This window comes from Papaver somniferum, unplaced genomic scaffold (genome assembly GCF_003573695.1).
Source record: "Papaver somniferum cultivar HN1 unplaced genomic scaffold, ASM357369v1 unplaced-scaffold_125, whole genome shotgun sequence".
NCBI lineage: Eukaryota > Viridiplantae > Streptophyta > Magnoliopsida > Ranunculales > Papaveraceae > Papaver > Papaver somniferum.
In genome coordinates this window covers 11,990,352-12,062,440 of record NW_020621603.1, presented here as the reverse complement: position 1 = coordinate 12,062,440, position 72,089 = coordinate 11,990,352, and the positions used below count along the sequence as shown (strand labels likewise).

General features: G+C 38.1%; 1 long non-coding RNA gene across 1 annotated transcript; it reads left to right on the top strand.

The window, feature by feature from the left end:
• The first annotated feature begins 31,604 nt into the window (after positions 1 to 31,604).
• LOC113331547 lies at positions 31,605 to 45,668 on the top strand. The gene is made up of 3 exons (XR_003351017.1): positions 31,605 to 31,646; positions 42,989 to 42,991; positions 45,614 to 45,668. It is a non-coding gene; the product is annotated as an uncharacterized LOC113331547 (long non-coding RNA).
• Positions 45,669 to 72,089: the final 26,421 nt, after the last annotated feature.

Below are 72,089 nucleotides of genomic sequence, written 5' to 3'. Positions count from 1 at the left end.
TGATCTCTTGAAAGTATATTGGAGTTAGTCCATACAGATTGCTAAGCGAAATATTGGGTGTCGTTGTTAGACCCCCGCTTTTTCATTTAATACGATAGAACAAGTAAGATCAAAACACGCAACTACAGAGAAAAGAGTTGGGTCTGGCTTCACGAATCCCAAATGAAGCCTTTAAGTCATTAAACTATAATGGTTTTGGAAAAACCTTGGTTAAAGGAGAATCGACTCTAGTCGCAACTAGGACACAAGAAAGTGTCGGGATTAGGTTTTGCAGTTGCTAGAGTTCTCCCTTATATAGTCTTTCAAATCAGGGTTTGCTTACAATCAAAGATAGGTTAGCAAAGTATTGAATATTCACCGTTAGATGAAAACCTGATTTAAGATTCAAGTTAAGTTTGCTTAAAACCAAAGAAATATCTGTCCGTCGTAATATGGTCTTAGCTTGTTACACACAAATGAAATATACCTTCATTTAAATATGGGTAACCGTACCTAAACGTGTATATTGAGTTGGCTCAATAATAGTTAAACGAAGTTAGATATATGAACACTTTTGTATTAACCACATTCATCTAACACTTCTAGATCAAATATGACGATCAATCAAACATGAAAGATAATCAAATGAATCTAATTGTGTTACTCGTAGAGTTATTCAATTGTATATATCTCATAGAAGTATACAAGACACAATTGAAACAAAATCGGATTTGATTCATGATTGTACAAAGTACTTATACAAGAATCAATTCATGAACATTAAGCCACGGTTTGCAAAGATTGCATTGCTTAATTTATAAATGTATTTGTTCATGAGTATAAAATTATACTTAACCGATTTAAGAACTTTAACCACTAAGTTTGCAAATGGGTACACAAACTTTAGTTCCGGACTTTGGTCTTGTCCAGCAGTTTGAAAACGGGTACGCATACTGCTGTCCCAGACCGTAAATCAGGTAGACCCGTTCACATACATGTATGCAAACTTGGTTCCCGGACTTTAACAGTTAAAACCGTTCGCATACTGGTATGCAAACTTGGTTTCCGGACCTGAATCATACCACAACAATTTTCATACTGGTATGCATACTGTGTTATATCCAGACAAAGGTTAATTGTTCTTAACTCCCATTTCAATCATTGAAACATCCTTAGAAGACGACAATAGTTGTCTCACACAAACTATTAGCTTATAAGTAATTTTCAAGTGATAAGTAAACATTCTGAGTCGACATCAAATGACTGTGTCACACAAATCATGTAAGATGTTTCAAGGAAATTTTCACATGATCATGTTTTGACTTATTATTTAGTTTCCAACAAATAAATTGTTTCTAACTAAACTCGTCAAGATGAACGTAGCTAAAGCAAAAAGCTTCCAACACATATTTCGAGAAATATATAAGCGAGTTAAACTCTGGTCGAAATATCAAATGTGTATAATGTAAAAGTCTATATAGCTATACGACTTAGTGTCAATAGGAGATAAAATATAATGGAATTTTGAGTGATAGATAAGTTTTAGTCGTTACGTACCTTTTATTTATGAAGTTCCTCCAAGATCTCCTCAGTAGATCTTCGTTTTTAATCGATGAATGGTGTGAAGTCTAAAGCTCAACTACACATTCTATCCTAATCCGAGACATAGCTATAAGTAAACTATAAATCAAGACTTATAGTTTTGATTACCTAAATTTGACAAACAAGCTTGAGATAGACACGCTTGCGAGTTCGACCGAGCAGTGCTCTAACACTCTCCCCCTTTGTCAATTTTAGTGACAAAACTATTAATACATATGAATTACAAAATAAATAAACTTTGTAGCATCTCATCCAACATGCTTGATTTCCTTGGTTCTTCAATATTCCTTGAATTCTTCATCACTTCAAGTACTGCAGCGATTCTGAACGTGTTTAACTCAACATCATTGTTGTTGAAGATCCATAGCCATAAAAATAAGAAAACAGTTGTTCTCAATCATTGTCATACAATGTCATAATATTATTACACAACATCAAAACTTTGACAATAATACTACGGTGATATGTATTACTCCCCCTTAGTCAATACTTCATCTCACAATGAAAATTATTAGAGCACTGCTCGATCGAACTTGCAAGCGTTGTTATCTCAAGCTTGTTTGTCAGGTTTAGTTGTCAAAACTATAAGTCTTGATTTCTAGTATACTTATAGCTATGTCTCGGATTAGGATAGAATGTGTAGTTGAGCTTTAGACTTCACGGTGTTCATCGATTGAAGACGATGAACTACTAAGGGGAGCTTGTGGAACTTCATCAACAAAAGGTATGTGGATACTTGAACTCATCTATCACTCAGAAGTATATTCTTTATTATCTCCTATTGAGACAAAGTCGTATAACTATATAGACTTTACCTTATGCACATTTGATATTTCGAGCTGAGTTTAACTCGCTTATATCTTTCTCGAAATATGAGTTGGAAAGTTTTTTTATTTAACTACGTTCATCATGATTCTTGACGAAAGTCAAAATATGATTATGTAAAATCACCTGGTAACATCTTACATGATTTGTGTGAGACAGTCATTTGACGTAGACTCGGAATTTTTCATATTGATCATTCGATCACTTGAAAATTGCTTATAAGCTAATAGTTTGTGTGATACATCTATTTTCGTCTTCGAAGAATGCTTCAATGATTTAAATGGGAGTTAAGATCTAAAACCCATGGCTGGGTACATTAAGGTCTGTGTACTTAGTGTATGAACTGTTTTGATGGAATTCAGGACCGGAAGTTTGAATACCCGTTCATAAGCTTATTCAACTGTTTAAGTCAGGGTACTTAAGTTTGCATACCCGTTTCGCAAACTGATTTAATTATTGAAGTCCGGGAACGAAGTTTGCGTACCCGTTCGCAAACGGTTTCAACTGAGTTCGGTCCGGAGCTAAAGTTTGTGTACCCGTTTGCAAACTGTCGGCTTGTGACCAATGTCCGGAACTTAAGTTCGCGTACTTGTTTGCAAATTTAAGTGGTTCAAGTTCTTAAATCGGTTAAGTATGATTTCATACTCATTAACAAATACATTTATAAATTAAGGAATGCAATCTTTGCAAACCATGGCTAAAATTTTCATGAACTGATTCCCTTGAATCAATCCGATTTTTGCATTGTGTCTTGGATACTTCTATGAGAATATAAACAATTGAACAACTCTATGAGTAACACAATTAGATTCATTTGATTATCAATTTATCTATAAGTGTTAAGATGAACATGGTTAAGAGAAAAGTGTTCATATGGCTAACTTCGGTTAACTTTTATTGAGTCAACTCAATATGCACGTTTAGGTACGGTTTCCCACATCTAAATGAAAGTATATTTCATTTGTGTGTAACAAGCTAAGATCATCCAACGGTGGAAAGATATTAGCTTGAATATTAAATCTAACGGTGAATATTGATTGCTTTGTTCCAAAGTTATCAAACCCTGATTGGAAGACTATATAAGGGAGAACTCTAGCAACTGGGAAACCTAATCCCACGCCTCCTGTGTGATACTAGTTGCAACCAGAGTCGATTCTCCTTTAACCTAGGGTTTCCCTAAAACCATTATAGGTTAACGACTTAAAGACTTCATTGGGATTCTGAAGCCAGACCCAACTATCTTCTCTATAGTTGTTACTTTATATTATCGTATTGAGTACTATCTTCTCTAAGATTTTCTAAAGATTTATCTCTAATAGGTAAGATATAAAGAGTAATCACAAAGATCTTCGTCCCATTCTTTATGATTCCGCAATAACTTGTTCTACTACCATATAGTTAAGTTATTGTGAGGTGATTAATATTTCTGGGCTGTTCTTCGGGAATATAAGACCGGTGTATCAATTGGTTCCTGTTCACCTTGATTTATCAAAAGACAAATCAAAACTTCGTAGGTATTTCTGTGGGAGACAGATTTATCTATTCAATAGACTTTTCTGTGTGAGACAGATTTGTTTATCAAGTTTTTGACTTTGGGTCATAGCAACTCTTAGTTGTGGGTGAGATCAGCTAAGGGAATCAAGTGCGTAGAGTCCAGCTGGGATTCAGAGGCGTAAGGAACGCGACTGTACCTTAATCAGTGTGAGATTGGTTAGGGCTCAACTACATTCCAGTCCGAAGTTAACTTGTAGTAGGCTAGAGTCTGTAGCGGCTTAATACAATGTGGTGTTCAAATCTGGACTAGGTCCCGGGGTTTTTCTGCATTTGCGGTTTCCTCATTAACAAAACTTCTGGTGTCTGTTTTATTTCTTTTCCGCATTATATTTGTTTATATAATTGAAATATCACAGGTTGTGCGTAGTTCAATCAATTTGTAAATCCAACCTTTGGTTGCTGATTGAAATTGATTGACACTTGAACATTAGTCTTTGGTACCGTGCAAGTTGTTTCTCATAATAATCAGGCTCGCGGATTTCTTTCTGGTTTATTTGCTGATTACATTGAGAAACAGAGATATAACTCTTGGATATATTTTCCTTGATTGAGTCTGACTGTCTAGTTGATTCTCTTGGAATTATATTGGAGTTAGTCCATACAGATTGCCTAACCGAAATATTCGGCGTGGTTATTAGACCCCCGCTTTTTCAATTGGTATCATAGCAGGAAAACACGTTTAAGACCTCATAAGTCCGTGTTTGTAACAATTTGACTCTATGGACAATAATGCTTTCTTAAACGCACCACCAGATCCAGGGGACTCGGAATTTTCTTCCATGACTGATTTGATCAAATCAGTAGAAGATATTCTCTCTCGACCTCATCTAGGTCTAAAATCCCTTGAAGCATTTTCTGGAATTGAAAAACAATTTGAAAGTTTATCTTTCGATGTTGAGTTTTATCTCCAGAAAGAACAAAACTCTCTTGATAAACATGATAAATAATCTTCATGTTGAGGTTGATATTGATCTACTTATTAGTGAGTGTAATACTCCTCTTTCATGTATTCCAGAAGACTGTGACAAACTGGATATAGTACAAGAAGAGTCTAAACCTCATCTATCAGTTAGTTTCATTTCAGAACATGACTCATTTCATCAGTAAAATCCTGATACACCTTCTCAAGATAATGGTATTGCCTTCTTTTGTGAAAAAATCAGGATGTTTCCTTTCATCAAAAGAGTTTCCCTATGCAATACTAAATATTTTCTGCTGAGACTGTTTTTTATAAGTTGTAAACCAAGAAATCGGGAACACAAATTCTCATGTGTTCTTTTAAAGTTCTTTGAAAACTTGTAAAAACTGACCTTTGGGTGTCTCTCTATACTGTAAGATGCAAGAGTAGTTGGAAAGAAACTCTTTCTTGGTATCATGTTGTGCAAAGTTGTTTTTTCTTTTGAGCTCACAAAGAATTGCTTATGAGAGATTTGTTGAGTTTTGCTCCAAATTTCTCATCCATGTTTTGTTTAATCAAAATATGATGTAGCATAAAACAAACGAGCCTTTGTCTGCGTACAGTTACTATGAACTCGGAACCATTACGTGTTTGAACCGCGTTTCAGAACGTGCTTAGCCGGTTCATATACCACCGTTTGACACATAAAAAGAGGAAGAATTCTCTTTGTTCGCTTCACCTATTCTTCTCTAAAGTTCGAGTATAAAAAAAGAAACCCAAGAGTTTGTAAACCTTCGATCACCATAACCTTGTAGATGGGGAAAAACGCTTTGCTGGTTTTTACGGAATTGAGGAGACGTCCGTGTGGAGACTCCTTGAACCGAGCAAAATATTGAACCTCACAAAAATGCACTGCAAGAAGGGAGTGCTTTAAGTTCGAGAGATCAATCTGTAGGACTCCGGCCTAAACCAAGAACGATGGTCGTTCCAGAGTCAATTCGGTCACAAGAGAGGATGGGTTGATCTGTAGGAGGGAAGCTGAGAAATGTGTGGGATCAATGGTGATATGAGATTGTAGGTGTGTTATTAATTCAGCGTAAGAACGCTCTGAATGATTGAATTTTGCTCAATTGAGAGTGATTGCTCAGACGATGAGTTCGTGTAGACGAAAGATTGTCCGTATGAACTTGCCGAGAAATTCCTTGTTTAGAAAAATTTTGAGTACTCGAATCTTGTCCTTTCAATCATGATTCGGAGTTCTTTTTATATTACTAAATTAAAAACACCATGATCCCATGAAGTGTGACAATTCCTGGAATCAGAGAGTGGGGAAGTGGGAAATCGTGTTAAAACCAGTTGCTCATCGTGCGGAGACTTGGTTAATATTCCACCCACTACTTTGATGACTCTTCCAACTGATTGCACAACTTGCTCACATTCTCGTCGTGGGTGAACACACGTGCCGTAGACCGCCAGACTAAAACCCTAGTTAATATCCCCTCATGTGACACGATTGATATCTCGTGATTGTGGAGTCAGTTGCTGACTTTATGGGACGATGAGTCCATGTATTGCTGAGTTGAACATGATTTGCAAATGTTCTGAAACTCATGAATTAATATGTCTGCTGAAACGAGGTATTATTATGTTGATTACCTAAGACGAGCAAACTGTGTTGCTGAATTGTTGAATATTTATAGTTGAACCAATATTCTTGAATCTGAGCAAATATCGCTGGTTCGAGCAAATATTGCTAATTCGAGCAAATATTGTCGGTTTGAGCGAATATTGCTCATTTGATGAATTGTTGGTAGCAGGACCAAATAAGATATTAATTTAAGATACTGATGGGTCGAGTATAATAAATAAAAATGTTGATCATGGAATCAACATAAAATTATCAGTTTTTTAATCTGCTCAGAATCATGTTTTTGCAGAGCCCTGAATTCAAAAACCCTAATTTTAATGAAATGATGATTTATTCAAAATCAACCGCGGAGTGAAGCAGGGACCGACTACATGGGATGATGACTCCACCATGTAACCAAAGTCTCTTGAGGACCAGTTGGTGAAAGAATGATTAAATGCTGGTTTAATCATTTATTAAAATAATGCCCGTGTGAGCGACAGATAATAAAACCTAGCCATGAAAAGATGAGGGACCGACCAAGAGGTCATGTGACCGGCTCTTGGTGGCCGTGGGACCAATTGATGGTCGTTTGAGCAAACCCCCAATTGTTTGGAAAAAGTTTGAACCTAATATGAGCAATTGATCAATTTAGGTTAAAATCATTAAAACGTGTGGGACCGGATGTTTGCAAGCCTTAGGTTCACCCTTGGTCGGTCAAGTGGATGTGCCCGTGTCACCATAGTGTCCGTGTCTCAGTCCTGAGAGTTTCAATATTTTTCGATTCGCGTTTGAGCAACATTTTGAGAAAATATGCAGAATCCAGGGTTTTGCTGAAACTAGGAAAAATACATAAGATGCTGAAAAATAATAAATAAAACAAGGAATTGCAAGGTGTGGGACCGGCCACGGCTAGGGCATGGCCGGCCGGCTGACAAGCACGGTCCCACACTTTCCCAGTTTTATGTAATTTTGCATATTTTCTCTGAATTGAGGGAAATCCCATGAAACCGGAGAGTTTTATGAAATTAGGGAACTTCCATGAGATGAGAGAAATAAAATAATAATAAAATAGGAAATGATGGAGTGTGGGACCTGCAGTGGCCAAGGCATGGCCGGCCGGCCAACGGGCACGATACCAGGGCGCTCTTCCCAATTTTATGTAATTTTCATGATTTTAGAGAATTTTCATAAAATCAGAGAGATTTGTTGAAACCAAGGTATTTTGTTGAAACCAGAGAGTTTTCATGGAATGAGGAAAACAAAACAAATAACAATAATAAAATAAGAGGCGTGTGGGACCGGCTAGGGCCCGGTCCCACGAGTTTTCTTAATTCTATAATATTTTTCATGGGTTTGGGGAAAATTCATGAAATCAGGGAATTTTCATGGTTTTAGGGAAAATTCATGAAATCAGGGAATTTTCATGGATTGAGAGAAATAATAAAATAATGGGGACGTGAGGTGTGGGAACGACCACGGCTAGGGCATGGCCGGCCGGCTGGTGCTCGGTCCCGTGACACCTTTCCCTAATTTTATTATTTTCTTGACATAAAGAAATATCATGAGATTAAAGAATTTCCTTGAATCGAAGGAGATTTGCTCGAACGAGAGAATTTTCATGAGATCAGGGAAAAATAATAAAATATAAAATTGGGCGTGGGACTGGTCACGGCATGACCGGCCGGATGGTGAGCCCAGTCCCTGGCGCCTTTGCTAATATACTTTTATTATTATTTTTCCTTTCTATTTTGCATAGGTTCATCGTTCATTCGTATTTTGAAATGCTCGTTTGCGCATTCAAATGCTGGTATGTGCATTATTGCTAAGTACACTTGCACCATTTTAGTCAGGGGTTATTCGATGCTCAGATGCCTGTTTCGTTGAATATTTATCACTAACCCGCGGAATTCTGCTGGGAAGAACCACGAATTGAAATGACGAAATATAACGAAGAATCGTAGAATATTGCTGGATATTCAGGCGATTAGAGATAATTAACTGATGGCTCTATACTAGCAGGGCTTCTTATCTAGGAGCATTAATTATCTGAGAGTTGAGGAATATGAACTTGCTGGAGTATCATATTTCTCCTATATAGTCAGGGAAAACCTGGTTGCATCCTTAAGACGTTGTCGCTCTATACTAGCAGGCATGCTGTCTAGGAGCCGTCCAATCTTTCGATTTTATATAGAAATAATTACTGAAATTGCTCAGTATTCATGAGATGTGCCATGGCCTCAGCTGGGAGACTACACATCTACAGATACTTTGAGAGACAGCCTTCTCAGTCAGATATTTTATGGCATGAGCTTTTACGCTTTGTTGAGAGACATGAGTCTCAATACTCATCCGATTGCCGGATCCGGAGTATGCATAATTATGGTTTTATGATTTTGCCCTTGTCGAAAATCCACCATCTACATTAAGTCCCTTGCTTACTGAGGAACAGTCATGTTCCTCAGTCAGCACTGAATGGTGATTTTCTTGTTAGAGACAAAATAAGTAATTGAACTTAGTCATAAGATAAGACGTCACCGGATTTCGACTGAATTAGCAAACCATGGTTTGAATGAAAACCCAGTGGCATAATAGAGCGTCACCCAACGAGCATAAATTGGTGTAGAACCGCTGATTTGATGGTGGAATCTTGGTCGATTTAGGATTCATGGGTCCGGTCTCAAGAAAAGAAATCCTTGTTTTAGGAATAGATGCTCCTTCGTTGGTTAGTTTAAGGAACAAACAAAATAGACCTGAGTCTAATGATATAAAATTTTGTCTATGAGCTTTCACGAAAACCGAAATTTTATTTTTTAAATATGTGAGAAATCACAAAGTGGGGTAAACCTCGTTTCAAAAGTGGATGCTCGTACGAGAGAATTTTTTTTTTTTTTTGAATAGACGTGTGTCTGTTAGTAATAAAATTTTGTTTATGAGCTTTCATGAAATTTTTTATCTTCGAGCTTTCAGAAATCTTTGAAAATATACTCTCGCTTCAAAGACAGATGCTCGTGCGAGGGAAAAAAATATATAAATATATTTTTCAAATTTACGTGAGTTTCACGTTAAATATTTATATATTTTGTAAAATCATGTTTTGATTTTGAACAACTGTTGAAAGTAGACAACTACACATGGTTAAATAATGTCTGTATGTGAGTCTTCACAATTGTAGAATGGACGTCTTCCCAATTTTTGAAAAACCAGTGGACGTTAAAATTCACGTGGGTTGTTCATGGTTTTATGAAAATAAAGTCATGATTTTGAATAATGAATCTTGCTCGTATTTGCAGGTTTGAAGGAACGAGCAAGTTTTTCCAAATTCCGACGTTATAATCACTACAGCTAGTGAAATTGTAAATAGGTAAGAGTTGGATTGTTACCATTTTGTTGCGTGTTTGTTATTGGTACATCCATGACTCCATGTCTTTCGCCTCAGATAGTGGTAACTTCTGATTACAACCACCCTTCTGGATCTTCCGGAGAACGCTCCAGAAATTTGAAGTCAAAGATGAAGACTTCTGCAGATGTTCATGGCGAGGTGAATCAACCTTTCAGAGACGCTGGAAAGCTGGTACTTTGTATGTCTCTCGATCATCTGGGAGTCGTCCCTTATAGTAGAAGCATCGCCGACTTCAGCAAATGAGACTATCGGCTGAAGATGAAGTCAGGATTTACGTTGATGGTGTAGATCCTGATTCAAATGTGGATGAACGATGAACTTCGTCATAATTCGTCATCAGAAAATTCAGAAGTCGGTCTTTCAGTAAAAACGTTGTAGAATCTTCGTCCAATATCGGATTTCCGCGGTCTACCCATGTTTTTTCATCATCAGAAGATTTCCAAGCTTTAGAAAAGAAGATTTTCTAGTTTTGAGCATTTTTATGGGCCGAAATAGGAGAAACCGTAAACTTCCAGGAGATTTCCAGAAACTTTTCAGCTGGCATGTAGTCCAACGTTTCGACCACATCTCTTTGCTCGTTCATCCAATTACTATGAATTTTGGATATGTTGTAGAGGACATCCATGCAAATAGAATTTTATATGATACATCCCTAGATTCTTCACCAATTTCTCCCAGCTCACCCCTTTGTGCAAGATAGTGTAAAATCGTTTCAGACGAGCTTGTTGTAAAACGCCCTTGTTGTGTCTTTAGACCATTCGCTCGTGTCTTGAACACTTGATAAAGGATTTTAATGCAATTTATTAATTTTAAATCTGAACCCCTTGATTGATACATGATCATGGTGCTTGCAGTGCCATCTTGTTTATGTCAGTCGTAGAAACATCACTTCTGAAACCCTGGTCACGAGACCCTAGCTGAGGTTGCTCTCGAGAGGGGATGATGTTATGACCATGGTTTCATGTCCCGTGGTAGCATTCATTTTATGATGAATGATTAACACATGAGAGTCTGGTGCCACGGGTCTTGAACTGTGAAACTGATCGTCATGATCAGTGGATCGTCAGTCCCCAGTATCTCGTCGAATCTCTCCTTTCCGTTTTCTCTTCTTCTGGCCAGACTTGGATAGAGGACCCATGTAGAAAAATTGATGTAAAGGCCTATGTGTTCGAAGTTGGAGGTCCCTTGATGAAGTACTTGGTGGAAAGACCTGGTGGACACCGATCGACTGTGAAAGTTATGAATCCCGTCTAAGAATTGTTTCTTGCATGTACGCTCTGGAAGTTGTAAGAACCTCATACAACGTCGGAATTCGACGCTTGACCCCAACTTTTGAATCTAAGAGGCTGAATTATCATATGAGAAAATAATCACTCAATTTGGAGTTGTAGAGGTCAGCCAACGAAGGATGCACATTTGTAATTTGTAATCCCGTACAAAATTTTCAGATTTCATAGACCTGACGGTAAAGACCATATCTTTCAGCTTGTATGTCCGATCGATGCGCCCTTTTGGTATGTTGTAGCAGAGACATGAACCAACATATTTTGTTGAGGAAGCATTGTCCCATTCCTCACCCATTGGTACGTTTTTGTAAACCCATGGCTTGAAGCATGTTGTATCTCATTTGTAGAGGTGATGAGAACATCTTGTAGAAGACTTTGGCTTGTGCCTGTCCGTCGTGCAAGCTTTGGGGAGACTTTGATGCTAACATGTTTTCATGTCCACACATCTTGATATGAGTCATTAGTGCTTGGAGAAGTATGATCCATCGAGTAACACTTCCAGACTTAGGTTGTAGAGAATGGACAGTTGATGGAGCTTTGACATGAGGATTTTTTCTTGAGACGTTGTTAATGCTGAGATCTTGATTGAATTTTCTCCAGACATTCTTGTTGATGCTGAGACCATGGACATAGTTCCTCCAAATATCCTTGTTGATGTCGATACCATGGTTGGAGTTGCTCCAGAGACCGAGAAGGCTAGAACCATGATTATCAACATAGTGTTGCTCCTCCATCCAGTGAGACGCGAAGTGGCTTTGTCGGGGAATTGATGTTATTGCGGAAAATAGCAGCAGCGTACTTTATTCAATAAGATCAAGTCCCCAGTGTGTTGAAGGAGTTTGTGCCAACGTTTCATCTGCTCCAGAAGTATTATCACGGGACAATGAAGACCTATCGATTGAACTTTGATCGTGTCGGTGTTGAATCAGTGTGTCACGTAGAGATATTGTGCTGAAGATAGAGGAGCTATTATCGAATGTGTACTCTTTGATTGGGAGTACATTTCGAAGGCTTCTGAAGAATGTAGCATTCAGAGATGAGAGGTTTTTGACTTTCAGTTGGCCTTGGAGAAGTAGGTGATTGACAACTATTGTAAGGATTTTCTTAGATGCTCGAGTGTTGAGGCTTCACACCCTTTAAGCGTCCAATGTCGTAGGTTTGATCGTCTCGGCCTCGAGTATCCTTTTTTGATTCAGCATTCCTTTTGTTGCGGTAGTGGGATTCAACACTTGTGCGGACATCAGAGCTTTTTGATTTTTTGGTACGCAAGGACACTTGTACAAGGTTATGGAGAAATGCCCAAATTGTTCATTTCCGTGCTTGAACACCATCTTAGTAATGTATATCTCAGTTAGATGCTCGATTCGGAGAAATGTCAGATTCAACCACTTGGTAAAATATTGCTGAAGTGAGATTACCCACTTATAGCGTCTTGCAATAGCAGAGATGCTAGCAGAATTGAGTCCCCATGCTAGAATAGAATGTGAGGAAATAAATGACATAGACATGGGAGGAATGAGACTTTCCTGAGTGCAGGACCTTTGGATGAATGTCTATGCATCTTTTGCAGGTTCTTGTTTCAACCTCGCAAAAGTTCGAAATTCCTCCAAGGGCTCTGATGATGGAACGTCCGCCAAATCTTCTGGATCAGAACTTTCTTCTTTCGAGAGATGTTTAACCAAAGGCGCTTTGTAAGTATCCATCTTTTCAGCGTGGATCCACGCTCGTCTGAAGGACATGTCATATCCTGGATTTTCCAGACTATGTGAAACTTGTCTTCTGTCTAGGTTGAACTTATGTTCACTTTGAAAGTGATGTAGCCATAAGTATTTCCGAGCGTTCCTTCAAAGTCTCTGATTGAGATGGGATCATGAGTAGCTCCTTGTCGAGTGATGCCTGTAGATCTGATGGTTTTCGGTGGAATGTTGTTGATGACGGTGCCATCATCGATCAACGTTCTTCCAAATTCGTTTCTTCTGAGATTGACCGTGGTAAGCAGTCCCCAGTCGTAATCTCTTGGTTTGTGGCTGAAGGCTCAATAAGTATTTCTGGAATGGACTTATGTAGATGGGGAAAAACGATTTGCTGGTTTTTAAGGAATTGAGGAGACGACCGTACGAAGGAGACTCCTCGAACCGAGCGAAATGTTAAACCTCACACACATGCACCGCTGCAAAAGGGGTGCTTTAGATTCGAGAGATCAATCTGTAGTACTCCGTCCTAAATCAAGACAATGACCGTTCCAGAGTAAATTCGGTCACAAGAGAGGAATGGTTGATCTGTAGGAGGGAAGCTGGAAAATGTGTGGAATCAATGGTAATCAAAGATGGTGGGTGTATGAATTCTGAATATGATAAGCTCTGAATGATTGAAATTGCTCAATTGAGAGTAGTTGCTCAATTGATGAGTTGATGATCTCGTGTTGTCGATGAGACGTGAGATTGATGATACTGTTGATGCTGATGATTCAATCATGATTCAGAGACTTATTTATATTGCTGGAATTTTAGACACCATGATCCCATGAAGTGTGACAGTTGATGGAATCAAGGAGTGGGGAAGTGGAGATCGTGTTTGAAACCAGTTGCTCAACGTGTGGAGACTTGGTCGATTTTCCACCCACTACCTCGTGAATTCCTTCAACTGATTGCACGACTTGCTCACATTTCATTGTGTTTGAACACACATGCCGTAGACCGCCAGACCAAAACCCTAAGTGATATCCCCCCAAGTGACACGATTGACGTCTCGTGGTTTGTTAGTCAATTGATGACTGCGTGGTTTGATGGGACGATGAGTCCATGTAGTTGCTGAATGTCGAACATGATGTTCTGAAACTCATGAATTGAACTTGTCATGTGATAGACGCATTTATGTGTCTAATATATCTTAATTGTATATATTGTTAGTGCTCGAATTTGTACTTATTTGGTTATTTTATTTATTTGTAGGTGTTTTTGGAAAAATAAGGCTTTGCGGCAAAATTGGCTAAAAATACGGCATTTGGACCTCCGTAGATAACATCCCGGAAGCGCCCCAGAAGTGTACTGGAAGCACCCCAGAAATACCCCGGAGGAACCCCGAAAAAGTGTTAAAAACATCCCTAAGAAAGCGATTTTAGCACCCGCGTTTTGGATAAGGGCCACCCCAGGGCACCTAAGTCATATGCTAAAGCCACCCCTACTCTGGATAGGGGCGCCCCCTTTCTTCTTCACATTTCAAACTTAGAATTTTGGGGAAAAAAATGAAGTTTCACTGGCAGATTTAGAGTTCGATTCTTTGGGAATTTTAGGGAGATTAAAACGCTGGAAACCATTGGGCTGGATTTCTCATGACTAAACAGGCCTAGTAAAATCTATTGGACGCAAACAATTGGGCTGGAATGCCGGAAAAATTGAATCGAAGTTCAACATGACACGTGCGCTGCTGATTGAGTTCAAAGATTTTGTGAGGAATTTCTGGGAGATTTTCACGCTAACTATACTTGCACTTGGTCTTCTTCAAGTCATTGGAGAGTTTTGTGGCAAGGGAATAGCTTAGTAGACGTGTAAAAAGAAGAAAGAGAGGAAATATACGTAACTTGTTGTGGAGAGAAAAGGGGAATTTTGGGGAAGATTTAGTGGACCTGTTTAAGTATATATAAATTGTTTCGAGTCATATAGGGGTTATCAAGAGTTTGGGGAAGGTTTGGGACGCAGAGGAGCGAAGAAGAAGGATTAACAACAATTCCCACTTGCTGCTGCTGCTGCCATTAGAGGACCTTGAAGAACACGAAGAACAGACTGCGCACAACAGTCTTATTTTCCGCAGCGTCAACAGCAGCAGCGGAGTGTCGTTACTTTACTGCAGTTCCCTGGTATCGTTTCTTTCTGGACGTATTTTGTGGGTCACAGAACCACTGTTTTATAACTTTTGACTCTTTTGATCACACTTTGATCTTTGAATTAATATTTTGAGTGTATGATTAATATGAATAGCTAAACCCCAATACTGGGATGTTGGAAGAAACCATTTTTTATGCATGAATAATTTTTATTTAATTCTTTTATGATTATTTGCACTGTTATGAATGAAATTATGATTTTTATTGATTATTTGTGATTTTGTATGATGATGTATGCTTAATCCATGATATTCTTGATGCATCATGCTTATGATTTACATATAATACTTTACAAAATCTATTTTTGGCAAAGTAAGAGTCGATATTTGTTATCAATATAAGCTTTAATTGTCTAGAATTAATAGTTGATTCACATGAGTATAAGAATTGGTGGAATCCTGAGTCCTAGTATCTCTTGATCCTGTGACAAATTTTGTATATATTTTTGTTTTAAAAATCTTTTCAAGTCCGAGCAACGAATCCTTATTTACCGCAATCGAAATACTACAACAAAATGGCGCCGCCGACGCGGACTTGTTTATAGATTTGTTTTTAGGTTTATTTATTTTTTTACTATTATTTGTTCCTTTTTACGTTTCTTTTTGTGTCTTTGATTTACAGGTTCGAAGTGGAATACTAAGGACTTGGGAACAAAAAGCTTAAAGCTTAAAGCTAAAAGCTAAAAGAGAAGAAAAAAAGACATAATGTTTTTTTTTAGGATTTAATTTTTATTATTATTATTATTTTGTATATAGATTTTATTTATTTTTTCTAGAATTTGTAAATAGGCTTTATTTTTAATAATTTTTGTAATTTTTGGACTTTTTATTTGGACTTTATTCTGGACTTTTGGACATTTTTTTATTTTTATTTTTTTTAACCCTACGGAAGGGTCTTATTATTAATAAAAAAAATATATTATTAAATTATGTGCAAAGAAGGACAGTGATTACAATATCACCTCGGCCCCTCGGGTTCGCACACGACATAGGAGTCGTGGCCCGAGTCGACGACAACGGTTCATCCCCCGTCTGGTACGGGAGGTAAGTCCAATCGAAACACTCGTGAATCCCCTGCAAGCGAGTTACTGTACTCCTTAAGGTGCTAATTGTTTGAGGACGAACCAGACTGTCTTTATTTTCCTAGTAAAGGGCAAGGCCTGGCCTAAACAAGATAAGGGTTCGGATTTCATCACCGTTCCCTTCTTGCCAATTTTAGGAAAACAAAACCTAACACGAACCCAAGCTTTAAAATCTGATTAGAAAGAGACCTATAAGGTATCGAGCTTGTTAGGAAACTTTTTCGAAGGATATTGGTTACCTTTTAAGCAATTTCAAAGTTCATGATGACTTCTGGGAGTTGAAACAAGCCGCCTTGTAAAGCCGGTGAGACCTTGGGTATCAAAGCTCCATTGAGCTTCCCTCGCCTCAGTTTCATCTCACATTAGCTCGGATTGATCTAGAGGGGTTTCTCAAACTGTAAAGAATTCCCCTTCGAGAGATAGAAGCTAGTCTAGAAACAATCTAAGGGATCCATCATGCTTTTTGTTTGCTAGATAAAATAGGCTTGTCGTGGTCGAGTCAGCCTTCTTTGTGCTTTTTTAGAATTCCATTGCAGTTAAAATGTCAAACTGGTATTATAATAGCCATCAGAATGAACATAATTATCCAACTGAACAATATGGACATTATAATGATCATAGTGTGAATAGTGGTTGGGAACGCCAACCTTTTGAAGGTTATGGGTCATACCATGGTGAGCCCAATTACTATCCACACGTGCATCAATCATACGAGCAAGAAGATTATAGTACTAGTTCTTCGTCTCTAGAGGATACAATCAAACTATTGAAAAGTAGTCCTTATTATGATCCTTCAGTTCCTATTCCTTCTCTAGAAGAGACTCTCAGGAATTTAGCTGAGTCATCACGTCAGTTAGCTGAATCGACGTATAAATTAGATGAGGTGAATAACGTAGTTATGGACGAAAGAACTGCAACAACAACTGAATCTGTAGAAGATATCCTCAATATATTAACTCAAAACTTAGATCCTACACTAAGGGAACTTTCTTTGGAAGAGACCCTTGAGAGGATAACTGAGTCGACACGTAGACTTGAGTTAGAGACGAACGAAAGTATTGCTCAAAATAACTTGAATTGCCAATATAGTGTATCCAATAATACCCTTGAGAATGAAGATAGTTTTTCACATAATCAAGATAACGAGGTTATAATTGGTAACACTACTTATTTAGATAAGGTTCAATCATCTTCGTACTATTATGATGATGAGGATAGTAGTGATGAAGAATCTGAAATATGTAGGCATAGTGATCAGGAATCTAGTAATCCAATTGAGCTTTATAGTGATTATATTATTTCTACTTCAAATCCAAATAATTTTTATTATTCACCTATTCAAGAGGACGAGGATTTAATTAGGAATACCACCGTTTTAGACGATGTAGTATTTCCTCTTGATTACGAAGCCGATAGTGGTTTAGAGGAACAGGTTTATTCCGAAAATGTTGTTTTAGAGTCTAGCGACTTAGAAACAATAGTATTAGATGAAGAAGATATACCCGTAGAGATGAGTAAAGATGCACTACCTGATAATAAATTAGAAGAATCAATTGACCATTTTCAAGAATCTGATGATCTAGAAATTAGGGAGATTATGACTAATCTATCTAGAGACACTGAAAACTCTAAGTTTGGGGGTAATTATCACCTTCCTAGTGCCTTACCTTTAACTCTCAGAAAGTTCCTTCACTTAGGACTTGATATCTCTGCCTCGACAATTTTACAAGATTACCTTCATACTCGTTTTCCCGAACCTAATGATGTCCAGGAAGAAGTTCAGTCGTTAGAAACCCATCCTCTGGTTGATGTGGTTTTCCCAGGCTATGATCCCCATATTGACTTTGTTTTCCCACCAAATAGTTTTCTTCCAACTGTGGGAACGTTTATATTCCAAATGTGTCGAATATTAAGTTGTGAGACTAAACCTAAATGCTTTAGGAAATTAGAATCGACACATTTGCTTAAGAATGACCACTACTCTCATTGTGGTCAATTACGTAAGTCAAATCTTATTGACTTAGAGGATCCTCAGTTATTTAGGTTATTATTTTGCGCTTCTAAGACCATATTTGAGTTTTTCCAGACTCTAGGACCTAATGATTCGGATCCCACCTACGAAGAAACGCAGCCAATGAAAATTTTCTATGTAGACCCTTTCATAGAACCTGAACCTGAACCACAATTAGATATAAATTTCTTAATCAGGAAACTAGGTAAGGGCATGCTATTCTTGTTCATTTTCTTGGTTTACTGTGATTTCCTTTGTTCAGCTCTATTTGGTTTTGAAGACCCACAGTTATTTCGGCTACTGTTATACGGTTCGAGTTGACTAATCCTTTCCAATGTCTGGCTGAGGACTTTAAACTTAGCACTTCTTGGGAGGTAACCCAATCTCATGCAATACGGTAATATCTTTACTTAACTCTTTTGCTTCAAATGGTAACAGTTTCTCCTTGTTCATGCTTTTAATTTTATCTTTAGAACATTGAGGACAATGTTAGATTTAAGTTTGGGGGTATGGGAGAAACTTTTTAGTTGTAGTATGAATAAATAAATTCCAGAACCTAGAAATTTATGCCTATTGAGGATTGCACTAACTAATCTAAGTGGATGGAAGCATTTTGGTTGTAGGAGTTGAGGAACCAATCTGATTAGATGAAAACATCTAAAGAGTCTATTCATAAAAGCACAGAGCTCAGTTGTTAGGAATAACATGATAGTTTCACCATATCTCGTTGAGTCCTTTTCACTTATTTTTTGATGTTGTTTTCTTTTTAAATATGTTTCTAAGTGATTTGGTGGGGCTCACGATTCAAGTTGTTACCAATGCTAGGGTGAATTAGAGTGATTGAGATACCATGAAAAAAAAATTTGAAAAAAAAAAGTTATAAAAAAAAAAAATTATAAAAAAAATAAAATAAATTGAGACCAAACCATTTGACCAAAAGGAATAAATTCAATAAAGTCGACCACTGGTACCCTTGTATATGCCAGTTGTGTTGACCTAGAGTTAGGTTATCGACCACTGGTACCCTTGTATATGCCAGTGTGTTGATATTAGTCAGACTAGTATCTCAATCCATTAGGATAGGTTCATTTTGGCGGAGGCCTTCAGACAGATATGGGAAACACCGTTCACTTAGTAAACATCAAAACCATCTATGTTTTTCTATATCCATCTTCTCGATCTATCCATGTGATTAGTTTTGACTCCGAATATTGATGTCCATAGTGCGACTATCTTAGTAGAGCTCTGTCACTTTATATGAATTTTAGTATGCTTGAGTGCAAACTCGTGTACAACAATTGGAATTTCGCATCAGGGTACTTCTTCCTGTAGTCAATAAGTATGCCAACCAAGGAGATTCTTTAGTGCCTTCCAAGGTTCTGCATAGATAGCTAAGGTCTGGAGTATAGGTTTTGTGGGTATATCTCTAGTAAGCCCTCCCGAGACTATAACTCGGTCACTAGGGACACCTAGGGGTTTAAAGGCTTGTTGCATATGCTAAATGCAATCGACGATGCCTGCGACAGTGAGTTAGGATTTTATTTTGTAGTTTTGATTTGCTCGGGACTAGCAAATAATAAGTTTGGGGGTATTTGATAGACGCATTTATGTGTCTAATATATCTTAATTGTATATATTGTTAGTGCTCGAATTTGTACTTATTTGGTTATTTTATTTATTTGTAGGTGTTTTTGGAAAAATAAGGCTTTGCTGCAAAATTGGCTAAAAATACGGCATTTGGACCTCCGTAGATAACATCCCGGAAGCGCCCCAGAAGTGTACCGGAAGCACCCCAGAAATACCCCGAAAGAACCCCGAAAAAGAGTTGAAAACATCCCTGAGAAAGCGATTTTAGCACCCGCGTTTTGAATAAGGGCCACCCCAGGGCACCCAAGTCAGATGCTAAAGGCACCCCTACTCTGGATAGGGGCGCCCCCTTTCTTCTTCACATTTCAAACTTAGAATTTTGGCGGGAAAAAATGAAGTTTCACTGGCAGATTTAGAGTTCGATTCTTTGGGAATTTTAGGGAGATTAAAACGCTGGAAACCATTGGGCTGGATTTCTCATGACTAAACAAGCCTAGTACAATCTATTGGACGCAAACAATTGGGCTGGAATGCCGGAAAGATTGAATCGAAGTTCAACAGGACACGTGCACTGCTGATTGAGTTCAAAGATTTTGTGAGGAATTTCTGTGAGATTTTCACGCTAACTATACTTGCAGTTGGTCTTCTTCAAGTCATTGGAGAGTTTTATGGCAAGGGAATAGCTTAGTAGAGGCGTAAAAAGAAGAAAGAGAGGAAATATACGTAACTTGCTGTGGAGAGAAAAGGAGAATCTTGGGGAAGATTTAGTGGACCTGTTTAAGTATATATAGATTGTTTCGAGTCATATAGGGGTTATCAAGAGTTTGGGGAAGGTTTGGGACGCAGAGGAGCGAAGAAGAAGGATTAACAGCAATTCCCACCTGCTTCTGCTGCTGCCATTAGAGGACTTTGAAGAACACGAAGAACAGACCGCGCACATCAGTCTTATTTTCCGCAGCGTCAACAGCAGCAGCGGAGTGTCGTTACTTTACTGCAGTTCCCTGGTATCGTTTCTTTCTGGACGTATTTTGTGGGTCACAGAACCACTGTTTTATAACTTTTGACTCTTTTGATCACACTTTGATCTTTGAATTAATATTTTGAGTGTATGATTAATATGAATAACTAAACCCCAATACTGGGATGATGGAAGAAACCATTCTTTATGCATGAGTAATTTTTATTTAATTCTTTTATGACTATTTGCACTATTATGAATGGAATTATGATTTTTATTGATTATTTGTGATTTTTTCTGATGATGTATGCTTAATCCATGAGATTCTTGATGCATCATGCTTATGATTTACATATAATACTTTACAAAATCTATTTTTGGCAAAGTAAGAGTCGATATTTGTTATCAATATAAGCTTTAATTGTCTAGAATTAATAGTTGATTCGCATGAGTATAAGAATTGGTGGAATCCTGAGTCCTAGTATCTCTTGATCCTGTGAAAAATTTTGTATATATATTTTTTTTTAAAATCTTTTAAGTCCGAGCAACGAATCCTTATTTACCGTAATCGAAATACTACAACATCATGAGACAGAGGCATAATTCTTACGATGAAGTGAGCAAGTATTGCTCATTCGACGGATCGTTGAATATTGATTGTTGAACCAATATTCCTTCGTTTGAGAAAATATTTATCATCTGAGCAAGTGTTTCTCATGTGATGAATTGTTGAATATTTGATCGTCTGAGCATGTGTTGCTCATCTGATGGATTATTGGCAGCGCACCAAAAATATTAATTAGAATAATGGTCGTTGAACCGAGCATAATTAATAAAATTAATGACCACGAGGCCGTCGTAAAATTATTAAGGTTGGAATCTGGAATGATGATCCTTGGATTCAGAAACCCTAATTTGATCAATTGATGATCAATTCATGGTTCGTCAGAAGTTTAACCATTTGACGAAGGAGGGAGCGACTATATGGGACCGTGGATCAACCATGTAGTGTCCATATGCTCACGTTAGAAAATACGAAGAACTCCTGAAGAGTTGACGATTTGTTGGTGGAAGAATGATTAAATGCTGGCTTAGTCATTTATTCAAAAATGCTCGTCTGAGCCTTAGGTGAGAAAACCTAATTAATTATGACGAGGCGAGGGACCGACCATGGAGTCATGAAACCGGACCTGGGTTGTCACGTGACCGCCTGACGATCACTTCATGAAAATCCAAAGTGTTTGGAAGAGTTTTGGACCTAATACGAGCAATTGTGCAAATTAGGTCAAAACTGTGAAAATTGATGGGACCGGCTTCCGTGAGCCAAAGATCCAACCTTGATCGGCCAAGATAGCGTGCTCTGGTCCCCAAGGCGTCTGATTAAGATTTTTGATGGGGTTGTAGTAAATAGGATTCGTTTCATACTTGTGAAGGAAATGAAATTTTTAGATTTAATAAAAAAATATATATATACCAAAAAATATTAACAATGGGCGAGAGGTATTGGGACTAAGGATTTGGCCGAATTTACTACACAGGGTTCATTCATATATTCTTTGACAATTTAAAACTCAATAAAATTAACATGGACTCTGATTTTGCCAAGATAGATTCTCAAAACATCGATTGTAAGTCCTAAGCATGATGTATCAAAACACCTAAGCTAAGCATACATCATCAAATTAAATAACAACCAATTAATTCAAATCATATTTCAATTTTAAATTAATGCAAAAGTCATAAGAAAGAATAAAATAAATTTCCCGTGTATGAAATTCACCCTCCTCCATCGTCCCAGTGTTGGGTTTAGCTCATCATGATAAAAACACGCTCAAAATATATATTTATTGCTCAAATGGTGTTTACAATGAAGATAAGAGAGAAAATGGTGTAAACAACTAATGTGCGACCCACAGGAAGCGTCACAAAAGAACGATAAAAGAGAAGTGCTATTGTCGCTGTGGTTCTAAGACCCACGCCCGTGAGTCTGTTTCACTGTTGATAAACGACTGTCCCTGCGAGTCTGTTCTTGGTGTTCTTCATCATCAGCAGGAGCAGAAACAAAGTTTCATCAACTCTTATCGGTCTCGTTCTAATCAGATTTTAAGCTTGGGTTTGCGTTAGGTTTCGTTTACCTAAGGCGGGCAAGAAGGGAACGGTGATGAAATCTGAACCCTTATCTTAAATGGCCAGTTCTTGCTCTTTACTAGGAAATTAAAGCATCCGGTTCAGTCCTCAACATATAATCACCTTAAGGCAGACAGTAAACCCGCTGACAGGAGATTCGCGGGTGTTTAGAAGTTTACCTCCCGTACCAGACGGGCGAAGAACCGCTGTAGTCGACTGGGTCCACTGACTCCGGTGTCAGTGTGCGAACCCGAGGGGCCGAGACGATATTGTAATCGTCGTCCTTCCCTGCAAACAGTTTATATTTAATTTTTTTGTATATAACCCTTCCGTAGGGTTTAAAATTAAAATAAATTGTCCAAAGTCCAGTCCAATGAAAAGAAATACAAAAAATAATAATAATAATTACAAAAAAACAAAATGGAAAGTCTCTTAAAAAAATAAAAAATAAATAATTCTCTCTTTTTTTTCTCTCTTTTTTCTTTATTTTTTTGCTTTGTCTTTTTTCCTTCTCTTTTAGCTTTAAGCTTTGATTCCAAGGTCTTTAGTATCCAACTTCAAACCTGTAATACAAAGACACAACCAAAGAGACGTAAAAAGAACAAATGGAATAATAAAAAATAATAAAAACCTAAAAATTCTACCTAAGCACAAATCCGCGTCGGCTGCGCCAAAATGATTAAGATTTTTGATGGGGTTGTAGTAAATAGGATTCGTTTCAGACTTGTGAAGGAAATGGAATTTCTAGATTTAATAAAAAAATATATATACCAAAAAATATTAACAATGGGCGAGAGGTACTGGGACTAAGGATTTGGCCGAATTCACTACACAGGGTTCATTCATATATTCTTTGACAATTTAAAACTCAATAAAATTAACATGGACTCTGATTTTGCCAAGATAGATTCTCAAAACATCGATTGTAAGTCCTAAGCATGATGTATCAAAACACCTAAGCTAAGCATACATCATCAAATTAAATAACAACCAATTAATTCAAATCATATTTCAATTTTAAATTAATGCAAAAGTCATAAGAAAGAATAAAATAAATTTACCCGTGTATGAAATTCACCCTCCTCCATCGTCCCAGTGTTTGGTTTAGCTCATCATGATAAAAACACGCTCAAAATATTTATTTATTGCTCAAATGGTGTTTACAATGAAGAGAAGTAGAGAAAATGGTGTAAACAGCTAATGTGCGACCCACAGGAAGCGTCACAAAAGAACGATAAAAGAGAAGTGATATTGTCGCTGTGGTTCTAAGACCCACACCTACGACCCACGCCCGTGAGTCTGTTTCACTGTTGATAAACGACTGTCCCCGTGAGTCTGTTCTTCGTGTTCTTGGTGTTCTTCATCATCAGCAGGAGCAGAAACAGAGTTTCATCAACTCTTGATTTCTCGCTCCTGAGCTCTCCTATCGACCCCAAACTCTCGACACCCCTTCTAGGACACCCAGGGAACCTATTTATACCCAACAGCGACAAGAAATCACGCTCATTAACTCTCCATGATCCTCCATTACTCGGTGTTAAAAGAAAATATTTTCCGAATATTTTCTTCCCTGAAATGATTCTCCACGCGTAAACAGCTTCTGATACTCCCTTATTTAGCTTCTACACGCATCTTCAATGACTAAGTGTCATCCAAACACGAGCAGCACACATCAAACTTGCTGAAAATCCGTGAATATCATTTTCAAACCCGTGTTGCCCTGATTTCTTCCACGTGATTATCCATCCAAATTCAGTCGAAACAATCACCCATACCAGCTCTATTATGATATATTACATCTTTCCACAAAGTTTCAGCGATTGAATCGCACAAAATCACGTCCAAATGCAATCGAGAAAATCTGCCAGTGAAGAGCAAATATTTTCCCGCCAAAATATTTTTTTGATTTTGTGAAGAAGGTCACCACTTATCCAGTGGTCGCCCCCTTATCCGTTGATGGAGTCCGAATAACATGTCCCTTGGGGGTGCCTTTAGTAATTTTTCTGGGGTGTTTACAACACTTTTTCTGGGTTCCTCCGGTGCATTTCTGGGGTGTTTTTAGTACTCTATCCTAGGGTGTAAAACACCACTTTTCGAGCCAATTTCGCCGCAAGAGCTTATTTTTCCAAATACATCTACAAAAATATAAAATAACACAATAAGTATTTAATTGAGTCTAACAATACAGAACATTGAGAACAAAATAGATACATAAATGCGTCTATCAAATACCCCCAAACTTATTATTTTCTAGTTCTCGAGCAAAATTTATTTTTGAAAAGTGACCGAGTTAATCTCGGGTGGGTTTATCAGAGGTGTACCCACAAAAAACCATTTACTCCAAAACCTAGCTATCTACGCAGAACCTTGGAAGGCACTAAAGAATCTCCTTGGTTGGAATACAAACATTGACTATAGGAGGAAGTACCCTGATGCGAAATTCCAAAATTCATATATAAGTGACAGAGCTCTACTCAGATAGTTTCACTATGGACATCATAACCGGAGTCAAAACTAATCACATAGATAGATAATGAGATGGATATAGAAAAAAATAGATGATTTTGATGTTTACTAGGTGAACGGTGTTTCCCATATCTGTCTGAAGGCCACTACTAGGATGAACCTATCCTAATGGACTGAGATACCGGTCTGACTAATATCAACACACTGGCATATACAAGGGAACCAGTGATTGACTACATAGAACAATTTTTTTTTTTGACTAACGGCATGAATAGATCTTTTGGATCCAAGCGCATGCTTCTTGTCAGCAGATTACATGATAGTTCCCACGGGTCCTGCATTCCACGCTTGCTTAGGCGACGGAGACATGGAGAACACACACATATTGCTATCCAAGTGTTAATGTTTATTCCGATTGGTCTAATTGGTATGGTCTTTTTTTTTTTTGGTATCTCAATCACTCTATTCCACCCTAGCAGTGGTAACAACTTGAATCGTGGGCCCCACCTACTCTCTTAGAGAAACATAGTTTAAAACACAAAACAAAATAAGAATAGAAGTGAAAAGGACTCAACGAGATATGGTGAAACTATCATGTTATTACTAACACCTGAGATCTGTGCTTTTATGAATAGACTCTTTCAATGTTTCCATCTAATCAGATTGGTTCCTCAACTCCTATAACTAAGATGTTCCCATCCACTTAGATTGGTTAGTGCCAACCTTAATAAGCATAAATTTCTAGGCTCTGGAGTTTATTTATTTATTCTGCAACTGAAAAGTTTCTCCCATACCCCCAAACTTAAATCTAACATTGTCCTCAATGTTCTAAAGATAAAATTAAAAGCATGAACAAGGAGAGAAATTGTTATTATTTGAAGCAAAAGAGTTAAGGAAAGATATTACCGTGTTGCATGAGATTGGATTACCTCCCAAGAAGCGCTAAGTTTAAAGTCTTCAGCCAGACATCAGAAGGAATTAGTCATCTCATAGAATCAAAAAGTAACAGTCGAAATAATTGTGGGTCTTCAAAACCAAAAAGAGCTGACCAAAGGAAACTACAATAACCCAAGAAAGTGAACAAGGATAGCATGCCCTTATCTAGTTTCCTGATTAAGATATTTATATCTAATTGTGGTTCAGGTTCAGGTTCTATGAAAGGGTCTAAATAAAATATTTTCATTGGTTGCGTTTCTTCATAGGTGGGATCCGAATCATTAGGTCCTAGAGTCTGGAAAAACTCAAATAAGAACTTAGAAGAACAAAACAATAACCTAAATAATTGAGGATCCTCTAAGTCAATCAGGTTTGACTTACATAACTGACCACAATGAGAGTAGTGGTCATTCTTAAGAAAATGTGTCGATTCTATCAACCTAAAGTACTTAGGCTTAGTCTCAGAACTTAATAAGTGACACATTTGAAATTTATACGTTCCCACAATTGGAAGCAAACTATTTGGTGGGAAAACAAATTCAATCTTGGTATTATTTCCTGGGCAAACCACATCAACCAGAGGATGGGTTTCTAATGACTGAACTTCTTCCTGGAAATCATTAGGTTCGGGAAAACGAGTATGAAGGTAATCTTGTAAAATGGTCGAGGCAGAGATATCAAGTCCAAAATGAGGGATCTTTATAAGAGCTAAAGGTATGGCACAAGGAGAATGATAATCACCCCAAAACTTGGATTTTTGGGTATCTCTAGATAGACTAGCTACAATTTTCTTAATTTCTAGATCATTGGAATCCTGAAAATATTCAATTGCTCCTTCGAGGTTATACTCAACCGACGCATCCTTACTCATATTTAATAGCTCTACGAGTTCATTTTCTTCGTCTAAGACTATTGTTTCTTAGTCTCTAGACTCTAAAACAACATTTTCGGAATAAACCCGTTCCTCTAAAGCATTATCGGCTTCGTAATCAAAAGGAAAAACTACATCGTCTAAAACGATGGTATCCCTAATAAAATCCTCGTCCTTTTGAATAGGTGAATAATCATAAAAATTATTTTTGTTTGAACTAGAATCATTATAAAGCTCAATTGGATTAATAGATTCCTGATCACTATGCCTACACATTTCAGAATCTTCATTACTACTATCCTCATCATAATAGTACGAAGATGATTGAACCTTATCTAAATAAGTAATGTCTTTTATTCTAACCTCGTCCTCTAAATTAGGAAAATATTCACCATTGATATCAAGGGTAGAATTAGAAACACTATTTTGGAAATTTAGATCATTTCGAGCAGCATTAGCTAACTGTGCATTTTCTGCCTCTAGACGTGCCTGAATTTCACTGAGCATAACACTTATACGTTCACTACTCTCGTTTATCATCTATGAATACCGTGTACACTCTTCTTTTAAACTATTCATTGCAACTAAACGTTTATACGTCCTTTTAATCCGGGTTGGGTCTCTTCTATAGAAGGAACATGTTCATAAATATCATAATCAGGACTAGTTTTTAAGTAATTTTCCAAAAACGCGTAACTAGTACTATAATGTTCCTGATTTTCTTGCTCGTAAGACCAATTCGCGTGTGGATAGTAATTGGGCTCACTATGGTATGAGCCATAACCTTGAAAAGGATGGCATTCCCAACCACTATTCCCAACATGGTCATAGAAAGGATGATGTCCATATTCAAATTCAGGTCGATAATCATTGTATTGGCTTCTATCATACCAGTTCGACATTCTTAATTGCAAGGGAATTCTACACAATCACAAACAAGGCTGACTCGACCAAATCAAACCTATAGAATCTAGCAAACAAAAAGCATGATGGCTCCACTTAGATTGTTTTCTAGACCAGCTTCTATTCCTTCGAAAAGGAATTCGTTACAATTTGAGCACACCCTTCTGGAATCAATCCGATCTAATGTAAGTTGAATCGAGGCGAGGGAAGCTCAGTGGAGCTTTGATACCCAAGGCCTCACCGCTATCACAAGGCGGCGCAGTCACGCATTCAACTTACAGAAACCATCAAGAACTTTGAAGTATGCTTAAAAGAGTAACCAATATTTTTCGAAAGATTTTCCTACCAAGCCCGTTACCTTATCGGTCTCGTTATAATCAGATTTTAAGCTTGGGTTTGCGTTAGGTTTCGTTTACCTAAGGCGGGCAAGAAGGGAACGGTGATGAAATCTGAACCCTTATCTTAAATGGCCAGTTCTTGCCCTTTACTAGGAAATTAAAGCAGCCGGTTCAGTCCTCAACATATAATCACCTTAAGGCAGACAGTAAACCCGCTGACAGGAGATTCGCGGGTGTTTAGAAGTTTACCTCCCGTACCAGACGGGCGAAGAACCGCTGTAGTCGACTGGGTCCACTGACTCCGGTGTCAGTGTGCGAACCCGAGGGGCCGAGACGATATTGTAATCGTCGTCCTTCCCTGCAAACAGTTTATATTTAATTTTTTTGTATATAACCCTTCCGTAGGGTTTAAAATTAAAATAAATTGTCCAAAGTCCAGTCCAATGAAAAGAAATACAAAAAATAATAATAATAATTACAAAAAAACAAAATGGAAAGTCTCTTAAAAAAAAAAATAATTCTCTCTTTTTTTTCTCTCTTTTTTCTTTATTTTTTTGCTTTGTCTTTTTTCCTTCTCTTTTAGCTTTAAGCTTTGATTCCAAGGTCTTTAGTATCCAACTTCAAACCTGTAATACAAAGACACAACCAAAGAGACGTAAAAAGAACAAATGGAATAATAAAAAATAATAAAAACCTAAAAATTCTACCTAAGCACAAATCCGCGTCGGCTGCGCCAAAATGATTAAGATTTTTGATGGGGTTGTAGTAAATAGGATTCGTTTCAGACTTGTGAAGGAAATGGAATTTCTAGATTTAATAAAAAAAATATATATACCAAAAAATATTAACAATGGGCGAGAGGTACTGGGACTAAGGATTTGGCCGAATTCACTACACAGGGTTCATTCATATATTCTTTGACAATTTAAAACTCAATAAAATTAACATGGACTCTGATTTTGCCAAGATAGATTCTCAAAACATCGATTGTAAGTCCTAAGCATGATGTATCAAAACACCTAAGCTAAGCATACATCATCAAATTAAATAACAACCAATTAATTCAAATCATATTTCAATTTTAAATTAATGCAAAAGTCATAAGAAAGAATAAAATAAATTTACCCGTGTATGAAATTCACCCTCCTCCATCGTCCCAGTGTTGGGTTTAGCTCATCATGATAAAAACACGCTCAAAATATATATTTATTGCTCAAATGGTGTTTACAATGAAGAGAAGAGAGAAAATGGTGTAAACAGCTAATGTGCGACCCACAGGAAGCGTCACAAAAGAACGATAAAAGAGAAGTGCTATTGTCGCTGTGGTTCTAAGACCCACGCCCGTGAGTCTGTTTCACTGTTGATAAACGACTGTCCCTGCGAGTCTGTTCTTGGTGTTCTTCATCATCAGCAGGAGCAGAAACAAAGTTTCATCAACTCTTGATTTCTCGCTCCTGAGCTCTCCTATCGACCCCAAACTCTCAACACCCCTTCTAGGACACCCAGGGAACCTATTTATACCCAACGGCGACAAGAAATCACGCTCATTAACTCTCCATGATCCTCCATTACTCGGTGTTAAAAGAAAATATTTTCCGAATATTTTCTTCCCTGAAATGATTCTCCACGCGTAAACAATTTCTGATACTCCCTTATTTAGCTTCTACACGCATCTTCAATGACTAAGTGTCATCCAAACACGAGCAGCACACATCAAACTTGCTGAAAATCCGTGAATATCATTTTCAAACCCGTGTTGCCCTGATTTCTTCCACGTGATTATCCAGCCAAATTCAGTCGAAACAATCACCCATACCAGCTCTGTTATGATATATTACATCTTTCCACAAAGTTTCAGCGATTGAATCGCACAAAATCACGTCCAAATGCAATCGAGAAAATCTGCCAGTGAAGAGCAAATATTTTCCCGCCAAAATATTTTTTTGATTTTGTGAAGAAGGTCACCTCTTATACAGTGGTCGCCCCCCTATCCGTTGCTGGAATTCGAATAACACATGTCTCTTGGGATGCCTTTAGTAATTTTTCTGGGATGTTTCCAACACTTTTTCTGGTTCCTCCTGAAGAAGAAATCTTCATGACCAGGAATGGGTAGATGAGAAACTTACAGTAGTTGTTCTAGTCGTGGAAAAAGCCAATCGAAGAAAAATGAGTTTTTCGCAGAAACCAAAAACTGTGGACTTATATAGAGATTGAATGTGTAAGTTGTACATATTAGGATACTGTATACAATACTTAATCAAGTACCCTGCCCCAGATAGTAGTATAAATTTTTCAATGAGACTTTACTTTGTTCAATTGGCATTAAATAATTAAATAATTCTAGTTTACATGGTTATTGATGTTGATCCTTCCAACTGAGAAGAAGTCAATTATATCAATCTGTAATAATCTGTCTTTGCAATACATGTACAAATATGATGAATGTTGACATGCTTTCTTATTTAAGTAATTCCACCAGCAAGTAAATTACTCAAACACTGCGCGTTTACGCGCTAAGACGATTTAAAGTACACAATTAAACTTACGACCCATCAAACTCATGCACACCTAACATATTTAGGATAATCACGTTATTAATTTATCAGTTGGCCCCATAGGGTCATAAGTATATTCTTCTAACAATCGAATCCCTATTCTTATTTTTCCTTGATGCCTTGTGGATGATGATAAGGACTAGTCCCACTTTATTACAAGGAAGAATAACTCCAGAAAAATCAAACATCATTTGTTTTCTAAAGTACAAATGATAAAGCATTGGCTTTATCTTCTTCTTGGTGGTATTATTACTAACAAAAGACAAACAAAATATTACGGAGACAGAAAGGATACACTCAAACAATAAACAGCCAACATGATCCTTAGAAAAATCAAAATCCATTTAAAATTAATAAAGGGTTTGTTGGGTTTAGGTCAAGGAATCGGGGAAGATTGTTAATCTGCCGTCTTTCTCACATAAAATCAAGAAACAGGTTGTCATGGTTTTTCGTTAATTCTTAAGCAAATCGAAGAACAAAGAACAATAATACAAAATTCCTCTTTATTAGTATGATTTAATTTAATGAAAGGATCATGAAATTATTAGTTAATAAACAAATACTAGTATTAACTTGTAAACTTGAAAAAGGTAAGGCCGAAATTTCTCAATGAGTTCCAAGAAATGAATGCAAAACTAAAAGGAAAACAAGGTAGGTTGATAGGTACCTGTACTGTGCTAGGTCCACTCAACAGATGAAGAAATTTCTTTGAATTCTTGTTTCAAATTGACTATTCTTTGAACGAAAACAAGACTTGTGAACACATAAATCACGAGGCCATCCAAGTGTTCACAAACAATATTCACACACGTCCTAATTCTAGAATCGTACATCGTATACGTAATGAGATGATTATATCGATTCATCGACTCAAAGCCTTCGGGCTTGTCATTGTCTAGTCGAATATTATCATAAATAATGCTCGTGCAAGGAAATAAATCATGAAACAAGTATAAATACAATGCATATGAAGTTTAACGCAGAATGTAAGATGCAGAAATGTAAATGAGACAGATTTACGAGGTTCGGCACTAAGGCCTACGTCCACGGGGTTTGGTGTTTCACTATGTACTGAATGGTTATAAAGATAGTCGAATGACTTTAGAATATACATGGGTCTGCGGAAGTAAATGGATTACTTACTTTTCCTATTTCTCTCTCCTATATTCTCCTCTAATTGCTTTCCAAAATCCCCCCCCTTCTCTCTTATTGGAGAGGGGTATTAGAGAACGTGGGTCCCATCTCTGAAGTGCCGTTGTAATCTTATGTTCTTGTGCTTTGTGCCTATTGCGCAGAGGTCTTCGGTATATGCCGCGACCTGAGCTTGAACACGAAGGGTTATCCTCGCTTCTTCCACGAGCTGATCGACACGTGTATATCTCTTTGGTATTTAATGCGGGCAGATGGATGTCTGCTCGTGTCAGACAAGTGTCTCTTCGTCTGGTCACATCTGTGTCAGCCAAACTTCCTCTCGGACGTTGATATGGGATCTTCCTCGGGATTGGGTGCGTTAATATCCAAGGGGTATTATCTGGTGCTCCTCTGTGCCATCATACCTCTGTGGTCCTCGGTCCCTGATCGTTAAATCTGTTGACCGATGGCATCTTCTGATGAAATGCCTGCTATCATGTTTCGATGTCTCTCTTCACATGCCTTCCACGTGTCTCTTTCCATACACGTGGAGGATGATGAGAAGTGTACATACAATTTGCCCATCTTCTTCTAACTTGGGAGTATTTCGCAATTCTGAAGAAGAATGGTAGTCCTACACGTTTCCCACTTTGCATTAACTTCTCCCGTAACTGCTCCTTGGTAAGAGGAGCAGTTATTGTCTTCTCTAGCTTAAATAGGAAAGAGAATGTGAAAAAAAACTTTTATCCTATTCTTGTCAGTGTTCATTCTCTTCTTGTTTTCTTGTTCTTGTTCGTTAGTCATTTACTATCACCGTCCTTGTGAGGAATATAGCATTCAATTTTCTGTTTCTTTCTTCTGCTTCTTCTGTTCTTGATTGTTGCTGCCCCTGCATCTGTCGATACCTCCGATCCTCCTTTCTTCTATTGCAGTTAGTGCTTGTCGTCCTCTTTTATACAGGTATGGGATTTTCTTATCGGTTGTTCACCATTGTTTTATCTGTATTTTTATTCGTTTGTCTCCTGCTGCTGTGTTCTTGGTTTTGTGACGAAGATCATATATGTCGAAGCATGTATGCTTGCCCCTGTTCTTTGTTTACAACGTCTGTGAGTCTTTGTATGAGTATCATCCCTGGATGGAGTATTTTTTAGTTTCTTAGGGTTTCTCATGTTTATCTGAATGAACCATCAATTATGAGTTTTTTGATCTTTAGTGATCTCCTCGTATTCTTCTTTAAACTGTTTTTGTGTTTCCTTGTAGATATGTCTGATCGTCCGCGAGCTCCTTACCAAACTCCGCCGTCTAGTCCACCAAGATCCCATCCGCGTAGAGATCCTGATCGATCTCCACTTGGGGAAGGTCTTCACAAGTCTTCGCTGTATGATCCTCGGGGTCATAGGGTTTCGTCTTCCTCCGGTGTGAAGATTATGCCTTCTAAAAAAGAGGATATGCCGAAGGGTCCCTCTGGGTCTAGGTATGCTGTTAACCGCGCCTTTTCTCGTCCTCGTGAAGATTCTAGGAGTACGCAGGCTCCTTCTCGTGATGACTCTAGGAGTACGCGGGCTCCTCCTCCTCGTAATGAAGTGGTGGATGCTCCTCCCCATCGTTCAATGGCTCCTCCTTCAGCGCCTCCGCATAAATCTCTGCCGCCTCCTCCCGCGGTTTCTTCCAAAGGGAAGTACTCCAAGGGTACCATATAGAGAGCTGATCCTTCTACAAATCTTCCTTCTAAAAGGAAAGCTTCGGAATCGGGTCCTACTTCTGATTCCGAAGACGAGGAAGAAACTGTCCCCGTGATCCGCAACATTTCAGTGGGTAAGAAGAAGGTCACTTTCAAGCATATTGATCTTGATATTTTCAAGGAAAAACATGAACTCCAAGCTTTTGAGGTTCGCTTCTATGCTCCTGACGATGATATCACCTACGAGCTCCTTGCTAATTATCAGTTTGACGAGTTTCATCTGTTGACTACGGTTGGAGCCTTCGATGCGGGTCTTATGTTTCCCTTATATAAGTCGGGTGACTCCTTTTATTATGACGTGTTGGCTAATCGCGAAGGCTCTTCTACGAACACTCATAATCATTCCGTATCACAACTATCTGGGAATTATCTTCGTTCACTGAAGGAATATTATCTGCGGAGCAAGGGAGAGACTATGATGACCTGCTATGTTCCAAATCCCGCTGAGAGGGAGTGGTACACTCCTCAGAACTTTAACAGTTCTTTTGGGGATTATGTCAACAGCAGAAACCGTAAGCCGTGGAGTGTTAGTCTTCGTAACATTGCTGATCCCTGTGGTGAAATTCGTCTCTTGAGTGAGGTGAGTGACGCCAAGCTGAAGTATGTTCCTGGTACTGAGGGATCTGCTAACCGGAAGCTCTTTCCTGCTCGTGAAAGGATTAAGTGTGACCATGATTATTAATGGCATGCTACTGTTATTGAGGTAGTTGGTCCTTGGGCTTACGGATGGATTCCGGGTCCACGTGGTTGGCGTCCTTCTGACAATAGCAAGCCTCGTGAAACTCCTCCTGCTTGTTATGGAGATTTCTGTCCTTGGCGTCCTAATTTCGCGGGCATGAACTTTCCTTATGCTCTGGATGTCGTTGATGGAGATGAGGAGGAGGGTTCTGGTGCTATCCATTCATCAAAGAGTGTTACTGCTACTGCCAAGGTATAGTTTCTTCTTGTATTCTCCATCTTTTTGCCCCTTTTTTCTTGCTTGAAATAATTTTCATTTTTGAAGTGAGGGAAAAAATGAGTCTTTGTGGGATGTGTACTGGTTTGTAGGTGTCGAAGAAGAAGAAACTTGGACCCAAGTAATCTTCTACTGTGGTTATCAGTGAGGTTGAGGGTAATGAGGAGGTTACGAGTCCCGTAAACCAAGGGTATGGTGAGGATGAAGAAATGTCCAACGGAGAATAGCGTACCAACACTTCTTACCCTGATGAATAAGGCGGTAATGAATAAGAGGTTGCCGTGGGTGGTGATGGTGAGGCTGAAGTTGCCGCGGGTGGTGATGGTGAGGCTGAAGTTGTCGCGGGTGGTGATGGTGAGGCTGAGGGTAATGTTACCGTCTGTGGTACTGGTGGGAGTGGATCTTCCCCTGCTAGTGATGACATTGTTGGTGTGGGTACTTTGCCCGTGATTTCCCCAGAATTCTCTTTCGGTAGGATATATTCCGCGGGGGAATCCTTCGATGTAACTGCTGCCATGGGTCTTGCCGAGGACTTCTCATTGCTTTCCTCACATGATGATTGGGATGTGCTTGGGGACCTTGGAAAAGAATGCACCACTGATCAGCAGGCTGAGAACGCAGGTGGTTGTGCTGAGGTTGGTAATGTGGAGGCTTGCGCGGGTGAGGAGATAACCGCCAAGGGGAAGTCTGCGGTTGAGTCTCCTTCCGAGGATTTTCCTTCCTCGCTAATGCCTGAGGGTGAAGATGCCATTTTGGATTGGCTAAGGAAGAAAAACCTGATGTTCGTCCCCAACCCTGCCCCCGTGGTCACTGGTGAGAAGAATTCCGACGCTTATACTCGTCGAATGATGCAACTGTCTTCTGAAGCCCGCGTTGCTGAGATGTGGGGGAAAGATCTTAGAGCTTCGGAAGCTAATTTAGTGGTTGATCCTCCCTCATCTGTTGCTGATATGATGGCCATAGCTGATGGGTACCAGTACGGTTATCCCCAGCAGCGTGTTTTAGAGGTAAATCATTGTACTCTTTTTATGATATCCGCGCATTGTGTTTTTCGTGATATCTGATTCCTTTGGTATAATAATGTTTGTTGATTGTGACGTAGATGATGAGGAGAGAACATTGTAACCATGTTCTATACCAGTTCTTTAAAGCAAAGTCTCTAAAGTTGGAGGCCAAGCTTCGTCATAGGGAAGAGGAGTTGTCTGCAGCTGAAGAGGAAATAAATGACCTAAGGGGCCGTCTGAAAGAAAAAGAACAGCTGGGAAATGCTGAGGAGAGTCTTCGTTCAGAGCTTGCTATAGTCCGCAATGATTTGGAGAAGACTCGTAGAAGTGTCTCGTCCTTCACAGGTTTGTATTTTACGGATTCTTTACTCCTTGTGATTCCCTATCTGTATTTTGGTGTTCTATCTGAGTCTCCCCACCCTATCTTCAGTGGGTGGAGTCCCCGAGTTGATATGGCTTCGGAAAGAAAGGGAACGACAGAAATCCCGTATTGCAGAGTTGGTGGGTAAGTTGAAGAGTGAAGCCGCAAAGTGGAATGCTCGTGCTGATGAGCACAACGCCTTAACAACTGAGTGGCGTGAAAATCGAACATTGATGGTTGATATGCAAAATAAGTACAATCATGACCGTTGTTTGTTTAATGGTACGCTGCTATGGACGCGTGACAATCTGCGTGATGCTCGAGAACATGCTTCAGACTTAGAGGCTAGAGTGCGCTTTTTAGAAGGAGAGTTACAACAGGCTCGTTATTTCTTAGGCCCTGGGGTTAGGGATAATATGTTGCGTCTTTACGAGGAAAGAGATAATGCTAGGGCCGAGGTTGGTGCACTTACTAAAGCCCTAGCAGCGTCTCGAGCGGATGTTGCTCGCCAAGTGGAGTCTGAAAGAGATCTTGAGATGAATGTGTATCGACTTCATAAAAGGATGGGGGAGGTGAATGATGAAGTCAACCATCTTCGTCACTTGGATTCGATGAAGCAGGTAGATTTAGACGCCAGTCAATTTGCTCTTACGAACCTTCAAATGGATTATGAGAAACTATCCACCGAATATGACTTTCTCGATGAGGCTCGGGACGCAGTTGTCAATGAGTATGAGGAGGCTTCGGCTAATGTCGAAGGTATAACCTCGTTCTATCGAGTGTGATTTTGTTATTTATTCGTTTTAACCCCTTGGTATTTTTTGTTTTCAGCACTCGAGGGACAACTTCACGCAGCAAATGATGAGCTTAAAAAGACTCAATCTGCCTTAGTGCAGCAGGAAGGACAAACCAATCATTTCAAAACGTTGGCCGCGTCTCGTGGGGAATCAGCGGAGATTGCCTCCAAAGAGACGGAACGCCTATCTATATTGCTGTCTCAAGCCCATCAGCGGACCGCTGTTATCACTAATAAGGCTCGATGTCAGTTGGTTGAAGAGACAAACAAAGTCCTGGATAAGATTGAACTTGGCCTTAAAGTCGAACATGGACTTGTCAAGAATTATCCGCGCCGTCCCCTCCCCGCACCTTTGCCTGGTTCTTCTGGGCCTTCTTCTGGTGGTAGCGTACCCTCGTCTCGCAGAGACAACCCCGCTGATGGAGCTGTGTCGTCCAAGTAGATTTCTTTTATTAGTCATAGGAAGTTGATCCTCGTTGATTATATAATTTCGGATCATTTTTTGATTTGTTTCCTGTTTTTCTTTATTTGCCGAGTCTTGTAATCAACTCTTTATGAAATGGATCATCCTTTTGGCGTACCTGTGTTGTCAATTCGTCTTTTTATTTTAAAGTACTGCGAAGTGTTAAACTAGAAATAACTGGTTTTGTAAAAAGTTGAGAGTGTTTGAGTGCGACACCGAAGGTAAATACCTTCGTGATCGTCTTGAGACCTGTCACCCCGCTGGCGAATCCTGGGCCAGAGGATTCCCGAACGGTGGGGGCCGAGGCAGAGTTCTAGGATATGGAATGCTTAATTGAAAATATTTACATGCACCCATTACGTCGACCCACTGCCTTAAAATTGGTTGGGTATCTCTTTCTGCCGGGTGCCTTCCCCCTGGTATTACACTCATAGACACTGATAGGGGATCCCTGAGAGATTGTAGATTAACTACTTTCCCCAATATTGTTAATAAATTTTGTTTACTTGAAGATTCCCAAAAAATCTTGTTTGATTGATAGGTTGAGGCCTGCTACTCCTCGTCCAGAGATAGAAACATGTAAAGCGGTTACACTGCCTTCTTCTTCTGGTATTCCCCACGCAGATGCAAAGCTGCGCTGCTCCTATGGGTAGTACGGTTTGAGCCATTTAGCATTCCAAGGGTGTTGAAGGACCTCGCCTTTCAGATTGCGAAGATAGTAGGAACCGTTTCCCGCAATGTCGTGTATTATAAAAGGTCCTCCCCACGTAGGTGCTAACTTTCCCCATTTCTTATGTTGTTGATACTGCGGGATTGTTCTTAGCACATACTACCCCTCTACAAAATTTCGAAGCTTTACCTTTTTGTTGTACTCCCTCGCTAGTCTCCGTTGATAATTTTCCATCTTCTGCAATGCTGCTTCCCTCCTTCCTTCCAGGTCGTCCAGTCTCTCTAACATCATGTCTGTTGTGAGGTTTTTCTCCCATGCTTCGGTCTTTGTGGTTGTCATGAGGATCTCTGTTGGGATGACTTCTTCATCTCCATAAGTGAGGAGAAACGGGGATTCCCCAGTGGAAGATCTTCGTGTTGTCATGTATGCCCATAATACATTGTGTAGTTGTTCACACCATCGCCCCTTGTGTTAGTCTAATTTCTTTTTGAGTATAAGGGTGAGGGTCTTGTTGGTAGCTTCCGCTTGTCCGTTGCTTTGAGGGTATATGGGGGTGGACTTGTTTTTCCTTATTTTGAAAGTGTCGAAAAGCATGTCTATGTTTTTCCCCTGTAATTGTTTACCATTATCAGACACGATTTCCGCCGGTATGCCGAACCTGCAAATAATTTTTTGGAATATGAAAGTGAACACGTCCACGTCTCTGATCCTGGCTAAGGCTTTGGCTTCCACCCATTTACTGAAGTAGTCCGTGGCTACTATCAAAAATCGTCTTTTCCCTGATCCTTCGATGAAAGGCCCCACGATATCTATGCCCCATTTTGCGAATGGCCACGGACTATCTACAGAATTCAACGTTGTTGCTGGTGCATGTATCTTTTTGGCAAAACGCTGACATTCTTCACATCGTCGGGACATTCTTGCGGCATCTTGTACCATTGTGGGCCAGTAATATCCTTGAATTTTTGCTTTGTCGGCTAGTGATCTCATGCCGCTATGATTTCCTGCGTCACCATAATGGATGTCGTTTAGAATTCGATGCCCCTCTTTCCTGGATAAGCAGCGTAGTAACGGACCGAGGAAAGATTTTTTGTACATGATTCCATCCCGAAGGTCATATCTTCCTACTTTATAGAGTATTTTCCTATTTAGTTTGTGATACGCGGGTAAGATTCCATCCTTGAGGAATGCATGGATCATCATTCTCCAATCATCTTCGTTGCTGAAATCTTCGTCTTGATTTGCTCTTGAAAGGATATCTTCTTCGTCAAAATCGTCACGGATGTCTTCTCCCACCTGATCTTCGATATTTTCTTCCACTGTATCTTGATTTGTAGCAAAGGAAAATTGTGTTGTAATCGAGGGTTCGTATACCCTTGTGATTTTGATAGCTTCAATACTCTTGTCCTTCAGCATGGATGATATATATGCTAGGGAATCCGCGTGCCTGAGATCCCTTCTGCATAAATGCCGGAATTTGATGTTCGGAATTTGTGATGCCAATGTTTGGACCAAGGCCATGTAAGCTGAGAGGGTGTCATCGTACACATTGTATTCGATCCCTATTTTCCGTATGACAAGCTGTGAATCACTTGTCAGACTTACATCGGTTACCCCCATATCTATTATTAAGCGGAGGGCATGTACGACTGCCTCGTATTCGACGATGTTGTTAGTATGCTCTTTGAATTCTAACCTGAGTGCCTGTACGATCCTTTCTCCAGTTGGGGTGGTGATGACAATGCCTATTCCTGCCCCTTCCTTATTTTTGGAACCATCGACGAAGACTTCCCATTGTCTTTGACTCGCGGGTTCGAGGACATCAATTGGATCCTTGCTTTCTTCATCGGCTTCTGGTATTCCCTTAATCTCTTCGTCGTTGTCCAGGGGGGGGTCTGCTAAGAAATCCGCCAAAACTTGGGATTTTTGGGAATGTTGAATTTCATGAATGATGTTCAATTGGTCCAGGTGGGTGTTCCACTTGGCTATTCTGCCTACCTTTCCCGCGCTTTTGAGGACTGCTTCTAGTGGTGCTTTGCATGGGACGCGGATGAAGTGAGTTAGGAAATAGGTTCTCAGCTTTTGAGTAGCCCACACCAATGCCAGGATAAGTTGTTCGATCTTCGTGTAGTTCCTTTCCGCAGAATTGAGGGTCTTACTGACATAATAGATAGGCTGTTCTATTTTCGTATTGGTTTTGACCAACACTGCGCTAACTGCGTCTTCTGTCGCTGCTATTTACAATGCCGAAACCTCATCAGGATCAGGTTTCTGCAGGATTGGAATTGAAGCCAGGTGTTCTTTGATTTTTTGGAAGGCTTCTTCGCATTCTGCGGTCCATTCAAACTTACTCCCTTTTTTGAGAATATTAAAAAAATGTTTGCATTTGTCTGAGGATCGGGCAATAAATCTGCCCAAGGCTGCTATGGACCCATTGAGCTTCTGCACTTCTTTTAAACTCTTCGGAGATGGAATTTATACTATGGCATGAATCTTCGCTGGGTCCACCTCAATGCCCCTTTTTGTTACCAGATATCCGAGGAATTTCCCTGAGGTGACACCGAAAGTGCATTTTTTCTCGATTTACTTTCATGTGATGTTTCCTCATTGCTTCGAAGATATCTCTCAGATCCTGGTGGTGATCTTTGCGCAGCTTAATTTTGACGAGCATGTCATCAACGTAGACTTCTAAGGTACTACCAATCCATGGCCTGAAGATAGCATCGACCATTATTTGGTACGTTGGCCCTGCGTTTCGAAGTCCAAAGGGCATTCTAGTGTAGCAATAAAGGCCATGTGGGGTGTAGAATGCCGCGTGTAGTTGATCTTCTTGTGCCAGGGCTACTTGGTTGTAACCAGAATATCCATCCATGAATGACAGCTCTTCGTATCCTTCCACTGCTTCAACCAGCTGATCTATGCTTGGCAGGGGATAGCTGTCCTTTGGATATTCCTTGTTGAGGTTAGTAAAGTCGATGCATATCCTAACCCTTCCATTTTTCTTAGGAACAATGACCATGTTGGAGATCCATGTAGGGTACTTGACTTCCTTGATGAACCCTGCTTCTAGTAGTTTCCGAAGTTCTTTTTCCACTGCCTTATGATACTCCGGTGCAAGTTTTCTTATTTTCTGCCTGAAAGGTGGCGTGCCTGGTTTGATGTGCAGCTCGTGTTGGATTATTTTCGGATCTATCCCCGGCATATCTCCTAGCTTCCAGGCGAATACATCCGCGTATTCTTTAAGTAATTTGGTTAAGGAATCTTCTCTTCTTTCGTCCATTATGGTACCTACTTTGATCATTTTCGGGTTTTCTTCCGTTTCTATGTTGATTTCTTTTACGGGATCTACTGGTGTGAACACCGGCTTCGGATCCCCGAGGACTGGGACGTTCTTTGATTGCTATTTGGTATGTTTTTGTCCTTCGTTGGCTGCTGAAGTACCTGTCTCGGTGTTTAGGATATTATCATCTTTTGTCAAACCCCTCCCTGTGGTTTCCTTGAGGAACTGGTCTATGGCCTTTTCTTTCGCAGCTTCTTTATTTTTAACTCTTCGGGTTTTTCGCAGCTCTTCTTGTTCGTTGTTGATACGATCCTGAGTGGTTTGGCACTCTTTCGCAGAGACCCGATCTCCCTTGATTTCCATCACTCCCTCAGGTGTAGGGAATCTGAGATATTGGTAGTAAGTTGCCGCCACTCCTTTGAGTTTATGTAACCACTTTCGTCCAATAATGGCGTTATAGGGGGATGGGGCGTCAACCACGCTGAATCGTGTTTCTACTTTCATGGGTCCGGTGTTAACCTGCAACACGATGTCTCCCAATGGCTTTGTGGGTGCTCCATTGAATCCGTATATGGTGTAATAAGAGGTCATTAGATGTTCATCATGGAGCTTCATCCGTTTGAATGCGTCGTAGAATAGAACGTTCACTGAGCTTCCCCCGTCTATGAGGATATTTTTGAGGTTACATCCAGCCACTGGTAGCGTTAGGACCAAGGGATCGTTATGATCTTCCATATCTCTTCGATATCTTCAGCATCAAAGATAATAGGTGCGTCCATCCACTCTTCGTGTTCGTCCACCTCTACACCATCAATATTATATAATTCGCAGTGGTCTTCGAACTGCTTCCGTAGCCTCTTTCCTATCTGCGCTGTAAGGGAGGGCCCCGCGGCTTCGGAACACGAGATGGTGTTGATTGTGCGGTTTCCCTCTGGAAGTTGGACTGGCTTGGTCCGTTTGGATATATCCTCGGCGACCTCCTTTCGTATGTAATGTTTGAGTTCGCCAGCACCACTCAGTTTTTGGATCATTATTTTGAGGTTTTTGCATTTATCGGTCTGGTGTCCATTGAAGCAGTGATATTCACAGTAATCTTTAGACTTCTCGGTTCTTGGGGGCTGTTTTCCCTTAGACCACGGCCACTCCAAATTTTACCTTCCTTTGATCTCTCGCAAGATCCGAGCATAGCTAGCATTGAGCTTCGTGTAAACTTGATCTTCAAATTTTCGATCGTCTTTTCGTCGTTCATCTCTTCGTTCCTTCCTATCTTCGTGAGTTCGTTCCACTGAGCTATTTCTTTTGGCCCCATTGGTTTTTTCTGTGGAATTGGTACGGTGAGACCTCTGAGTGTGTGCCCTCGGGTTCTCACGCTCGATTTCTTCAAGACGAGCGTACTTTTCAATAATTATTCGAAGATCTCCTTCTGTCTTAGGCACGCTTCCATGAATCTCGACAAATAGTGGACTCATTCGGTCTAATCCCCACTTGTAGCAGTTGATACTTACTACTGGGTCCACACTCCCTATGGCTTGGAAGATCTTGTGCCATCTGTTAGTGTATTCCCTCGTGTTTTCCTTGTAGCCAATTTCCAGAGAAAAAAGCTTATCCATTCCCGTGTTGACAGCTTTGTTGTACATGTATGTCCTCAGAAATTTCTCTGCGAGTTGATCGTAGGAGTTGATGGAATCAGGTGGTAGGTTGTCAAACCAAGACAAAGCCGATCCCTTCAGACTTGACAGGAAATATCTACAGAGGACGGTGTCGTTCTGACTTCATCGGGCTAAGATACGGTTATAATACCGGATATGTGTCGCGGGATCACTGGATCCGTCGTAGCATTTAAAAGTTGGGACAGGGCACTTTAACGGAATGGTGGTATTTGCCAGGCGATGAGTTAGGGGCGTGGAGTTAGCTTCTTTCATCACCTCTTCAAGCCTTCCTCCGCCTTGTCTGGCTTTTAACTGTTTGATCTCAGCCATCATATCATCACGCAACTCCTCCATTGGGCGGTAATATCCCATGTTCTCATGCTCAGTTGAGCGTTTCTTTCTTCGATCTTCGCTGTCATAATAGTCTAACTCTTCGGTGGCATATTCCGGATCTGATGCGCTGCTTCCCCTGGCGTCATTTGCTAGGACGACCCTTCGGTCTCGATTGGGCTCTGGCGCTTTAGAATTTGCTTCGTTCAATTGTTGGCTAGTCTTCGTGCTTTGGGCAAGCTTATCTTTCAAGTCTTGGTTCTCCCTGGCCAGAAGAGCTACGGCATCTGCGTAGACCTGCTGGCTCTTTTTCAATTCTTCGAGCTCTACCATCAGTCGGTGGGATTGGTTTGATCCCTGATTGGGAGTTCCGGCGGGTACCCCTACGGCCACAGTTCCCCCTTCGTCTACAGTGTGTATTAAGGGTGGCGAGGATCAGCTTCAATCGTTGATATCTCCAAGTTTGGTCCCCTCGGTTGAGTTTCCGCCCGTGGTCCTAAAAGCACTGGTATGGTTTGATTCTGAATGTTGGTTGACGGCATTCCGAAGATTGGTGGATGTGCGGGCTGATGCGTCATGGATTCTGCTACCCCCTCTTTTTGTTGATGGATTTGGCTTGGGACCCAAGTCTTGTTAGCTTCTGTAGTCTGGGAGGCCGCAACAGTCTTCGTGGCTGCTGCTTTGAGGGTCGCGGCTGCTATGGTGTTAGTGTTCATAGGTGAAGTGATTTCCGCAGCATCCTGCCTCTGAGCTGTTGTTTTAGCTTTGTCTCCTTTCTGCTTGCTTCGGGTCATGACCGAGGTAACCCTCGGTGTTTCCTTTGATGAGGCTTTGGTTTTTCCTGCCTCTAGTATCTTCTCCATGTTTAATCCTTTCCTGCATAGGGAAATAAATAAGGAGAACCAAAGATATCCACGAGGATAGGGTTAGCGCCAATCGTACCCGCAAGGCTATTGGAATAGAAGGAAATGATTTGCCCAAGGGCCCTTAATAGAAGAGAAATGCAAAGATTTCATGGGTCTAGTTTTTGAAATAAGAATCTTTTAATAAATGATCATTAATCTTGTTTTCAGACTACTTTTGAAAAAGAACTCTTGAAAAGGCAGATCTGTCACGAGGACCCACGAATCTGGATTATTAAGTCTTAGTTGGAGAAAACACCTCACGTGCAAATCGGTGATAGATAGCCGCGGGTTTGTCTGCTTTGAAATGGTGCTTGTGAAAATGAAGAACATGAACCCAAAAAAATAAAAAAGGTTTTGAAGGCACGCTGAACCCAGAAAAGGGCACAACCATAGTGCGTGTTTTAAGGTGAAATCACAGGATAAGATAAATCTTTTACCGGGACAGAGTCCCTGTTTCTAGCGCCAAATTGTGAACACATAAATCACGAGGCCATCCAAGTGTTCACAAACAAGTGTTCACAAACAATATTCACACACGTCCTAATTCTAGAATCGTACATCGTATACGTAATGGGATGATTATATCGATTCATCGACTCAAATCCTTCGGGCTTGTCATTGTCTAGTCGAATATTATCATAAATAATGCTCGTGCAAGGAAATAAATCATGAAACAAGTATAAATACAATGCATATGAAGTTTAACGCAGAATGTAAGATGCAGAAATGTAAATGAGACAGTTTACGTGGTTCGGCACTAAGGCCTACGTCCACGGGGTTTGGTGTTTCACTATGTACTGAATGGTTACAAAGATAGTCGAATGACTTTAGAATATACATGGGTCTGCGGAAGTAAATGGATTACTTACTCTTCCTATTTCTCTCTCCTATATTCTCCTCTAATTGCTCTCCAAAATCCCCCCTTCTCTCTTATTGGAGAGGGGTATTTATAGGGAGAGAACGTGGGTCCCATCTCCGAAGTGTCGTTATAATCTTATCTTCTTGTGCTTTGTGCCTATTACGCAGAGGTCTACGGTATATGCCGCGGCCTGAGCTTGAACACGAAGGGTTATCCTCGCTTCTTCCACGAGCTGATCGACACATGTATATCTCTTTGGTATTTAATGCGGGCAGATGAATGTCTGCTCGTGTCAGACAAGTGTCTCTTCGTCTGGTCACACCTGTGTCAGCCAAACTTCCTCTCGGCCGTTGATCTGGAATCTTCCTCGGGATTGGGTGCGTTAATACCCAAGGGGTATTATCTGGTGCTCCTATGTGCCATCATACCTCTGTGGTCCTCGGTCCCTGATCGTCAGATCTGTTGACGATGGCATCTTCTGATGAAATTCCTGCTATCATGTTTCGATGTCTCGCTTCACATGCCTTCCACGTGTCTCTTTCCATACACGTGGAGGATGATGAGAAGTGTACATACAAGACTTGTTAGCTTCTTCTTGATGGAAATTTCCAGCGAAGGTTACAAGGAAAAAGACTATGGGTAAGTTTTTAATACAAGGAAATTACTTGTACTGTAAGGAAATTCTTCTTTAGGGAAACTCTGCGAGAGAGTAGGTGGTTAAGTTCACTCTTATTTCGTGTTGCGGTTAAAGCGTGATAGCGCCTGCACTCCTAACGCATGAGGGATAAAGATTCTCTGCTCTTTTTTTCTGACGCGTAATTTCGTTTGGAAGTCAATTGAGTCAACTCACAAATTTCGAATCAGACTCTCTCGAAACGGCAAGCGTTCGGAGTATGAAGTATGGATTATGGACCCTTAGATAACGGTGGGTCCCATGTGCAGAAATGCATTACATGTGTGATGGTGGTTTTGGAGGAATCCAATGCAAACAATGTTAGTTTCGCGGTTCGCCAATTCGAGTGTTCAATATTAAGAGTATATATATGGAACCAAATTTTTGGGTGTTGGGATTAGGCGTTTAGGGTTCCGGTAAAGAATTGCGGTAAAGAATAGTGAATAAAAAAACCAATGAAATATACTCCCTTCCTTTCTTTTTAATAGGCCAGTTTTGTTTTTAGAGAAATTTAAGGAAATTAAGAGAACCAATCATTGAAAGTGGTCCTCATGACACTTGTCAATAAAAGAAGTGAAGTGAAATGGTCCTCATGACATATGTCAGCAAAAGAAGTAAAGTGAGGTGGTCCACATGACACTTGTCATCAAAAAAAGTTAAGAGAAAAGGGGTCCCAGAAAATTAAAATAACATTTGACTTTCCCAATTAGGAAACCAACCTATTTTTTTGAAACATTTATTTATAGAAACCAGCCTATTAAAGAGAAACGGAGGGAGTATTGTCTTTGTATTACCTTCCTCGAAGTGTTGTGCTATTGATCTTGCAAGCCACTTCCTGGCATTATCCAAATTTATTTGTTTGAGTTTACTTTCCGGTTTGCTCTTTCTATAAATTGTTGAGGAGATAGTGCACCATTTTTCTTCTAATGCATTGTATGCATATATGGGAGGAGGAGGAACATAGTTCAAAAACTAGTGATTAATGGGGAAGATAACTTCTGTCAAGAAGACATAAAAAAAGAAATCTCAAACTACTTCTTCAACTTGTTCCAAGACAATCATCTTATAAGGCCACAAATGAACTCAGATTGCTTCACAAAGATTCATGAAGAGGAAAGTACTGATATGGAAAGTCAAATATCCACAAAAGAAGTTTGGATACATCCGCTTAATTGTAATCGATTACGAGACTAGTTTCTTGTTGAATTTGCATCTTAAAAGATAGATAACAAGTTTAATCACTTGGCAGAACTGCGATTGAATTATTTGGATACGTCTAGATTGATTTTGGATATTGATTTTTGAGATCGTCCAAGTACTCTGCTTAAAAATCAGGTTCACGGACCTTGTGTCTATATACATACCGATTGAGTAGAGGTTGAGATATTAACTCTATATACATAATGTCAAGGATCAAGTTGGTCTACTTGCTATTGTATTAAGTTTGTCTATACAGGTTGCCGAACGAAAAGGTTGGGTGTATTTGGTATTCCCTGCGTTTTCAAATCAGTTTGCTACTCTCCTTCTCAGAATTGGTAATTCTCCCCCCACACTGAATAATATCCCTGACACACAAGAAGATGGTCTTTGGGAAATAATCAAGTCTTTTCGGTCAAGACTTTTTATTCTCAGCATATAAATCTGATGGTGTGAATGATTTCCCCACAAGTTCTTATGCAATTCGAAAATACTTCCTAATTAGGTAAACATTTTTGTTTGGTATGATGTTTGAAATGACGAGGGTACCAAGTACACCAAAATCTTTCTGAATCTAATGGCCTTCAAGCATACGAGTAGAGAGATACTTTTACAATTAAATAAATTTTAATGCGAAAATAGTAAAAGCAAACAAACACAACGGTTACTTAAAAGGAAACCGAAAATGCAGAAAAACCCCGGAACCTAGTCCAGTTTTGAATATTCTCATAATTAAGCCGTTATACAAAGACATTACCAACTTCGTATAGTTGAGACGAAGTAAACTACCCTAGTTACCTAGTTTCCTCAGTATTCCTGCACCTACAACCAATCTTCCCAACACACGTGAATCCTAAGATAGAGTCCACTATCTTAAGTTACTTTAGTCTCTCTGAAGTCGAAGTAAAAGACTAATATGTGGTAACCACTCTCCTGTCTCAGGTAATCAATCAGAGATATGTATGTTGAGTGCGACAAAGGCTATTCTATTTATAATCAATTAGACTCCTTTGTTGGATTCAGATCTTTCAAGATATAGATTAAACAAGTTAACCGGATCAAGTCAATCAGAACTACCAGATTCGGATACTGAAGAGTACCACCAAATGATAGCTTTTCGATCTAAATACGAATATCAATAACAAGTCTACCAAAAAATAAACCAGATCTAGTCGGATCCTACCCGATCAAGTTTGTGCACAGAGCAAATCACAAAGATATGAAACCAATAAGAAAAATCTTTTTGTCTTCAAATGTTCAATAGTCTTCTGTACTGTCACAGTGACAAACTTGATTCCTGACTTATGATCGGTCACACACAAAATAGAGTCAATCTTTTTGTCTTCAAATGTTCAATAGTCTTCTTTTTGTTAACAATGTGTGATCACAAGTCACTGTTAATCCCTTGATCTAGTTTGAGTGACCTTATTTCAGAAGAGAAGGCTCTCAAGAATAATCAAACTAGGTGCAATCAAGAGTTAACAACCATTAGTCAATCAAATCAATAATTGAAAACTAAAATGATGATGCAATTCTAGTTTCCCACCAACAGTAATAGTAGATGCATCTTGATCCCAAAGAATTCTTTAAACTAGCAGACGTAAGAGATTTCACCTAATTAGGTTACTTTCCTCTCCAAGATAGTATTACGAGAATACTATTAGGCGGCTATACCAGAAACAACAAAGATGAAGTTTTCCTGGCGTAGGATAAGTTTGTAAGAAGAACAAACTTTATTATTTATAGACCAAGGTAGTTTAGACACTAAAGAATTTCTATAACCGAAAATATTCTTAAGATTTGCAATAAAGCACCTAAATTCGGTTTTGTCTAATTCCAACCAATATCCACCTGTATAACCGAAATTTTCATAGACAACTCAATATTAGCTAGCACTTAACTAATATATCTTTCTAGAGATATGTTTTGATTGTTGGTAAAACAAAACATATTAATTTCGAAAATCTCAAAAAGATTTTATACTATTTCGGTTTGGGATCTCACCTTGAGTATCAAGGAATGTTTTTGAATAATTAAGAAATAATATTTCAACACATGTTCAAATTACATCTTGAACTTTCCTATTTTGCAAACCCAATTTCCAAATCACACAAACCCTAAAGTGTACGTGACTTAGAGAAATCGGTTTTTCTTATTGGGACTGGTTTTACCATGACTCCTAAAACACGTTAAAGTCGGTTTTACGTTGACTCCCAATATAGGTAGGGACCGGTTTTACCTTGACTCGCAACATAATCTAGTACCAGTTCTACCTTGATTCCCTATATAGGTTAGGATCGGTCCATCCTTAAGATATTCAATGAAAACCGGATCTTCAACCCTTTTGATCATTCAACTACGAAACAAATTCGTACGTCTACTTCTTTAAACTCATGTAATTAAACATAGTTTTTTAGGTATGAAATCAAACCTATGTTCACCACAGAATATATTAACGAGTTACAATGATTATGTTGATGTCGCAATTATGAAGTTCAAAAGATAAGTTGTATACTTCGTAAATCAATATACTAATATAAAGTACTTATCACTACAGATATATTGTTCCTTGGCACTTTGATCACAATATGATGATCAAGTCTATTATACTAAAGTTTCATGCATATAACTTGGCATGTTATGTTTTCAATCAAAAATGACTTGGAAACTTACGATATAGAAATGTGATCGGTTGTGTAATTTTCAGTTTCTGAGATAACCAAGGGGGATTTTTGTTTTTAGAAAATAAAATAAAATAAAGTAAAGCAAAGCAAATAGTTGGAATAATCAATAAGGAGAAGATATTGGTCATGGGATAGTATCATTCACAAACATGTATTTTCATCAATGACTAGAATTGATATTTTAATCTCGCATTTATTAAAAGTCCTAGGATACCTTGATCGCAAGAATATCCCGTTAATTCCCTAATTTCATCACAACCACATTAAAAGATGCATATGTGAATTCTTCGTGGAAAGCAACCCAAAGTGTAAAAGCACAATTAAGTTTAACTCCCTAAAAGCTTTTAGATTTATGGAATAAGATTAATCAACGCAAACAAACGTGTAAAAGCACTAATTCGTTTTAACCAAGGTTATGATTCATATGTGACTAGTAGGATATATCACTACAAGCACTACCCACAATTATGCTACTTAAAATCAGGGACAAACAACTTTTTCGTATTGAAAACCCTAATATAGTTCTAGATATGAAAGCAAATCGGATTGATTCCAGACTCAACCAATTGAACAATCAAATCAAACAATAAAATAAACCATGAATCATAAACAATAAAGTTGAGACAAAACTAATTCATAGAATCAAATAACATGCTTGAGAAATCAACTTTTATCCCATAACCAATCATTGTATTTAGTTACTCATAATAATGGAGTTCATCGTAATCATAATCAATAAAATAAAGAAGATGAAAACAAACGAAAGCAAACCCTAGAAGAAGTTCTTTCTAAAGCTCCAAGTAGAAAAATACGTGATCTAAAGAAGTAGAAGACTTTTCCTTTTTGTAGCTTTTCTCCCACTTTTAAAATTAGGCCCAATCTCCAAAGTCCAATACAAAGATGTCCACCAAGCCCATATGTGAAGAATATCCGTGTGAAAATACGTCCCAAAAGTTGTTGCCGGAAAACTGGTAAAAAAGCCGGAAATTTGCCGGAGAAGTCACCGGGAAGTAGTTCAGGTGACTGGCAAAGTCCACCCGGTCGCCGGTCAAAGCGGACAGTCAACCGTTAAAACTGGCGGTCAAGTTACCAGTCACTACGGCGTTAGTGAGTCAGAAGCTGAGTCAAAGTAACTCAGCTTAGTCACTAAAGGCCTAAGCTTCTGTTGCGCCATCATTGCTTCACTGATTCACGGCCAACACACTGCACTGCAGCTCACTCCTTCCACAACAGTCACCACCAATTCTGTATGCATCTCATTATGCATCTTCTTCTCAACTCAAACACCCATGCACCAGACAACCTGCAATGCCATTTCACATATCCTTTCCGCAACAGCTTCATGATCAATCCAACTTCAGTCCAGTACCTTGATACTGGCAGCTATTCAACCCGGATTGCACCTGCACTTTGTTCCTGTCTTAACATGCATCTTGAACCAACACAGCATCACCAATTTCAACCACACAGACCCTGCTCTAGCTATTTAAGTTGCGCACTGCACTGCACTGGCCAAGGCATCGCAACCAATTAATCCATTTGATTTTCCAGCCAAACAAGACCATTACAGATTCATCACTGCCATCATCTACAACTCCAACTTCTATCGCTTCAGCTTAACCAGTTCTCAAGCTATACACTGACACCACCAACAACATTCATCTACACAATCATTCATTCATTCATCTTACCCATCTTCGCAACATGTAGGAAACCCTTTTAACAGCATCTCTTCCCTGTACAGCAACAACCATTTCAATCCCTGCCTAAAGCACCGCCATTCATTCAAACCCTGTATTCAGGTCAACCCATTAGCAGCTGTCTCTCAATTGCAGCAGCAATCCAGATGTTGCAAGAACAACACTCCATTACCAATTCTGCAGTTTCTTGACCTTAGCAGCACCAACAGTTCTTCTTATCTGTAAAACCTAACATTCATCTAGGACTTCTTCTCTGTAATGCCAACATGGCAGCAATAGACACCACTGCAACAACAACAACACAAGCACCATTCTGCATCACTCAGTTCATATCCCACCTGCAACATCATCTCTTCCACTGCACCTAGCCATGACAATCATCATGTCACAGCAGTAAAAGCACCTCCAACTCCACTGCAGTTCAATCCTAGCGTACACCTAATGTTCTTCCAGTTCAAGCCACAAACTGCAACCATTTTATATATCAACAGCACACCCTGCTCAAAACCACATCTCAACCAACCCGTAAACCTCAATGTTGTAGCTTCTCCATTCTCTCTACAAACCTTCCCATTCATACTAACTGCAGCTACAACTTCAATAATTCTTCTCAATCCTCCATCCACCAACATCATCCTCACTGCCTTCCTCAAACTCGAACAGCAACACCAGTAACCAACACCAGTTCTCATCGAATCTTCATAACAGCAGCATCCACTAACAGCACCAGTACCCATTAGCTCAAACTACACAGATCCATCTGAACTGCAATCACCTGTAAACCTAACATTCATCTACACCATTCTTGAGTCGACATCTTCACAGTTCCCAGCTCCATTCTTGAACTAATCACAAATTAAACTCCGACCCATCTCTGTACAGCCTCCATACATTCATTTAATCCCTTTCTTGCCTTTGAGCATGAGTTCTAAATCCCTAAAATCACCCACAATAGTCACAGCAGCAAGATCGATCTTCCCCATCTTCTTCCTTGATTTACAAACTCAAATCTTCACCATTAACCACCACAGCATCAACTGGCTGTTCTCTGAAACCCCTCTCATCTTTCTCACCGATTCGCCCATCATCACAATCACCTATTTCTGCATCTGAAGTTGTCTCAACTTGGGGGAAGTAACACGAATGAGAAATTGATTTCTCAAATTCAGGGTTTGGGTGTAATAAAACTGGGATGGAGGTTGGGTGTAGTAAAAATAAGAATGATATAGGCACCGTTCCAGTGGATAAGGGCTTCCCCAAAGTGACTCTAGTTCCAACTGTCAGTTTTGGACGGCTGACAATACAATTTTCTGCTTCATTCTCTTTAAACGTTCGGTTCCGGGGAACTGACGGGCGTGATTACTGATTTTGCTCATAACTTTCTCATACGGCATCGGAATGACCTCATTCTTTCGCCTACGACTTGATGTGTTTGCCTTTTCGCTCCATTGTGCTTCCAATAACAACAGTTGTCTCTCTTATTTCTCAGATCCACTTCTTCTCTTCAATATCTCTTCATCACTAAAGCTGTCATGCTTTTCAGATAGAGATGAAGAAATAAAAGCAATTAATGAGAAATAATTCGCCTCCGACACTGTTTCCCTTTTAAGCGACGTTTCTTCTTCTTTTGTTCCAAATGACTCCAAAGTACCTAAACACTCAAAAGCAAACATAAGATACATATTTTACAAGAAAATTCGTAAAGAAAGTATAAATACTAGATATAAAATTAGGTGTTTTAAACACCTATCAAAATGGAAACAAGTCATGTATTACTAACCTCAAGTGGAAGGATGATGTCATTGTTGATGTCGATACGTCTTTGGAATCTTCAGGTCTTCAGAGTAATACTTGTATGTTTCAATATTTCTAGACTTCCTAGTGTATCCTAACAAGTTGACGCTAGTAATCTAATCAAGCAACTTATAAGTTTTGATACTAAAATATGACAACCAACCTTGACATATCAACACTTCCTAGGTTCAACCAAGAAATGATCTAACAATGTTCATGGCAAGCTTAATCATACGGATATGCTTCTGCGCAAAGGTATGACTCTTGATAATGATTGAATTATGTGTGAGGATGCAATGGAAATGATAAATCATCTTCTATTGCACTTTAAAGTGGCCTATAAACATGAAATTTCAAAGAAGGAAGACCATGACCTTCATCTTGTCCAGACCCCCAAGAAGCAGAACATGTAGGAGTTCTGCAGGCAACAATTTGGGATAAGGAGAAAGATCTCAAAGATTTTAACATTGAAGGAGATTGCGGAAGCCTTTTTAATTATCTTAATAAGAAGAATTCAGACACTTCTTGGCGCAATAGAGCTCTTTTAGATGAAGCATACAGGATAATAAGACAAGGCACCAATTTTTTGGGTTTTCATTTCGTTCATAAATTAAAAAATATGGTTGCAGACTCTCTAGAAAAATTTGCAAGGACTTTATATTCAGTTTTAGACTGGGATGCTATTTTACCAACTTGTATTCAGCACAAGCTATCAGTAAACATCCATATTAGATAGTTCTACCAGTATTTTAATTCAGACTCCCTTAGAGTGTTAATCTTTTAATATAAAAATAAAAATAAATGTCTAATTACTCTTTACTCTTACAGAATTTCGTGCCTCGAGAATTACGAAATACAATAGACTAGAAGGTTAAGATTGCAACGATTAAAGGGTAAATAAGTAAATTATAGTGGGACTTAACCAATATGGATGGAAAAGTTGACGACGGGAGTAGATTTGCAAATGTCAAAAAAATGGGGATATATTTGTTTTTCGGGTACTTCAACATGGGTACATCTGTATATAACTCTTATTTTTTTATATTAAGATTATACCATCAAGAATATATAACAAAATTTGGCTAACTTAACCTATGTAAGTGGTGGCCAATATTTTTTTAGGAAGAAGATAAATCTATGGTCGTGATTTATTCAACTAAACCATGAATTATGAATGTTTTATTAATTAAGTGTCTCATTAGTTGCTCATAATGAATGATCAACTAATTTTTCATTCTAAATGTCCCCTTAATGGATCTAATAAATACATATTTTTATTAGTAAATAATATTTTTACTAGCAATTATATTAATAAATATTAATGGTGGTAGTGATGAAGTAGTGGGTGTTAGAAATCGTGGCGGGTGTTTGTGAGTGGTGGAGGCGGTAATATTACTGGTGATGGAAAAAACAGTGGAGATGGCTATTTTTTTTTATGGTGGTGGGAATTGGTGAATAATAATGAACAATAATGGTTTTGCGGCTTTACAAAACGCACAACATTATATTATGAAAGATGCACTTAGCTATTTGTCGCACGATTGGTAAGGAAAAAACCCAAGTATTTCGTGGATGATGCCATATAATATAAGACAATATGATCACACCGTTGGATCACCCAAATAGTATTCCTACTATCTATGATACCCGATCGAACAAATCATGGTTTTTAGTATTAAAATAAAATTGATTATAATATAAAAGAGAATATAACAAAAATAAAATAATGGAATAACTTAATTGACGACTTAAGCTTGTTCAATATTACTCATGATATTTGCGATCAAAAATTAAAAGCACGTCCAGCGGTTGGGGGTAGCAGCGATGTTGGTGGGGAAAGAAGTGGTATCAAGTGATTTTTTGTTGGTGGTGGGTATTGGTGAATAATAATATATTATGTTAATAATGTGTCGTCACAAATTGGTTAACATTATAAAGAAGAGAAAATATGGTTGATTGTCTTAATGATAAAATAAGCTCGGTTAAAATACATGACAATTAAAATAATAACTGCAAACGAACGACACGAATCAAAATCAGGACACAATAAATTAACTTATTATCGCACTGTTATGACACGGGTTATATCATAGCTAGTTGGTCTTTTTTTTCCTATTTCTTTGTTCTGTATTATAAAACAAAGTTTAACTAAGTTAGTCAATATAAAGAGCGATCTTGATTTTTCCTCCTGATTGATAAATCCACGGATGTGGTCGATCCCATTAATACACGCTTTAATTAGGGAATAATGCATTACGTAATCTTTTTTTTCCATCTCAAAAATCAAAAGCAAAGTGGAAAATTTTGATAGAATAAAAATAAAAAACCTGCATTCCTATAAAACTAAACTATTGATTCTCCCACTCACATCTAAGAGGAGTGAACTAAAAAACTTTAGTTCCCCACTTTTGAGCAAAACAAAATAAATAAATTTGGTAATTAGAGATAGACTAAAGAGACAAAAGAATTTAAATCCGAAAACATGCTTCCACTCAACCTTATTTCCTTGATGATTTGGTATCACCCTCGAAATCTTTAGTGCTTTAATTTATCAATTGTTTTTGGTATCATCCTCAAGATTTGTTTAGGGAGAAGATAAATCAATGGTTATTTATGTAAGTGTTTATAAGTGACGAATATGATTGAAAGTTAGAAATTCATATCCAACGGTCTTAATTTATGTACATCGTTATTGTCTCATTAATTTTTCATAATAAATATTTTATTAATCTCTCATGATAAATGTCTTATTAATTATCTTAATAAATATATACTCCCATTAAATAGATAACAACTTTGTTAATAATTACATCAATAGATATTAGGGATGGTCATGGTGATGTTTGTGAGTGGCGGTGTATGGAACCGGTGGCGGTAGTGCTGCTGGCGGTAAAGGTAGTTGTAATGGGTGGTTCTGGTGGTGGTACTGCAATCGGTCAATGTAGTAGTGTGCAATGTTTATTCGATGTTGTTATGACACAAATAACATTATATTATGGAAGTTGTGCTTGATTATTTAAGTGTTAAAATAAGCTCGGTCAAATACAAAAGAAATAATAATAATCAAAACATACGAAGAACAATTGTCACTTTAAATAGTAACAACAACAAATAAATGACACCGGTCAAAATTGACATAATCTTTCTCACTTATTTTTGTGGTCGTGCCATTACGGTGCGTGCCAAGTTCTAGTAAAAAGCAAAATAGGGAAATAATAAGATTGTTCCAAAAATTTCGAGATTTTTTTATGGAAATTAGAAATATTCTCGCATAATAAGGATATTTCTTTAGTTTTATATATAAAATAAATTTTTCCACTTTTTTTATTTCAACATCATACATCGTTAACTATAAATGAATAGTGATTGATGTTGTAATCTGAGCTCTATAAGGACCTCAAACCTATTTAACCAGATTCAAAAATGGATACTAGTATCTATGGAAATACAAGTTTGTTGTTGTTGTTACTAGTGATATTCTTTTCAGTTCTAATTTCCAAATGTTCATCCTAAAAAACCACACTACAAATAGAGAATGGGGTAATTTGCATTACCTTCCCTGGCGACGATCATAATTTGAGTTACCCTCCTACAGAAATAATATTAGTGAAACCTCCTATCGTCACATATTCCGTCCAAGCCCGGTTAGCTGAGTCAGCAGTTTTGTACAAGTGGATAATTTTTTACACGTGGATATCTACTTTCCCATAATACCCTCCTATATAAAACAGAAAAACTAGACACGTGTAGGGCCGAGAAGCATTGAAAATTTACGGTCGGATTTTCTGATGATTCGACCGTCGAACGATCGAATTTGTGCTTGAACGGTCACCTTCAATGGCCATCTTCAACATTCAGTTCTATATAAACCATATTTGAAGAGGAAAAAATTTGCATCTCTCCGAAAATTTATTACCACAGATCTTTTGTTTTCCAACAAAATCAATTTCGCCATCTCTGAAAAGCAACCGGAATTATGGGTGATTCATCTTCAAACTCCTGCACCGATGTAAGTAACCACCATAAGATAGGAAGTAACACTAATTTATATATTTACAGTTAGGAGGTAAAACTAATAAAATTTTCATGTTTTTGCAGTATGTTTAACATCAGTGTAGCTGTTAAATTTGCAGGGAAACTACCCATTTAGCCATGAAATGCCCATACCTCTATTCCAAATGTAGAAAATGTGATGGCTCGCGTATTGTTTGGGAAGCAAACACTCAATCCAACAAAGGAAGGAGATTATTGAGATGCCAAAACCAACCAAAGTGTAATGAAGTTGAGAGGTTAGACAAAGCTGCAACAGAAATACCAAGAACAGAAAAACAACAGTTAGGGGATGGGTGCTTCAAGTGTGGTAGTGATTCTCATTGGGTTTCACAATGCCCAAAAGCTTCACCTGCATCTACCAAAAAAAAACACACCAATAGCTGGACTTGATAGGTGTTTTCTCAAAGGGAAATATTCAATTGAAACACATGACATGAAAATGGTCATTGATTCAGATGTTAGTGACAACATGTTTGAAAAAATTTGTGACAGGCTTAAAGGTGCAGTGACTGTGGAGAAGGCATAAAAAAAAGAAGACAACTAAGCATTCACAAAAGTCTTATGTACTGGCATTCACAAAAAAGGCAGTTTCATCATCTGTTTCATTAGCTTGTGTTCAAGTGCCATGTAGTATATGTAATAGCATAATTAGTAATGAAGTAAAAGTCTTAAGTTCCAAAAAAAGATGCTCATACTGTTAGTTCAAGCAAACTAAATCCTCCATCTTGGTGGCTTGAATGTCTGAGAAGCTGGTCTATTTGGTTCCCTCATTCCATCTGGCATAGTCCCATATAGACTTTGATAATTCCCAATAGTGGCTGATCTTGATGCTATTGGTGCAGACCTTCCTATGCCTTGTGTTGGTGTAGACCTTCCTCTGCCTGGTGATGGTTCAGCTGTTGTCCCAAAAAGCAGCCATTCAAAGCCTCTACCCCTTCCTTGTGCTCTGCCCTTTCCTTGTATTAGTGGTGCTGCAGCAACTCTGCCCCTTCCTTGTGTTGGTGGTGCAGAAGTATCTCCTCTTTCTTGTGTTGGTGGTGCAGAAGCACCCCCTCCCCACCCCCTACCCCGCACCAATATTCAATCAGTTTAGGTTAGATGAATAACTTAGAAAAACTGCATAAGACAATGATGTACAAATGCAAAATAAAACACTACTGACCTTCCTACAACATGTGATACATGAGGTGTAGATGAGGATGTGGTTGATGTAGTGCCTCTACCTATGCCACTGCTATTTGGGGGTGTATCCCTTGCATTTATGGTTGGGAAAGACCTAACGTTATGTTTAGTAGACTGGCAATTGGTACAAGATCTTTTTGCCTTCTTATGTAGCTGTTCTCCTTCCACATCAGACATAATCCTATTAGTTCTTGGTCTACCTGTCTTTATCTTGAACTTAGGCATGTATACCTCCATTGGATGTTATCAAGTACAACAAACAAACAGTTGAACTCAACCACATAATATAAATGAATGATAGCAGTTAAACAGAACATTAAATGAGCAAGAAATTCATACCACTCAACCACACAACATAAATGAAAATGGTAAATCAGTTGCATTAAATGACATTACTAACTCACCTCCTCATTCCAGTGATCTTGACTATCACATGCTACAACTTTTCCAGCATAAGCCTTTTTGTAGTATGAGATTTTGTGATAATCACGTACCAGACTACACAAAATCAACAAAAATTTATCAAATGAATTGTTAGATTGAAGCTGCAGTTAGAATGACAGAAAATTGAAACAAACATTATCATGAAGTGCTTAACTGACCTATTGATATCCAGTCTAAGGTGGCAAGCAACAACAACAACATGTACACAAGGTATTCATGTAAGTTCCCATAATTACAGTTACAAGTCTTCTCCTTCCATCCAAATTCCATCTACTTGATGTTTCATGGTTATGCACACACCAACAGAACTCAGAAGAACCAAACAAATTGTATCTTCTCTTCTTTTCAACCCTGTGCTTGACTATCCTGTCAGTTCTAGGGACAAGAACTAAACCTTCAGCTTCTCATTCCTTCACCTTCATCTTTATATTAAACATCAAACCCATCATTTTCAAATTAAACCCTTCAAGGATCCTATGCAGAGGTTTGGATCTTATATCCAACATCCAACTGTTGAAACTTTCAGAAAAATTGTTTGTCACATGCTCACATTTTGAAGTAGTATCAAAAGTAGATATTGCATACAAATGTGTTGGGATATCCTCAAACCATTGGTGTGCCCTCTTATTATCTGTTTCCATGGTAGCCATATACTTATTGTGATATGTGTTCCTATATGCCTTTGTTGCACCCCATGCTAATGTCTTCATGTGAGTCCCCTAATGGCCTTTGCCTTTAAAATTCTCAAATATGTGTCTAAAACAGAATCTATTCCTATTTGAGGGAAACACTTCTTGAAGTGTTGGGACCAATCCCTTCCGCCTATCTGATATGAATGTTAATGGAGCATGATGTTCTAGCAACCTAGCCTTGATAATATTGAGAAAAGAATCAAATTTTCCTTGTTTTCACAATCACAAATAAATATTTTCAGAGGATACATACCATTGTTTCCATCAAGGGCCACTGCAGAAAGCAACACTCCACCGTAATTTCCTTTAATAAAACACCCATCTAGACCTACAAATGGCCTGCATCCATCCTTAAAACCAGTCAAAAAAACATCAAATGCCAAGGAACAATAACTGAAATCCTTGTCAGTATCAATGGTAACAAGAGTTATACTCCCTTCATTCTTTTTCGATATCTGATCCATAACCTTTGGGGAGAACTCGTACCCATCTTCATAAGACCCAAACTTCTTAGTTAAAGCTTTACCTTTACCTTTCCAAGCAACCCAATAACTAAGTTCCACACCAAACCTTGTCCTCAGTCTACTATGGATCTTTTTAGGTTGCAATGAATAGTCATCTTCATTAATATCATGTACAATGACACTAGCTACCCAACTTGAGTTTGTCATCCTATTGTAGATAGTACCAGTTTTATTCACACAAATATGCTTAGGAATATACTTGGTGATCTTGATAGTATGCCCATCTGGTTGGTTGTTGTAAATAAAAAATCCCACAAAGAGAAAGTTAGAGACCATTAAGTTAAAAACAATACAAGGCCCATACTTAAAAATGATATATAACTGGGCTTACCTATTAGCAAAGAGTATGAATGGGCACTTTTTGACTTTACATCCGCACCTTAATCTGGTTGGATCATCCTTAAACTTCACAACTTCAATACAGTTGGCAATGCAAAATTTAGTTAAAAATAACTTATACTCTGCCAGAGTGGGCCATTGCAACCCAACTTCAACCTCTGCAGTATCACAAGTCCATTTAGTAACTTCCTCGCTCCCAACATCAGCATACATATCATCATATTTTTGGTGATCACTTTTATATTCTTGGTTCCTTGCAGGTTCTTCTTCTCCTCCTTCCTCATCCAAATCAGTATCAGGTTCACCCTCATCATTAAATTCACCTTCATAACTTGATGAATTTCCACTGTGATAATCATCCTCTAGTGGCAGTTCATGTATTGAAGGAGTCTTCAAATTGGTGCACTCAGGTAGTACATCAAGCTCTTCTTCAGGAATATCTAACAACTCATCCACGGTATCATGTTCTTCATCTAATGCAATAATTGTTTCCTTCCTCTTGTTCTTCTTTGTTGCAGGTGACTTCTGTGGAGTTTTAGTTTTGGATGCAAGCTTCTTCTTTGTTGCAGGTGACTTATGTGGAGTTGTAGTTTGGGTATGCACTGCAGTCTGACTTGGCTGCTCTGGTGTCACTGCAGTATGACTTGGCTGCTCTGGTGGAGTGTGAGGTGTCTGCCCTGGTGGATTCTGACATGTCTGCTGACTGGTCTGCTTACTTGGATCATCTTCAGACACTTGTGTGCTATGCTGACTTGTTTCATCTTCAACAAAACACCCAACAACATATGGTTATGTTTGAGATTATGTGACTGGCACAATATCTTCATCATCCACACCACAATTCAACTCAGCTTCTTCATTTGATGGAATAACTTGTAGGGGTCCCTTATGAGTCATGAACAAATGAATTTCATTAGCCACATCTTGATCTGATTCATTCCAAAACTTCAGCAAGTATTTATCATCCATAACATCACAAAGAAAGCCACGCTCCAAGTACTGAAAATGACAATGGTGGCCATGTATCCCATCAATATACTCATGAACATTGTGTAACAAGTCCAGCATGTTCAGAGTGTCTCCATCATACTTAGGCCAATAAACCTCCTTTCCATTCATGTAATCAAGGAAACTGAATCCACCAACAAGTTGTTTCCTAGGCCATTCTTCATCAAATTTTTAGTAGCATACACAACAGTTTCCCTGCAACATAACCAAAAACCTAAATTAATCACCAGAATCAACAACTGCAATAGACTATACATTTTCAATCATACAAAAAACCCAATCACATGAAGAAAAAAAAAAACAGAGCATAGGTAAAATACATAAATTATAAATGAAATTAGGGTTACAAATAATTTTCAAAAACCCATTTCCTACAGTATATCATATCAGAGATCCCTTTTCTCAACTATCACCACCTCACAAACAAGTAATTTCCCCAATCGATTAAGCATATAAAAACCCCTAAATCAGGATAATAATAATAAAGACCCAAGAACAACATGTATAACATCAAACCCATAATCAAGTATCTAATCATTAAAACGAAAATGGAACTGAAGAACATAAACCCTATAAAAAAATACTCACAATCGTCGTCTCCAGTTATGATTCATCGCGATTAAACCCTAAGAAACATATGACATAGAAAGAAATATGAACCCAGTTCTTCTCTTCTATCAATTTCTGCTTCTCTTCGATGGAACCCTAAACTCTCCTCTCACAGAAAAATTGGGGTATTTTTCTCTCTGCAACTGATTAACTTTGTTTCTCTCTCTCTAATGTTTGTTCTCGCTCTATAGAGGGGTAGTTGTAGAGACGAAGGGGCGCCTGTTCGACTCTAATCGGCTACCCAAATAGTGGCAATTCTAAGCCATCCATTGTCTGACATGATGCAGAGCCATTGGATGAAAACGTACTTTCTCCAACACGTGTCTGTTTTATATAGGAGGGTATTATAGGAAAGTAGATATCCACGTGTAAAAAATTGTCCACCTGTACAAAGATGCTGACTCGGCTAACCGGGCTTGGACTGAATATGTGACGAGAGGAGGCTTCACTTATATTATTTGTGTAGGGGAGGTAACTCAAATTATGATCTTTGCCAGGGGAGGTAACGCAAATTACCCCTAAAGAATGATATCGAAGGGTATGAAGTTTCGTTGGATATGCATTGCATGTACGACGACAGCGATCTAGGTCAACGTTCTCTCTATCAAGATGACGAATGGCATTGGGATTTTCATGTAGTTTTTAGTTTTACACATTTTTGGTGTGATTTTAGTTGGTACGATAATTGGAATTATCTTTGGTATAATGGCACTTTTGATGTTTACCATGCAAAAGGGCTTAGAGACACATACTATCAGCTTTTATGTGGGAATCATTGTCGGTGTTCTGATCGCCAAGATGGATTTCATTTATTTAATATTTATAGACAGTAGTGGGAGAAAAAAGATGAATGGAAAGCCGAATGAGGTTTTATATGATTGAGAAAACGATCTTAATCTTTTTCTTGCTTGCTAGCCAGTATCTAGCAAGTCTCAAGTTAAACAGTTAATAATGAAAATAAAACAAATGACTAATATGAATATTATTCTTGAAATTGACATTAGATTTGATTTATTTCATTTTATTTTTCCGCGTAAGAAATTAGATTTGACTTTCGGAATGTCTTGAAAAGACGAGGGTACCCAAATACACCACAATCTTTTATTTTGATCACAACCTATTCAAGACTCACCGTGTATAAACCTCTTTAAGCAACAATCACTAAAGGAATATTTCAACACGGTGTACAATTGGAACAGGGTTAGTCCGGACTGGCCTAACAATGTGAGAAATCAAATCCAAGTGGCGAATCACAATACACCTTGTGTGATCGTCTATGGATACAAGATAGAGACAATACAACAACAAGATGTTCACTTGATAATAGTTACGGTACAAGACCGAAACACCATAAAATAAATATCAAGTTCCCAGTTATTTAACTTAACTATAATATAAACATTATTATAATGTGGAAATAAAGTAAAACACATAATAGGATTTTGTTAGCGAGGTAAACTATAATCTTGTAGAAAAACCCGGGACCTAGTCCAGTTTTGAATACTCAATGAATTAAGACGCTACAAACAGTAAACCTGCAACTTAGTGCATACGATACCAAGCAATCTAAAACCCTAGTTACTTAGCTTCAGCAGTATTCTTTTTTGATAACATCTAGGAAAACTGAAGTTCTCAATAGACGTTTGATATTAGATATCCTAGCAGAACAGACGTTCTCTTTATAACTAAATCTAGTATATCTTCTTAATGGTTCACAATAACTTCTTCTACCAATATTTAAACTGGAAAGACAAGATTCCTTTGGATCAAAACTGTTGAGTAACCAAACTCACTTTTTAATCACAATACCGAAATATATGATAAAAGCACAGTTACGGATCTTCCCTTTTAAAACCCGTTACCAGATCCGAAGCTCCTAGGTTACGAGATCAAACAAGACAATGATTACCGAAATAATCAATCTGGATTACAAGGTTTATGATAAAATCACAAAAAAACTTGTTGATCTCAAAAGGCTTACGTTTATTGAAAATAAACAAACTTTTAATCCTGGAAAATCAAGTCACGGAAAGTCACACCAAGATCAAAATACAAGAATAAAGTCTTCAAATCTTCAATTTTCGATTTAATCTTCAAAGCAAAAACCTGCAAAAAGAAACTTGATTTGTCGCACAAAACGGAGTCTGTTAAGAATGGAAAATCAATGAATCTATCTTACAGATATATAAAAACTTAGATCCATTGAAACGTTAAATCTTTGATCTTGTTTGAATGTCCTTATATCAGAAGATAAGGAACATGGAATAAACAAAGTAGGTGCAATCAGAGATTCAACAACCGTTAGTCAATCAAATCAATAATCGAAACTAAAATAACAATGCAAATTTTAGTTTCCCACCAACGGTACTAATAGAGATTCTTGATCTCACAGAAGTTTTTAAACGAGCGGTCGTAAGAGATTTCGTCTAATTAGGGTACTTTTTTCTCCGGATAGACGGCTCCACCAGAAACAACAAAAAGTGAAGTTTGCCTGACTCTTAGTATAGTTTGATAGAAATGCAAACTTAGGTATTTATAGACCAAGGAATTTCCAAAACCGAAAATATTCTCAAGATATGCAATGAATACCAAATTCGGTTTTCCTAATTCCAATAAATGTAGTCCAATGTTTTCGAAACTCTCTCGTATAAACTCTCCAATTAGTAAATGATATTACTAATTTTTATTCTTTAGAGCTATGCTTTATGTTAGAGCATAGCTCGGTTGAACCCACCAAGCATTGGTATGTCAAGTTTGGTTGTCATATTTTAGTGAATCAAAACTCAAACAAAGAGTCGCTTGATTATATACTAGAGACAACTTCGTATAGGTTAGGCTAGAAATACTAGGATTATGAGACATACAAGTATTACTCGAAGACTTGAAGAATGTGAAGAATTAACAAGCTACAACGACGACATCATCCTTCCTCTTGAGGTTAGTAATATTTTGACTTGAACTGTTTCATTCCTAACATATCTTTCAAGTCGTGTTATATTGAAAAAATAACCGCGAAGCTGTGAATGATTATACTCTATTAGTAAGACATGATCACATGATCATAGTGTTAAGGAATTAGGATACGAAGTATAACGCTTATCTTTTGAACTTTGTATATAAGACACCGACATAATCGTATGAATGCTATTGTGATTATGTGAATGGGTAAAGGTGAAGATTTCATCCTAGGAAACAATGTTTACATTTGTTTAAAGGAATCACATTCATGAACTTGTTTTATAAATTGAAAGGGAAATCGCTAGGTTTATTGGTATTGTTATTCATTGCATATCTTTGCATTACCAATATGTGTGAGTTGGTATAACCGATCATAATTAATTATGTATCTTGGTCAAACTGATCACAGTGCCTGACTTATGTATTGGTATGACTTTTAATAGTGTAACCGATCCTAAGTAATCACCTAAGGTGGTATGATCGATATTTATAATTGGTGTGACCGATCCTAGTAATTGGTGTGACCGATCACAAAGAGCTTTTGTAATCGATCCTTGTAATTGGTATAACCGATCCTAGTGACTGGTGTGACCGAACACAAGTAGATACCATATATAGGTGTAACCGATCCTACCTAATTATGTTTATGAGGTAGTAATCGGTCCCTACCCGATTAATTTTATAAGATAATTGGTGTAACCGGTCCTTGTGATTGATGTAACCGATCCTGGTAACTGATGTAACCGGTCCTGGTAACTTGTGTGACCGATCCTAGTGATTGGTATAATCGATCCTACCTGATTATTTTTATTGGGTAATATAGGTTCCTACCTGATTATTTTTATTGGGTACTATTGAACCAATTACCTAAAAATGTCAACATACTTTGAACATGATCATTAACTCTTATCTTTTATTGTTCAAAGATAATCCTTAATAACTCAAGGAGATCCCGGACCGAAATAAATTAAGAATCTTTTAGTTAAGGTTGTTAGTTTTATATATTTTTAATTACTAGCAATTAAATGCATATCTATGGAAAATAAAAATCGGTAATGTGCATTTACTAATTGGAGATTTCTAGTGAGATTTCGGTAATATTGGACAGAGCATTTCCAGGAATTATGAAAACCGATTTGGGTATTTATTGCATATCTTAAGAATATTTCGGTTTTAGAAATTCCTTGGTGTCCAAACATCCTCGGTCTATAAATACCCAAGTTTTCATTTCGAGCAAATTATCCTAACAGCTAGCAAAACTACCTTATTGTGTTGTTACCGGTGGAGTCGTCTATTCCTAGAGGAAAGTACCCTAATTAGGCGAAATCTCTTATGACTGCTCGTTTAAAGACTTTTGTGGGATCAAGAAGCTCTACGAGTATTGTTGGTGGGAAACTAGATAATTGCAGTAGTATTAGTTTTCGGTTTGATTTTATTGACTAACGGTTGTTGAACTTTGATTGCACCTAGTTTGTTTATTCTTGAGAATCTTCTCTTCTGATATAATATTCACTCAAACTAGATCGAAGTGTCGATGGGATCTTTGGAACTGTTTGTAGATCTAAAGACGTCTTGTGATAATCCATTGTTTACAGACTCCGTTCTGTGCGTGATTGATCATAAGAGATTCAAGTTGTGGTGTGCAGGTGTTTATTGAAGATTAAAGAAGATTTGAAGACAAAGAAGATTTCTGATTGGTTTCATATCTTTGGTGTGCACAAAACTTAATCGGCTGGGATCCAACTATAATCGGTTTATCCTTGATTGATTTGATTGATTAGTTTCATAGATCAGCATCACTATATAGTATCTTGGTATATTCTATATTTTATTGCAAAATCTAAACTTTGCTACTTTGGTAGTTGTTGGATAGATAGATCTAAACCTGAAAAAGGAGTTTATTGGATTAAACAGAAGAGCCTTTGTCTAACTCATATCACTGAGATTGAATAGAGTTGTTACCGAAAAAATTTGTTGTTCCTTTACTATTTGGAATAAGAACCAAAGAAATTGTTCCAGTGCGTGCACTTATCAAATGTCGGAAGCGCAAGGATACTGAAGAAACTAGGTAAACTATAGGTTTAGCTGCTTGGTCTTAACTATACGAAGTTGGTTTGATTTTGTATAGCGGCTTAATTCTGAGAGTATTCAATTCTGGACTAGGTCCCGAGGTTTTTCTGCATTTGCGGTTTCCTCGTTAACAAAATCTTTCTGTGTCATTTACTTTTGTTTTCCGCAATTATAATTGTTGTTATTATAATTTAAAGTAAATTACACAAACGTTAACTCCGTATTACTTGATAGTGATCCTATAGAGTTTGGTTAAGTCTGAACCTATTATCAAGTAATCACACTTTGATTGTTGTATTATCTCGATCTTGTTTCCATAGACGATCACACAAAGTGTGAATACGGATTCGTTGTATTGTCTCGACTCAGTCCATAGACAATCACTTTCGGTAAGAGGACTTATAGGTGGAAAAGTTTAAGATTGTGGTATATTTGGGTACCCTCGTCTTTTCAATTGGTATCAGAGCAGGCGAACAAGGAAAGATCTAACAATCTGTGTTTGGTGCGATCCAACCTATAAGACATGAGTCAAAGTAGTGTTAAGCGAGAGGGAAAACTAAAGAAAGACTCAGTTAACGTATCACAAGACGTTGGAAGTTTTGATTTTTATAAATGTTTAAAAGGGGTTTCTTCGTCAAGTTCTACTTGCTCTTCTGAGAATAAGTTTGAATGTTCTCAAGACGAGATTAAGTTAAGTCTTGTATTCGCAATCAATGATTCTGACTCCGAAAAATCTCTTCTTGATGACGAGAAAAACATTGATTCATCGAATATAGAAACATTTCATCCAAAAGAATTAAGCGAAAAATTTCTCTCATGTTCAGGTGAACTAATTCATGCATTAGAAAGAGTAGGAAAGCTTCTAAACAATATAAATTTTCTGAAAGCTAAGAATGATCAACTTGTTATTGATCTTGCCTCCTCAAAGTCTAAATTTGATTCTCTAAAAAGGGAAGCTTCATTAGAGTTTCATTCTCTGAAAGAAAGGCTTAAAAATTGCCTTGAGGAAGCAAAGAAAAATGATTCTCAACATATACAAAATCTTGAGGACAAAGCAAGTGCTAGTCTTTCTCGAGCGGAACTTTTAGATAAGATCGCAATGCCGTTCTTGAAAAAGTACAATTGTTGGAAGAAAAACTTGCTGATTATGATGCAAGGATTAACTCTCAACAAAAGAGCTTTGAAGAGAAAGATGGTGAATATCTCTCACGAGAAAAAAACCTTGAGGCTGATCTAGCTGGTGCTCTTGATAAAATCAATACGTTGGAAGATGAAAATTTGGACTTTAAAAAGTTCAATGTTAGGTCAAACAATTTAAACTCAATGTTAGAAGCAAATAGAAATCATCGTGATACACGGGGATTGGGCTATAAGGGAATAAATTCTTCAAATATTAGGAAAGAGGTTAAATTTATCAAAGCTACAAATCCTTCTCAACCAGAAACTTCCATTGATATCAAAGATGCCTCTATTTCTTGTAAGGGATAAAAGTCTGTCAATCCTAAGAATTATGTTCAACCAACAGCCATCAAAGAGAGCACTTCTTGAAAAAGCGGGGGTCTAACAAACGCACTCAACAATTCGTTTGGAAATATGAGAGAACTTACTCCAATACACTTTCTAGAGAATCAACTAGACAGTCAGACTCAATCTAGAGTAAAGTATATCAAAGAGTATAATATCTCTAACTCTTTAATTCAATCCGCAATCAAGAAATAGAAATCTGCGAGCCTGATTTAATATAGAGGAGTAAACTTGAACGGTATCAAAAACCAATATTCACGTGTCAATCAATGTAAATCAACAACCAAAGGTTGGATATTCTAATTGATTGACCTTAACGCATAATCTGTGATATTTCAATTATATAACAAAATATAATACGGAAAAGAAATAATACAGACACCGGAATATCGTTAACGAGGAAACCGCAAATGCAGAAAAACCCCGGGACCTATTCCAGTTTGAACACCACACTATATTAAGCCGCTACAGACACTAGCATACTACCAATTAACTTCGGACTGGACAATAGTTGAACCCTAATCAATCTCACATTGATTCAAGGTACAGTTGCGCTCCTTACATCTCCGATCCCAGCAGGATACTACACACTTGATTCCCTTAGATGATCTTACCCATAACCAAGAGTTTCTACGACCCAAAGTCGAAGACTTGATAAATAAATCTGTCTCACACAGAAAAGTCTATAGGAATGAATAAATCTGTCTCCCAGAGAAATGCCCAAGAGTTTCTGTTCCGTCTTTTGATAAATCAAGGTGAACATGAACCAATTGATAAACCAGACTTATATTCCCGAAGAATAGCCTAGTGTTATCAATCATCTCACAATAATCTAAATCATATAATGGCGAAACTAGATATTGTGGAATCACAAACGATGAGACGAAGTTTGTTTGTGACTACTTTTCTATCTTGCCTATCGAAGAAATAAATCTCAAACCAATTTTACAATTGTACTCGTATGACAGAAACAACAAGATCAGATCACACAACTACAAGAGAATTAGTATCGATCTGGCTACACAATACCAATGAAGTCTTCAAGTCGTTAACCTACGGGGTCTCGAGAAGAAACCTAAGGTTAAAGGACAATCCACTCTATCTATACAACTAGTATCATACAGGAGGTGTGGGGATTAGGTTTCCCAGTTATTAGAGTTCTCCTTTATATAGTTTTCAAATCAGGGATTACAATCCAAGTTACCTTGGCAACAAAACATTCAATAGTCACTGTTAGATGAAAAACCTGATTCATCCAAGCTAATATATTTCAACCGTTAAATCGAACTTAGCTTGTTACACACAAATGAAACGTACACTCATTTAGGTTTATGAACCTTATCAAAACGTGTACACTCATGTTGGCTCATCAAATAGTTAACCGAGGTTAGCCAAGTGGTTACTCTCATATTAACCTTATTCATCTCATCCATAACTAGTTCCAATGACTTAAATGAAACTAGTTAAAGAGTTGCTCAATTGCATAGAAGATACAATCGAAATCAAATCGATTTGATTCACTTGAATCAATCATGAACATTATAGCCACGGTTTGCAAAGATTGCAATCCTTAAGATTTTAAATGTTTAAGTTCATGAACTGACCGATTTAACAGAATAACTAGCTTAAGTATGCGTACGGGTGTGCGTACTTAAGCAACTAGATTTGAGTTTGTTAAGTTTCCAAACTCAGCAGAAATTTTTGGTTGGAAAACTTTCGCCAGCATGCGTACAGGTACGCACACTTAAGGTGACCAGTTTAGGAGTTTGTAATTCCCAAACTCAGCAGATATTTTCGGTTCGAAAACTCCTACCAGTATGCGTATGGGTATGCATACTTAAGGTGACTAGTTTAGGAGTTTGTATTTCCTAAACCCAACAGTTATTTTCGGTTCGAAAACTTCTACTAGTATGCTTATGGGTACGCATACTTATCTTGTCCCCTTCACCAATTTTATATACACACATATGCATACATTTGGTTCCCAGTTTATGGATTTATACACTAATGTGCGAACATACTATATATGCTTATATCCAAGGATGGTTATCTCATCAACTTTTAATTTCAATCATTGAAACTTCTTAGAGGACGTTATATAGTTGTTGTTCACAAACTATTTTTCGTCCAAGCGATTTTCAAGTTATTGAAATTATCATAGTGAAACATTCCAAGGCAACATCAAATGATTGTATCACACAAACCATGTTAGATGTAACTCGGCAATTTGCATATGATCTTATTCGGACTTTCATTACGAATATAAGATGAACATGGCTAAAACGAAAGCTTGCCAGCACATATTTCGAGAAATATATAAGCGAGATAAACTCATCTCAAAATCTCAAATGTGTATAATATAAAACTATATCGTAACACGACTTATGTCTCAATATAGGATATAGAGAAGAAATAGACTTTCCAAGTGATAGATGAGTTTAAGTCTCCACATGCCTTTTGTTGATGAAGTTCCACAAGCTCCCCTTAGTAGTTCTTCGTCTTCAAATGATGAACGCTGAGAGATCTAAGCTCAACTACACTATCTATGTCCTAGTCCGAGACATCTATAAATAGGCTAGAAATCAAGACTTATAGTTTTGATCACTAACATTGACAAACATTCTTGAGATACAACGCATGCGAGTTTGACCGAGCAATGCTCTAACACTTCTTCTAATGTCAAGAAAGCAACAACGTTGAACAAAGATAAGAAGAAGAAGAAAACTCGTCGAGTTCCAATTCAAGAGGATCCACATAAAGGTAACATTAAAACTCATACTTCATATGTTACTAAGCATTGCTGTTATTTTGGTAATAAAGGGCATGCGGAATGGGGATGCAAGATTCATAAGATAGAAGATACACTTTCTTTTGTATCAAACGAATTGGCTAAAATTTCTCCCCAAAGGAACTCGGATCGATATTGTCCAAAGTTTGGCAAAAGAATTATTATAATGATAGTTCAAATTTTGCCTATCGCTCGACAAGGCCATCTCATAAAAGACCCGAATATAGAAAGAGATATGACTTTGTCAATGCTAAGACAAGATCTGATGTTCTAAATTGGAGAAAAGTTGTTTTGCAAAGTATTCAAAAGGACAATCGTCCTAATGGTATGAAGGAGAAAGCTTCTCCCGTGAAACCCAATTCTAAATGGGTCCTGAAGTCCTCCATGACAAGAAGGGACCAAAAGTTAGTCACATGAATGACTCTCAGCTGTTAATTGTTGGTGACGATAATTACAAGTTTTCTTGAAAGACTAAAGAGAGACATCATGTATGAAATCTCTTGTACTAGTGAACCTTGTGATAATGACACTCTTCATGACAAGTCAAAGTTGAAAAATAAGAGATGGAACAATAGAAAACAAACCAAGCAAAAGGTCAAGAGTGATGATTCTGTCTTAGTCACTCGTGACGAACAAGACAAGGCTCACCAAAACACAACCTAGTTGTGTTGGAATGTGCATGCTCACCGTTGTGATCAATCTTATGATAGGTGAGAAAGCACATAAAAATTGAGCACACGATCTCAGGGTTATTATATGACTAATTAACATCTTTAGGGAGATTCATTTTTGAAAATGCGGGGGTCTAACAACCAC